At 35.7% G+C, this 72,089-nt stretch overlaps 2 protein-coding genes across 9 annotated transcripts; both read left to right on the top strand.

Annotated features, from left to right (window-relative positions):
- Positions 1-17,274: 17,274 nt before the first annotated feature.
- On the top strand, positions 17,275-44,677 carry LOC117341997 (tetratricopeptide repeat protein 14-like). Of its 3 annotated transcripts, none has more exons than XM_033903934.1 (15): positions 17,275-17,381; positions 20,651-20,801; positions 21,347-21,468; positions 26,278-26,354; positions 26,703-26,825; positions 27,292-27,376; positions 27,619-27,710; positions 28,534-28,571; positions 29,342-29,482; positions 29,945-30,016; positions 31,291-31,410; positions 32,618-32,740; positions 32,907-33,021; positions 39,112-39,266; positions 41,811-44,677. In XM_033903934.1, exons 2-15 carry the CDS (start codon positions 20,662-20,664, stop codon positions 44,443-44,445), a joined length of 4,038 nt encoding a protein of 1,345 aa, XP_033759825.1. In that variant the 5' UTR covers positions 17,275-17,381; positions 20,651-20,661; the 3' UTR covers positions 44,446-44,677. The 3 variants fall into 3 exon arrangements, with proteins under 3 accessions (XP_033759825.1, XP_033759826.1, XP_033759828.1); XM_033903935.1 differs by having other exon boundaries at positions 17,282-17,387; XM_033903937.1 differs by lacking the exons at positions 17,275-17,381; positions 20,651-20,801; positions 21,347-21,468 and adding an exon at positions 24,597-25,017.
- Positions 44,678-51,568: 6,891 nt separating this feature from the next.
- LOC117341998 lies at positions 51,569-65,751 on the top strand. 6 transcript variants are annotated; one of them, XM_033903939.1, is made up of 3 exons: positions 51,569-51,765; positions 59,507-59,896; positions 62,501-62,675. In XM_033903939.1, exons 2-3 carry the CDS (start codon positions 59,552-59,554, stop codon positions 62,585-62,587), a joined length of 432 nt encoding a protein of 143 aa, XP_033759830.1. In that variant the 5' UTR covers positions 51,569-51,765; positions 59,507-59,551; the 3' UTR covers positions 62,588-62,675. The 6 variants fall into 6 exon arrangements, with proteins under 6 accessions (XP_033759830.1, XP_033759832.1, XP_033759831.1 ...); XM_033903941.1 differs by lacking the exon at positions 51,569-51,765 and adding an exon at positions 54,242-54,261; XM_033903940.1 differs by lacking the exon at positions 51,569-51,765 and adding an exon at positions 54,311-54,437.
- The last annotated feature ends 6,338 nt before the right edge of the window (positions 65,752-72,089 follow it).

Genomic DNA, 72,089 nt, shown 5'->3' with positions numbered 1-72,089 from the left:
AGCGCAATTATCCAGCTCATAAGCTTGAGTTCCTGGCACTAAAGTGGGCTGTTACTGATAAATTTCATGATTACCTCTATGGAAATACATTTGAAGTTGTAACAGATAATAACCCTCTGACTTATGTGCTGGGTAAAGCTAAACTGGATGCCACTAGCCATAGGTGGGTAGCCGCTTTGGCTAACTACAACTTTACTTTGACATACCGAGCTGGGAGAAACAATGCTGATGCAGACGGCCTCTCTCGTATATCATTCTGTAACTCTGATGTTGTTAAGGCTGTATGCCAGTCCTCAACTGTTCTAGCTCCACTGATTGACAGTGTTGCTGACCATACTAAGCTGTCCTCTCACCTGGCCAGTGAGGGTATTACATGTAAAGATGGTCTTAGCACAATTGATTGGGGGAAACAGCAGGAGGAGGATAAGGATATTGCCAGGGTTATAGACCTTAAGAGAGCCGGTTTTCATCCCAGGGGGAATAACCGGAAGGATGAGTCCCCATATGTTCAGAAAATTATGAGAACTTGGAAAAGGTTTCATCTACACGAGGGCGTGCTATACAGAACCACCTCTCTAGACGGTCAGGAGGTAAAACAGCTAGTGCTGCCAAGACAATACCACTCCCTAGCGCTGAAAGGGGTCCATGATGATGTTGGTCATCAGGGAAGGGAGAAAACTCTTTGGTTAGCTAGACAGAGGTTTTACTGGCCAGGTCTAGAAAAAGATGTAGATGACAGAGTTGAGAACTGTGGACGGTGCATAAGACGCAAAACTCCAGTAGGCCCGCGGGCTGAGCTGGTACCAATCCATACCACGAGACCGATGGAGTTAGTCTGCATGGACTTTCTCACATTGGAGCCCTCGAAGGGTGGTATTGAAAATATTCTGGTGATAACTGATCATTTTACCAGGTACGCTCAGGCTGTGCCCTGTCGGAACCAGACAGCACACACAACTGCGAAGGCACTTTATGAACATTTCATAGCCTTTTACAGTTTTCCTGAACGTCTCCATAGTGATCAGGGTCGCAACTTTGAGAGCAAAGTTATAAGAGAACTCTGTAAGATCGCAGGAGTTCAGAAAACCAGAACTACCCCCTACCATCCCATGGGAAATGGGTCAGCCGAACGGTTTAACCGTACACTTCTTGGTATGCTGGCTACCCTTGAGGAGCACCAAAAAGTGGACTGGAAGTCTTATGTAGCGCCATTAGTCCAAGCCTATAATGCTTCACGGAGCGATGCCACCGGTTTCTCACCACATTTTTTAATGTTCGGTTGGCATCCTCGTCTGTCTGTGGATGTTTTCCTTAGAACAGACCCTTGTGAACAAGGGGCGACAGACCATGCCTCGTACGTCAGTAAGCTTAGAGATAGGATGAAATATGCCTACAAGGTTGCTGGTACTGAGGCCGCCAAGGTGTCTGCACGCAATAAAAGTCGTTATGACAGGTCGATTCGGGAGTCAAAACTCGAAATAGGAGATCGTGTCCTTGTAAGGAAGGTCGGTCTAAAGGGAAAGAACAAATTGGCAGATAGATGGGAACAGGAACCCTACAAGGTTATCAATAGGCCTAGTAGTGATATTCCTGTATACGAGGTACAACTTGAGACCGGGAAGGGACGTAAACGGACCCTACACCGGAATATGTTGATGTACTTCAATGCTATGCCCATAGATGTCCCCATCGAGGAGAGCCGCTGCAAAGCAAGGTCATCCAAGCCAACTCCCCCTAACCCAATCGACATGTCCTCTGGATCGGAGAGTTCTGAAGTATCAGAATCCGATGAGGAACCTGTACAGCGACAAATTTCCAGGAAACGTCCAGAGAGAAAACCCCATACCCTGACCGGTACTGCCCCGAAACCTATATCCATTGAGGTCACAGATCACGATGAGGGTGTCAGTGTAGTGGAACTTGGAGACACCAGTGTAGAACTGGGTGATATTACCAGTGATCCAACAGTCTCAGATATCGGTGATCTTGAGGGAAGTTCCCTCATAGCACCAACACAGAGCCCACCAGTGGTTCGACAGTCCACTAGAACACGTAAACCACCGGATAGGTACGGTCATTGGGTACTCTCTCAACAGGCTGAGCTGATGAGATCTGGTGATCATGAAATATTCGTGTAGAATTCTAAATTGTGATAATTTTATCTTGGTTTTATCCTGAACTTGTTTTATAAAATATGTCTCCTATTCGCCTGTGAGTAGGTAGGGGGCTCCCCAACCACTCAATATCAGGTGTTGTAGGTAAATCTAGTTTGTATTTTATCACTAAGTTGTTTTATAGATGTTACATATATTGTTCTTACCAGAACAACTTTCTACAGGTACATATAGACTCAATGAGATTGGCCTTGTGAATTTGTGATAACCTTTCCGGGTGAACTTAAACCATCTCACCCAAATATGTAGTAAATCTCCTTGTCTTTTGTAAAAGAGTACAAGTTATCATATGGTTGATATAAGTGCCTTATAGCCTTGGGTACTGAGTCTGTGACTTGGTTTTTTTCATACGATAATTAAATATTGAAGTGCTTATCAGAACATGTAGCATACACCTTTCAAAGTCCTTCAATTGCACCTATTGCTGCATTGACGAAGTGTATATTTAAACAACAGTAACTTTATTGACCATGCCGATCGGATATAGTCTGTAAAATTTGCATTAATGACATTAGCCGCTTACAATTACCTTTACAAACAAAGAAATCAGTAGGGACAACTTATAAATAAGCCGTACGATAAGCATGATGATTTTAATTTTCCAGTTGTTAATTTACCATTTCTAGATAGCAACATCCCTGCTTCAACTACCTACAGTGTCTGTCCCAGTTGATTCGAAATTAAAGGACTTGTTTCCATTACCAGTATATCACGATAACAATGGCAGATGAAGGCTGATGAAGACCAAGACTTGTATGGCGGGTGTCGTCGTGACCTAGACTTGTATGGCGGGTGTCGTCGTGACCTAGATTTGAATGGCGGGTGTCGTCGTGACCTAGATTTGTATGACCGGTGTCGTCGTGACCTAGATTTGAATCGCGGGTGTCAGTCGATCAGAAGAAGCTTACTCTTCCAGAACTTCTGGTCATATTCTCCTTCTACTTTCCTGTGTTTCCGTGCAAATAGATATTTTTTCTTTTGTAATATTCCTTAAAGTCTTAAAAGTGCAATCTTCATAAAGTAGTAATTTGTATGTCTCACAGGATGAAAGTTACTTATAAGTACAAGCAAGTTTTTTCTCACTTAATGCATGCTACTGTTGTTTAATCAATTGATCAAAGGATGCGTGTGTAATTATGCAACTATTTTGCATGCATGTTGCTAGAAAGTGACATTTATCATGATGATAATCATTCGATCTTCTAAGAACAGTTGATGCACGTTTTACAAACCGTGAGATAAATCACGCCATTTTATGACTCAGCAGACCAAGAGCGTTTTAAAGAAAGATGTTAAAACCCTCAAGGTACTCATACAACACAGCAATTACTGTCGTAAAAACTGCATCAGATAAACGTTTCAGCTAGAATGAGAAAGTAAGCTCCCATAAGACTAGGCGTGAGATTTACATTTTTTCTTCTTCTTTTTTTCTTTTTTTCTTTTTCTTTTTTCACCTTGCAATTTGCGTCATATCGATACAAACATGGCCATCCCCCAGGTGAATTGTGAAGTCTATTAACATTTACTCCATAGGACTGAAAAAGTACGTTGCTTGAAAATTCTTTTATGACATGAAATTAAGGTCAGATCAGAGTTTCGAGTAAGGGAGTAAAGTGGAGGGTAAATTTCGTGATTTTTGATTTTTGGAATCTTTCCTAAAGTTATAATGAATTGATATGTTGAAAATAAAATCTATTGAAAAATAATTAACCCATAGTCAAAAAGTAGTGACCCAATTTTATAACTACCAAACATTTCGAATATGCATTCTATTTTGTGCCTAATACACACAATAATCAAGTGATGAAACTAGACTTGTTGTATACCGATATCGCCCTTCAACATATTGCAGTGCAATGTAATTAGGCCACTTTTGGCATTGGCCCAAACGTCGAGGTAAAAATGTTTTCAAATATTCAAAGGTGTAAATCAAGGTGATGACATTGGTCCCTCACGTTCAAACTATTAAAGAGGAGACAAACGCTTTTGTTGAAAATACAAGTATCTAGTAAGAAATAGTTTTTCATAATAACAGGGGAAATGAAGAAGTTTACCTTTGAGTAAATTAGAGGTGAGTAAGTTTGGAGAAATTTACTTTGTGGACAATGAAAAGTGCTTTGGTCAGTATCAGAAACATCTGGGCTGTGAAATAGAGATAACAAAATGAAATGTTTTAACTGTTAAAAAGTGTGTTAACAGGGTGGTAATATAATTTCAAACAAAGAATACTGTACATGAAATAAATGATATTTGTTCTGCCGATTCTGAAGTTGTTTATTCACTGTCATTCTGAATCATCATCGCATCATCCTCACAGTTGCGATTACTTAATGCTGCAGATAGATGTGCAATGCCAGGCTGATAAATATATTGTTCTTGTGTGTATTAAGCGCTAAATAGAATATATATTTGACATAAATGGCATTTATGAAATTGGAAGTTTGGAACTATATCATAAACTGTGTTATTTGCTAAGAATATTTTTTTAGAGTTGAATATACATATACAGTGTACACGCATATGATACAGTATTTCCTGAAATTTACTAACCTTGTCAAAAATACATTTCTTATCAAAACAAATCGCAAACACTTTAGTATTATAATAACGGGAACCACAAAGAAAACATAACCATGCTTAGAATTTACATGTCTCTGATTTGCATCTCAAATATTCATTCTTTCAACTTCAAAGACCGCGATGCATTTTCAATTTGATGACTCTCATAAGTAAAAACAGTATTAGTTCCTATAGGCGTAATATATATAAACATTGTTAGCTTCATATATCTATTACAAGTAATTTTATATATAGATAGAATATAAAACGTAAGATTCTCTTTCTTATGCTCGTATATCGTTTTCGAACATGCACATTAAAGATCCGTCATAAAATTACAAAGGGTGATCCATATAATTTAGTGTTATTATAAATTTTAATCAAGCATGTTTGCATCCCTAAGGCATGTCATGACTAAAAAGCACAAAGTATTACAGACAGATACTACAATTACATTCTGACATTGTTAAATACCTTTGAGGGTTTATTCAATTATAAATTGATTCTACAGAAGGCTGTCAACCTCTGAGACGTCTCCGTGTCACATTAAAAGAGAAGTGCTATGCAGAAAAGAATTAGGTCTTTTTAACAATATCTGCTTAAATCGCTCGTCAGCAAAACTGAGTAGACTATGTGATTTCTCCTGTGAAATGATATCAGAAGTGATGATGACACTGTTGTGAAATAAAAGTGTGACGTTACACATTTAGACCTACAACTTCCTGTGCTTTATTATCACTCCCTGCCTGTCATGAAAAGAGGTTTATGTTTAGAATGACATTTTGTTTGAAAGCTTGCAACACGTTTCCTTGCAATCACCTTCATGTGGTAGATCCATAGTGATCTTAGACATGTTAGCGTCTATCTTTATTTTTTTAATTCGGAATTGATATGTAATGTAGACACAGCTACATTAATTGCATTACAAATACCAATCAAGTTGCTTAATCACCTTTTTGAAATACAATATGATGTCATTTTTCCTGAAGCATTTTACACGCCCGCTTGGGGTGTTAGGCGTATATCCTCAGCGCAATTAACAGCAAAGAAACAGCTATCCTCAGCGCAATTAACAGCAAAGAAACAGCTATCCTCAGCGCAATTAACAGCAAGGAAACAGCTATATGTAGATAACTTTGGATATAAAAATAATACAAATTCCCATCAACAGTTGGAGTGTTAAATGTCGAAAGAATTCTGCCAACTAAGTGTAGCGGAACAAGGCATCTGCGTATGCGTATGTGAACCTTGATATAATGTGTTTACGCTTAGGGTTGGGTTTTCTGAAGGAGGTGTTTCTGACACCTTATCACGCGATGATTATATTACAGAGTAGTTCTTGGAATTGTTCTACATGATCCTAACCCATATATGTGGTGATACATTGTAACCCTATATCAACGCCACCTTGGGTTCATAGATAGCGTATACATTATATGTAGCAAACTTAACGATTATACAACGCCGACATTTTAGCCCCTTTCCCTCACTAACATGTATAAAATAGCACTCTATATATAGAGATATATTTAAGTAATACCAACAAATGAACAATTGTCAAAACAACGTCCTAACAATGATTGCTTACGAGACTAAGATTAATATATAAGATATAAATTGGGAGTGCAAAGGAATTTCCACTAGATGCAATGAATTATTTAATCATTTTAATTGTTAAAGGTTAAAGGGAAGCTCAAAATTTTGAACCTGGTATTAGGTATGTAACTTTTAGTATTGCATAAAACAGCAACTTCTTGTTTTCAATACATAAGGCATACTCTGTTTACTCTTTGTCTTGGAAATTAAGACTCATCTATAATAAGCTGGGTTTTGGGGTTTTTTTTGTTTTTTTTGCGACCTAGGTATAAAAAACAAGAAATCCAATAAGACAATATCGGGAGTCGAATTGTATATCATTACTCTTTAAACAAGCCTCTTTTTGCGTTGTTTAGATCCTTAATACCCTTAAGTTCCAAAATTACTGTAAGCAAGGTCGAGTTAGATAAAAGACTGCTATTTCTCGCTTGTCATGCAATAAACACCCGTTCAGTTTCGTCAATATTTCGTTATTAGGAAGTTAGCACAGGAAATTTTCTATCGTGTCAGACATAGACCAATCATTATCAACCCCCGTTACAGACGTCGAAACAGCGTCTGGTGCCGTTTTGGGACAAGGATATTTGCCGCCTAATGGATAAAGAACATTCCACCGTAATGAAATACTGTCTCGGAAACAATACTTAGGAAATATGTTTTCTGCCCATTTACACATTAACCTTCGCTCCGTGTCCCATCATGCAATCCTGTAATCACGTGACCTTCAGGGAGACATCGTTATCGCTAGTATACGTTCGGTAACTGAACAGTCGGTCACTTGGTCGAATTGAAATATCTGTGTCTGGATACTGACCATAATAAATCTATGACAGAACTGTCCGGTCGCAGCCGGACATTAACACGCATATCAGCATAGATGGGGCGCGTTTGTAAAGGATAAGAACTGTGTTTTCTTTTTAAACATGTCTTAACATTATAACATTAATAACCCAAAGCTAGGTTAACGTAATCACTAGTCCCATTCACGTGATCGCTTTGTTTAGGCTCCCCTGTCTTTACAATAGCTTTAAATGAAATTGGCACACGTCCATGTAATGGGTGGTCTTCATGCTAAAATAAGACGTTAAATAGTATGTTTTTGATGGCATTACATTCCCTATAATGTAGATATCAGGAATGAAGAATAGGGCAGTTCTACATGACGAAGTTCAATTTTGGCCAGACCCGAGAGCTTGCCAGTTTTCTTAGAAAAATGTTTAAGCCAGACGCAGAATTTCAAGTGTGTGTGTGTTGTTGGGTTTTTTTTTTCCCCACCTATGTATATTGATGAATTATTTTCTATCGCTTACCATGGAAATCGGTATTTTTCTGGTATATGGTGTAAATGATTATTTATAATTCGTGTCCTAATTTTTGTTGACACTGTTTTGTCAGACGAAAGAGTTCCTTTCCTTAAACCCGAATGATACCACGACAACAATTCATTAAAGCCTAGCCATTTCGCCATTAACAGCGTTACTGTTAAACAAGCGTTTCATTATACCAGGGTCAATTTGATGATAGAGAAATAGGAATTTATTTTTGTGTTGAGGGAGAGAAAAATTGATTCTCTAAGATAGATACGCTGTCAAGGGAGTGAAATCTTGATCCTTGATCCTCTAAGAAAGATAAATGTACGTTTGTTGAAGGAGGGAAGCTTTGATTCCCTAAGAAAGATACGCTGTCAAAGGAGGGAAGTCTTGATCCTTATAGATGTACGTTTGTTAAAGGAGGGAATGGTTGATTCTTCAAGAAAGATACGCTGTTGAATACTTGATATACTTGATGCTTCTCCTCGATATGACATCCCTATTCCATCCAGATGTTTCGAAATGTGCTTTGAAAAACAAATTGATGATTTTCATCTGTCAGAGGATTGTCTGTATGTATATGTTGATGAGTGAAAAACAAGTCTTTATTGCTGCAATGAATATGTAAACCATTTCCTCTGGGTTAAGGACATTAAGTGAAGCTAAACATTCTACAGTTATGTTACCCTATATACTTTAATTTCCCTGTACCCAATTGTGTTTATAAGTATTTCCTTCGTCTTCTTTCTCGTATGACCCCTTATGTGCTAAAGAAAACCTTAAACCCCAAGCCCTTATATATACTGTAGATGTTTTATAGTCGCTTAAGCCGCGGAGGCGTAAAGGAAATGAAAACTTGGCTACCATTGTCTTGATGAGGCATTTCGTGTATTGTTACTTGATGCTCTTGACATCTTCCTAGACGGCGGAAGTGCACGGAGCGTTGATAATATCCATTAATTGATTAACAGTCCCATTAACATTTCCGACTACCTGAGCGTGTTTTAACGGTCGTGTTATTTGTGTCTGAAGTAAGTGTGTAGTTTGGGATCAGTTAAAGTTGAGCATTACGACATACCAGACACAGTGGTCAGTAAACTACAGAATCAATAGTGAGAGACGTATATCATTTAGGGAAATAGACAGTACATTAGTTGTAGAATTTTAACAGTGTCAACTTCCTCGATATAAAAAACATATATTCTAGAATACTGTATAGTTCTTAAATTTCACTGGGCTAATATTTCACGGTTGTTCTAGTCGAACTTTGTTTAGGGGAATTGCATTTCGCGCAACAACACCAGTGCAGTTTTACAGTAAAAACGTCTATACTTTATGTTAGTGTACATAAATACATGTATTGCTGGGTATTAATTTTCGCGTTATATCTTATGACCGCGAATATCGTGAAATTAAATTCCCACGAATATTACCGGATATTCAGTACTAGGTATCATTAGCTCTGTCCCTTTTCTCTAGAATCTGTCTCTTGTTTACAGCTGGTCATTATTACTGTTTCTTTACAGATTAGATTGAAATTCGGTAAAAACATCCGTGGTGTGCATTATTCGTCTGAAAATATGCTTTACACACTGGGAAAACTCCTAATACAGTACATGTAGACTGTAACAAATGTTCAGGTCATGTGCATTGAGGCTCAATACATAGCGTATACATGTATATAAACTTAATGGATGATTTTTTCAATATCGACAGGCTATTTTATAAGACAAACGTCTGTATTTGACTATAAATTTAGTTTTGTTTTCTCTGTCTAATTGAGATGACTTAACAGGTCAATTTTAAGTTCATTTTAAATGAGGTCTCAATGTTTGTTTGATCGTGTTATGTTTTGTCTCATTTTTTTTTTTTTTTCCCATTGTTCCACGTCATCGCCATATGTTAAGGACAGCGTTAAAACTAACAGACAAAGACAAGCATAAAATTGGCCGGAGACAACTCTAAGGGTTCCAATGAAAAAAAATGATTTAGTTTGATTCTATCCATTCTTCTTAGAAAAATGAACATATTCTGTAAGGAGTTGCTATAACTTGTCCGCAACTGTTGTTAAATAAATAAAGTTTAAATTTATTTTATAAAAAAAAAAACACGCAAGTGAGCGATGCCATTGATGAACGACCTACACGGTATGGAAGTGTCAGATAGTCATGGAGTGCTGGAGCGATAAATGAAATGTGATCAAGATAGCCACTAACGCCGTATATCTTCGGAATTTTTTTTTTTTTTTTTTTTTTTTACAAAACTATTAATAAGCACTTTTTTTTTCTTTTTTTTTTTACAAAACCATTAATAAGCACTGTCCTTTCATTTCACATTTCCATACCCGGAGACTCCATGGGTAAACCGAACAACATTTCCAATGGTAGTATAATCTGGTTTAATCAATTGCCGACAATCTATTATAGCATGCATTTCTTTATCTTTTTTATTCATTTATATCATCAATTTTCTAAAAAAAATTAAAATCTTGAGAGATTTTATGGCGACTTTCTCATCCAGTAATGTTGCCGTATAATCAAGAGGAAAGAAGATCAGCCGTTCATACACAAATATTTCTGAAACATTTTTGCCAATATCAATGCCCTTGATAATTCCAACGAAAATGCTTATAACCTAATTTCTAGAAAAGCTTTAGACTTTAATACCAATTACTACTCTGCCAGATCGAAATGGCGTACATTTTTTGTCTTACAATATTAGTGTGGATTTTCTGCAGAAGACATTTCTGATAACTTCTTTGACATCGATTGCTTTTTTCCGCTAATCTCCGTCACAGTTGGCGCCACTCTTGCCAGCAATGTGTTGGGTGCAATCACGAATCAAGTGCAACTACCGGCGGAAGCTTGGGAAGAGGTTAAAAGGAACAAATCTCTCGATTTTCATTCCAATGTCATGCAAAAACATGCGTCTTGAAACGTAGAATGAGCTTAATTCAAAATCCATCAGGCAATGCTAATTAGAAAAGTTGTGAAGTTTTTACCAAAGAAGTAACAATTAAAAACTTATCCTTCAATTTTATATTTTGTCGGAAATGTATGTCACAGTAAATTGCTTTATCGCATTTAATAAAGACTCCTTTCATGTCCTTGATGCCTCTTTAGCCATAGGAAATCTCACTCGCCAACACTAATACATATAGCCAGGCCTATAACGGCGATTCAAACATAAATCCCTGTATTCATCCGTACCATTTTTGTTTCTAGTAGGAAAAGGTTTAATCGTCAAATGTATAGACAAGAAAGGGAAAATGGTACAGTACAATGTGTTTTTAGCATCAACATTTAATTATCGTTTTGGTACAGCTAAGCTTTCCCCGGCATGTCCAGTTGGCAGTCATCAGCCCATAACATCCAACTGAAAGTAGTTCAATGCTTAAATTAGGACATATTCATCCATCTAGACTTTTTAAGTCTTCTTTCATTTTAAGGTTAAATGGGGCCTTCCTTCGTTTGAATTAGGTTAAGGTCGTCAAAATTAAACTTACTGGAAAAATTTTTTTCGAGTAGTAAAAGCTTTAATCTTTACATTAATACGGCAGCTTTACTCTGAACCAATCCAAATTTCTTCGAGTATTAAGTCCTGAAAATTCTTGTTTCGACCCGAAGTATCACTAATTACCACAAAGACATACGTAATTTGTATACAATATGCCTTTTTCCTGTACATCTCGGCGTTAATTTCATTACTTGAAGGCACAAACACTCATATAATCATCGCTCGGACATTGATATCATCAATATAAATTGTGCATGTTTCTGATGTGCGAACGAAGGAATACCCTTTTAAACAGAGCAAAGAAAGGGCTTAAAGTGACCCGAATAACGAATTCAACGAAAGGAAACTGAGAGACCTTTAATTTTTTTCTGAAACAATTGTTTTTGAAATGTATGTGTGTTTGGTGATCGTTCGAACTAAGCTTTTTCGTGTCCGTTTAAATTTAACCATGTTACCTAAAAGTGTAATTCTTCATTACTTCAGTGACGAGGTCGACATCTTGGTACATTTCAGTCACAAGCAGAACACAGTTTTAGCCACCGTAAGCAGGACAGCAAACTTTTGTGAAGCAATTATCTACGATAATTTGTGGAACGCATCCAGTGTCGTACCGGCTATTTCTGGTTAGGAAATGTACTTGAAATACCTACTTACAAACCTTAAAGTCCGACTGCACGGATATATACACTACAGTTATGGCTTCTTCGGTTCTCTTGGGGTTTCTCACTTGAAATATGTCTTTGGTAAAAATGGAAAGTGCACGACAAGTTACCTGATTGGTGTATGAGAAAAAAACCTCAAGATGGTGCAACCAAGTTCAAAGCCATAAAAATCATAAAATTATATTATCTGAGTGGTATGGCGACCGCAGAATAAGTTCGGTGCACATGGAAGGATCAAACTAGTTTTGTTTTGTCAACAAATATACGGCCACTGGGCCTCATGGTATTGTCATGACTAGCTGTGATAACGTAGCTCTGGACGACGGGCGGACGGTTCCTGAGCAAGATGGTCGTCGTCAGAGCTACGATTCCCTTCCATTCATGATAGTGTTGCAATAACGATGGACTTCAAAGATGATACAATTATCGGATGGCATTTTAATTTGCAATACTATCTGGTGTAGTAAAAAACATTTGTAATGCAATATAGCAATATATTAGCCTACCGTCACATCTGGAAACCTTGGATTAATACTCACTTTCCAATATTACAATACTCGGAGTTGTTTCTGTCAACCGTCATGACACTTCTGTAGGTTCGTTCTATGACATCACATGTTCGAAGAATGCAGAGAGCGAACTTGATCGAAAGTAACCCCTGGAGTATCGAGCATACATTTATAAAGGGAAGAAGTATAAGACAGGTTTGGCTCAATTAAGAAGTCAAGTGTTATCAGAACGTCATAGAAAAACGATATATGGACCACTTTGAGACAGAGCAGACCCGTTTAGATATTCGAAGTCACCTTTTATTCCGAAGTTATTTTTACACCTCCCCAAATCACTTTAACTCATTGGATTAGAAAGTTAAAATCTGCTCCCTTGATAATACAATGTCATTCATACCCCTTACTGAAATTCCCTGACTATATGTAAGTTTCTTTCTTGCTTTCCTCGCAAGAAAGTTCTTAGCAACGTGCAGCATAAATCGATAAGATGAAGAAGTTAGATAGAGTCTTACTACGATAAACTAAAATTAAACAATACATCTTAAAGAGAGAAAAAATATTTAAAACCATATATGTACTTCGAAATTAGAAGTGCAGAATGTATGTAATGAATTACAACTGTATCTGACGGTTTTAACATAAATACGCTGTATTTTTATACAATTTAATCAAATAGGATTTTGTTTAGACTTGTTTAAGCTTTTAAATTAACGATATGGCAGCACTGCTGTAGAGTATAAGGGTTTTATCTAGTTTATATACTTGTATACAACAGAAGTCGTTATTTGTTTTGTATTGTAATTACTATCGAACCAAGGACCGCTGGCTCCTTTCCGAAACAATTAAAAGATTTCCCTAGCCGAGCATATATATATAGGAATCGGCCTGCACTTACTGGGGTGTATTATATACACATGTAAGTAATGTATGAAGATGGAAACAATATAGGGGTTTACTTCATGTTGTTGTTTTTTTATGTTTCTTTCAGATCAGTTGAATACAATAGGCTTGTTTATGTTTTTTATATATACTTTTCAGACGTGAAAATTGACAGCCGGGAAATATGTCATGATCCCACAGGAGTGGCGCGTGAGGACGTTCAGCTTTAACGTGACGTTTTAATGTGTGAAATAAATATTCAATATTCCCGTAGGAAATGGATATGTTGCAACGGGCAATTCCCTTGGACACAAAGGGGAGATAACTCATGGTCTTAAATTAGTTGAACCGCCTTATATAAACTGTTTCTTGTATAAAGTGAACTCTCAAGGGTATTTTTCAAACCACTTTTCTTACAAAAAGCTATAAAACGCTTGGACAGAGAAATTGGTATTCCTGATTTGGAATTTAATTGGCTACAGTCCCATATTTAAGACCACCTCAGGACAACTTTGTCTCGTAAAAATCGTTTCATCTCATAAAACAATGGAGATTAGTTCAAAGTTTCGCTTCATCGATCTAGGTACAATGTAAACTGGTCTTGGTAAAACCCTCAGTACTGAAGGGTGGCCAAATAGGATCGGTTTTTGTCGCCCCAGAACATGCATTATTTTAATCTATTTGGTTTATCACCTTAAGATGCGGGTTTGAAAATTGAACCGACACTTTAATTCGATAGCAGTGATAATAAAAGCGGGTTGTGAATCTAGCTTGTCTACTATTACTAGTTGCCGGTAATGTGCAATTTTAAAAGATTAGGTATTTCCTTTATTCTGGTTTGTTCAATCCAGCTTGGCAAATGAGCACAGGAACTGGTGGTATTGTGATTTGAAGTCCGCACGCCATTATCCCCGTTCAAATTGTCTGAAATGACCTTTAAGTTGATGGTCCCCATACATATGTATACTTTCTTATCATAAAAGCATAAAATGATTGTCCTGGAAATTAGTGAATTAAGGTAATTCAAAACAGTAAAAAAGTTTGTCCGTATACGTATACATGTATATCAGAAAATCCAACGTGGTTGCGTAGGCATTTGAAAATGCAGTGAATTACTTACCTTCGTTCCACTCTATGGTATCAACGATTCCTTGGTAGTTTATGACGGTATTTTGTTTTCTTTTTTTTCTTTTTTTTTTCCGAGATGTTATCAATTAAGTTACCTTTGTTAACAAAAACAGTCGTCTATCATCTCGGACAAACGTAGGTCCGTCAACATGTAAACTTTTCCCCTTACAAATCTAATGTATCTGAAATTAATACATATTATATGAAATTTATTTGGTCATTTTATATGAAAAATGAGACATGGCAGGTTGGCACAGTAATTGAATTGTCTAAATGTCTCATCACCCCAAATTCATCAAATCACGTTATAAATGCTGTATAGGAACGGAGCACCAATACAATATCTTATCCTCTCCGGGAATGTAAAAAAATATTTCATAGTTTCAAAAGGTTAAATCTTCACGTGCAGGGCAACTCTATAGAAAAGTGAACACTTTTACATCTAATAAGATATTTAGCTAATTAATTTTTTTTTTTTTATCTTTTTGTATTCTTGATAATTCTATTTAACCATGATCGAAATTTCAAAGACCTAATACCTTTGTTTTAAAACGAATGGTAGCATCGAGTTGCCAGCTTTAAGCTATGAGTTAGCACATAAACGAATCATTTCAAGTTGTCATTAGTGTTCGTGTAAACGTTTATAACAACAGTAGTGTATTCAAACACTTAATAGAAGTTCTGAGTTATCAATCTCGACCCCTAATTCTATTGGCAGGTCTGTAAGTTTACAACTGACTAAGAAAACGGTACGGTTCATAATTACCTGTATTATTTCTTGAGCTTGACGACAAATTGCATACTAGTTATTTCATTTGAAAAAAAAACGCACCCGCGCTCACGATTTTTTTTCCCAATCACGATCGATTTGCAAGATTAATAAACAAATACATCATTTTGAGGGGATGTTGTTTGATGGGTTAGGGGAGGGGGTGAATGTATTCTTATTTCACCTGCAAGTATCCTTCTTTCTTTTTCTCTCTGTCTTCCCCGATCCTTTCCGTTTCCTTTTCTGCTCTGTTTAAGATAATATGATATTATCATATGTTGTTATTAGGCCATTGCTAAGTTTGTCTTATGTATAATTGTATTACGAAGAAGACATTGATAAGTTGTGATAACTTTGCGTCCAATCCTTTTGTGAATTGTTTGCAATACAATTGATTTAAATTCAACTCAAATGGGTTAACACTCGGAAAACAAGAGTCCAAGGAAATCCTACATATGAAATTTCAGTAAGATCCCTTCAGTACTTTCTGAGAAATGGCGATAACAATCTTCAATGGTCAAAATAAATTCAAGATGGCTGCCTGTCGGCCATGTTGTTTTCCGATTAGTCCCAAAATGCAATATGCATAACTACGGACCAAGGGGAAACCTACATATGAAATTTCCCTTCAGCACTTTTTGAGAAATAGCGATAACAAGAATTGTTTACGGAGGGACGGACGGACGGACGGACCACGGACGCAGGACGATTTGAATAGCCAACCATCTGATGACGGTGGGCTAAAAATATATATCATGCTACATGTACATAGGGGTGTCATCTTTTCCAAACTGGTCAAAATCAAAATAGTTTCAAATGCGTCTGTGCAATAACTAATTACCAGATCAATCTAATTAGCATCAGTTAAAACATAGTGTAATGAGAGATCAGATTCTAATTTGATTGGTATTAATATTTTCCAGTGGTAACATGTTATTTCTTTTTCATTAGACTGTCTTGATTCGGGTAATGGCGGAAAACTCGCGAATTATTTTGAATTCAATTCAAATTCAATTAATTTATTTTCACACGTTACACCATGCATGTGCAGCATATGATATAACATTATGGAGAGTGATCTTCTATCGGGTATCAAATACTAGCATAAGAACACGTGAAATAGTATAGCATGCATTTCATACTTATTCATAAATGGAATATTTAGCAAATATGACAACATAGGCTCATATATTGTACATGTATATATGTAGATATATTATAAGCGGGGTTGGACTGGGCTGTGCGCCATTTGCCAATTAGTTGAAATAGTTAGCCCGTTCGTCTAGAGTTTGGAGGTTCCAGGTTCGAATCTCGTCTAGTCATTGCATTTACCCTCTCCTCTTACATTTGGCGTTCAACAAAATACCAATATAGGGTACAGGATCTCGTTTGGCAGAGGAATGTACGTCGGTGGCCAGCTAGAGCTCTTGTCTAGAGTTGGGAGGTCACGGGTTCGATTCCCGGTCAGGTCGTTGCATTTTTTCCTCATTCTATAAAATAAACATAAAAATGTACTTGTAAAAACATTAATATAAAGATAATTTGATAATTTATTCAGATGAATAAATGTGAAGCGAGTTATTTGTCTGTATGTATGGTAATTGTACTGTAACTAGATTTCAATATTGAGAAAATGACATAATTATCTTAATCGCTTCTCGAGATATTTCTCATTCGAAGTGGGTAAGTATATACATTCATGATTGAACTGAAACAAAGATAGCCCGGCATACTAAATACATACATTCGCCAGACGAAACGTGTCATTTATCCTTAATTATATATTTCATGGTTTTTTCAACTTTTTAATTTTCAAATCTTTTAATTTTCCTTCCTGATTTTACTTTTTATTAAGAAATTATTTTTATGAAGAAGAAGTCCCGCAAACATTTTGTAACGTCATTTTCATCTCACTTTTTTTTTTCTTTCTTTTTTCTTCCTTTTTTATGAGAAATCTTTTCATTGGTGAGCAAAATATTTTGCTCACCAATAAAAGAAAAAAAAGTGAGATGAAAATTAATGAAATAAAAGAAAAAACGACAAAAGTGACAGAAGTTATGTTAATAGCGAAGCTTGTGGTGTGTATGGTCAGTCTAAGGGAAGTAATCAAAAGAGACTGAGCAATAACTCCTCAGTTACGTCCCTTGCAAGCTCTCTAATAATAGAGGTATGGAATTATATTTGGATAAAATGGCTCCCGCTGAAGTGTGATCAATGATCTAAAGCAGGACTAATGTGATCCATCTGTATTGGTATTCTAAACTCCAGTGCAACGGAAGGTGCAGGTCTAACTTTTGAGCTTTTGTCATGAAAAATATATACAATTCATTTAATTCGTGACAAAAATGCTTTTGTCTCGGATGATAATTAAGAAATCTCCCCGAGAAAGGGACGATTCGGCGACAAATTATATACAGTACAGTATAGTCTACCATTCTATGTCCTAATTTTTGAAAAAAAGGTTGTTTAACTGTTACAGAAAAATATTGCCAAGACGCATGTTTCTCTGCAAATTGTCTACCTAACACTAAGAGTTTTTTGTGGTGAAATGTATGTTTGTTACTAGTAATTGTTGAAGAAAGATGCATAGCCAATTTCAACTCGCCCCATCTCGTGAGTCGGCTTGCAATATACACCGGCATTGTTGGAATGATATATATATAATGGGGTGTCAAATCGACTGATATCTCCTGCTGATGTGCCAATTTTATTTTCGTTTACTGGGTATTAAATCTGTGATGAATATTTAGGTTTTTATTGATATATTTCACTTAATTTTACATAGATACATTCTATGATTGGCTTATCTATAGGATTAATATAATATAATTTTAGGCATGGCCTATGTGAGAGCGCAGCAATCCCGGTGCCCATGGAATTCGAGAAACAAGCACACATAATCTAGTGTACTAGAATAGTAAATCCCACGTTACAAAATGAATATATTGCCAACAGATCTATACACTGGTTTGTAATAAAGTATATATCAACAAGAATTATGATTTAGATAACTTACTACAAAAACTAATCGTAGAATAAGTCTTAAAATAGACTGATTAAGCGATGACAAGGTGACGGGACAGCAGATCTCGCAGATGAGCAGCAGACGACAACAAAAAAATTTGGAAGTCCTCTTTATTTTATGTGTTATATTTGGTAAACTTGTATGCAACTCGAACGGACCGGAGCTGCACTCGTAAAACACCGGAAATATTTTCGTTGAAAATTATACCGTTACGTTTTGAATATAAAAAATTAAGAACTTGTTCGTGATAAATTTTATTAACAAATTCTAACTAGTGTGAAGTCAAACATTTGCATATTTTTAAAATCTTGATATTTTGTAATCTCCCGAGAATGTGACTTTGAATACAGTCTTGCGCAACACTGGATCTTGTCGTGACTTCCTGTTTCCGGTTACTGAGAAAGTTTTTGAACTCTAAGTATATTGGGGGAAAAGGGGGGGTTTCCGAGACATCTCTACCATTAAGTTCGCTACGCGAACGGGCTTTGCCCGTTCGAGCTGCGCTCTCTATGAATGCAGGCTGGTAGCCTCTATGTCCATATTGATATATTTACAAAATACAAAAATTCTGTAAAAGTTCAAGAAGTAGTAGTGTGCAGCCAGCCGGGATCGAACCCGCGACCCTCGGCTTACTGGTCCGCCGCTCTACCGACTGAGCTAAAGGGAAATTTCCCCTAGCCGGAAGCTAGAAGGCGACCATACAACTATGTACAGTATCTACAATTAAAACCCAGCCTGCTACACTACTCCCTCCTTCAAACATGTTCGCCCCTGAACACACCAACCCAGGTTCTCTCTCCAAGGAAGCCTCTTGCTTTCACTTGGAGTGGTCTGCGGCACCAATGTAAAAGTTCAAGGAGTAGTAGTGTGCAGCCAGTCAGGATCGAACCCGCGACCCTCGGCTTACTGGTCCACCGCTCTACTGACTGAGCTAAAGGGAAATCCACCCTAGCCGGAAGCTAGAAGGCGACCATACAACTATATACAGTATTTACAATTAAAACCAGGCCTGCTACACTTCCATCCAGTCGACACTGTTATTTAAATATTTTCTGAGGATGACCTTTAGTTCTGTTATTGTCCATCAGGAAAAATAGTTTTTGTTAACTACTATCATATACATTGTTTAATTTCTAAGTGTGGGTGGATTCGGTCTCTTCAGGTGTTCTGGATATGACATGTACAGGGGTTTAAGTCCTGGAATAAGCTTCAAATTTGTTGCCCTCATATGTATATCTTAATAAGATCAACATCTTTAACTTTTAAAGGATTCCAGACGCTCACAGCCTACCCTAAATGGGGTTTAACAAGTACTTTAAACAATAATTTTACATTGATCTAAATAATATAAGTACACAATGTTCGAATCAATCCAACTATACTTTTTGCTTTCTTGACACTCAATTCTATGGGAGTCTTGTAGTTCAGGTCCTCCTTGTGGTTTAGTTAAATTGTATTGTTAAACCGCTTTATTGTCCTATCAACCGCTGAGGTCATTTAAAAAACAGCCTTCCCTGTGTTCGAGATGCATACGTACAGTATGCATGTAGCAATTGTATGTGTGTGTTTTGCAGGCTGCAATATGTTCGTGTTTGTCTCCTTGTGATAGGATATAACCGATACCGACTTCATAGTGCTACTTCACTGAAGCATACTGCCAGCAGGACACCCCACCTGGTCACATCATATTCACAAAGGATTACATTTCCGGTGTTTATTTGCCTTATTGTTATATACAGTAGTATAGGCAGATTAACATCAGAACTCCTACCATAGTGAAAACAGGAGAGAAAGCTGACCCACACACAGTTCAGCACTTTGTTCTGTTTTCAACTAATTTTTCATGTAAATGGAAAACCAGAGCAGCCAGTTGACCCTAGAATTTTAGCAATTTCAGAAGTCAAATAACAATTTCTCAGAAATCTGAAGGGACTGGGGTCAAGACATATGTCATAAGGTCCTATATCCCTTCAATCTCCAAGAGTCAAATCTGATTTTGGGGAGTCAAAACATACTATCAAGGTTCTAATGGATCAGGGGTTGACACTAACTTTATATAGGTAGTGGCTACTTAAGAATAGTTTTTGGTAGCCCTTCCCTGAATCTGGTAGCCCGAAAACGACCACCAGGCGCGCACATAAGGCTTTACACGCACACATACACACACCGCACAGGTATCGATACCACTTACGAAAATAGTTTTTTTCATCTTCATCATTTAATATACGTTGAAAAAGCAAAGGGTTATCATGTAACACGACCGGTACCCATGGGCTACCGCTAGAGTCGACAACTGTGGATGTCCTGAAAACACACATCTATCGAAACTAATTCATTTTTCTACATACCTGACCAAGCAGGCATACATATCAACTGGCCATTAAATGATTTAACTTTAAGTTTTGAAACATTTTGCATCAATATTACATCAGGATGCAGAATGTTCAAAATGAATTTTCTATTTTCATGATGAAGTTTGATTGTTTTGATCTGTTTCTGAATTCTGAAAAATTATTTTTTCAGGATCCTTAATTATGGATACCAATCTCCTGGGAAATTCTGTGCAGTATCATGGAGCAGACCTTGTCCGTTATCTGCATGTGGAGGACCAGAGAATACCACAAACAGTGATAGACTACTTGTCTAAATATAGACCTCGGCCTCTGGAAATCCCGTAAGTTTATATACAAGACTTGGTCTTGTCTATATCACTTTTTATACATATAAAAGACCTTGACGGTGACCTATGGAAATCCTGTAAGGTCAATTTCATTTACAAGTCTTATTATAACCCCACACTAAAGAAAATTTATGAAGGGTTATCAAATAATATTCATGCTCAGTTTATGAAAGTATATTTGAAAATTTCTTAGACAATTGGACTACAGAAAATTGAAATCCCATAGCCAAATTTTAAGTCATTTTGCCATAGACTCATTTTGTAAACTCATATTGTTGAAAGAAGGATAACATGTCTAACCTTTCATAGCCAATCGGGTCAACACTTAGAAATTTTACATAGACCGACCAGGTTTTCTATAGCATCGGGCCATCGGACCACCTTTAATTTCGAACACTGCATGCTCATTTTGAAGGTTTATGTGTTATTATGCCAGTGGATCATGCCTGACAGAACAGAGCACTTTCATAACATCCAACAAGCTTTTGTATGGAGAATAGACAGCCTGTTTAATTAATAAATAAAATACATTGTTACAGGGAGGATGACTTCCAGCAAAAGCTACGGCGGTTCATTGCTCGAAAGTCTGACCTATTGTTCACACCCACTGATCTGAAAGAAGATGAAGCTCGGACAGAGAACAACAAAGTTGATGAGGACGGTGTGTATTCTTTGGTCACCAGCAAATGACTGAAGTCTTTCAGTTAATTTTTTATTTCTCTAAAATATTTTCTCAATGAGGATTGCACAGAGCCCAGATGCTACAAGATACTTGCCTCAATATCTTTTCAGTGGTATTACATATCACTTTATTTTATTTACCAATTCCTCAAAGAATTAATATCTCATTGTGATAAGCCATGACTGATTTAAACAGCTCTGTATATGAGACATTCAGATTTCTGACACTGAAATCATTGGTTGTAGTTAATTACAGAATTTTGAATTTAGGAAAAGAAAAATCAAATTAAAATTCTGCTCTTTGTCCATTGTGCAGAGTTGTATTACCTGGGTATACAATTAAAACAGACTTCAGTTACTGCGTTTCTTTCACAGACATACAGATATTTAATTAATGTATTAAATTCTATTTTAAAATTGATAATATTACTCGTAGATAATTTTCTATTTATATTGAGTCAACCTTGTATAAACTGACATGTTTATAACTAAGCATTTGCATTTCTGAAGTCTTAAAATGAATTTTCTTAAGATGTTTCCTGTACCTGTAAAATATAAACCAATCTTGTTGAATAGATTTATAAGTATACAAACAGTATAAACCAATTGGGTCTGATAGATTTATAATGATATACAAACAGTTGAAGGATCAATAAACCCATTCTTGAACTTAACTCATCATTAATTATAACATGCCAATAGAATCATGCAATTTGGTACTTCGATATTGTATAGAAGTAGGCTTTATTTATCGCAGCTGTATTTAAAATATGTGACATAATTCCCTCACTCTCAAGAAGTGTCTGTAATTTATTGAGAATGTTTGTTAACAGTAAAAAGCTCATCACTGATGTTCATCTGAACAGACAGATACACATTTATAAAAAAAATTTCGGCCTTTGTTTTCTGGAAGTCTTTATGAGACAGCAGCTTGCAGATTCAGTGGAAGGTTTAAAGGTATGTTTAAAGTTTAATAAACACAATTTTACAACAACAAACAATTTAAATTAAATCTTAAGCCTGTCATACAAATGTGAAGCTTCATTATTGAATTTCAGACAAAATGATAATAGTCTGCTATTTATAGACATACTGCTTTCAGTAATTGAAGTAAATTGAAATGTGTCCTCTTCTGAGTCCTTCATCTTTAACATTTAGAAATAACATGTGATATGGCTAGTACTTTAAATAGCTCTTAGTTCATATATAGCCATAGTAATTATAGACTGCAGATTAATTCAATTTGTGTACATTTTGTTTACAGTGTTCCATACATTCATCACAGAACTTCCTGTGAATCAACAACTTACAGCATCTGATGAGAAGTGCAGTTCAAAGAAAAATGCTGACTCTGAAAATTAATGTCTTGATTCCTGTCTGCAGAAATAGAAGGCGAAGAATCACTGACTGAAGATGAAGTTATTGTTGTCTGTTCAAGTCAAAGGAAGTCGAGGCATTATAATATATATATTGTCACGTTGAGAAAATAATGACTTTCCAGAATTTGTGTTATAACTTTATGATTGTTCAAATCACTTTGTTCAAATTTCAATATATAAATTATTATATTGAGTTTCAATAAATAATGAAAAAGGAATTTTAAAAAATGAAAGAATTTCACATGTATGAATTATTAATCTACTTGCTACAACTTTACCCAAAGGGTTATGATTGCAAGTTTTGCTGCATCACTGGGGGAACAGCCGAAATTCATTGAATTATAGACAGACAGGATTGGAGCATCAAGTTGTAGTGTCAAAGCCCATATACCAAACGAAAGAGATCCAGTAACACAAAAGAAGAAAGCTTAAGATGATGGATTTCCTGTTGGACTGCAGCTCTATTTTTCAGGTTCTGAATTGAAATTTGTAAAAATTTCTTAGAAATGGTATTCTAGGTACAGTCATATAAATGGATCTGTACAGAAGATCAAAAGGAAATGTGAAGATTAATATTTGCCTGTACATGATATATTTATCCAGTAGTTTACAGAATGTGCCATTTCTATGGGTCTACAGATTTTCAGAAGAAAGAAAGACATTTTTCCAGGGTTTTGGATCGATGGAATGTTGAAGAAAAGAATTTTATGGAAACGAAATCCTGGACAAGAATTTGATTTTTAACATTATCTGATGATCTTGAGAATCAAAATGGAAAGAAGAAAGTGGAGGCATAGAAAACTGGATATGAAGGTAGGCAAAATGTTTTGCTCTTTTATGATAGTGCTATTTAATTATATATAAGTATTCAATGAAAATTCAAGTTATTTTATAAGTTACATGTAGCAAAAATTTGAATTCTGCTGGTTATATCTTATATCTTTCATGGATTATATAAAGTATAAAGAATGTTATTTTTTATAGGTAAGGTAGGTAAGATCATGATGAGTATCTTAATTTTGAGATTCAAAGCGAATATTAAAAGAAATTTGTCGTTTAAATCTTGAATATTGGATAGCATGTCAGTGGTCAATTTTAAAAAAAATAGGTTTTTAGCAGATAGTGTTTAATCAGTGATTTTGATAGCTGAACAAACAAAGAAAAAATGCAATTTAATTAGATGGACAATAAATTGAAAAGACAAATTGTTTGGACAATAAATTGAAAAGACAAATGTGACAATCTCTTTCAGATAAAAAAAAGTTTTAAGTTTACAATCCATCACCAAACTGTACACACTTTAGACTTCATAATTTTATAATTTTTTTTTTTTTTTTTTTTTAAGAAAGTCCTTGACTTTAGAGAGACTTCCTGGTCATATTGTTATTGCTGGTTCCAAATCTTCTATCTTTTTGATAACCATAAACAGATTATATACAAAAAGTCTACTCCTTTATATCTATTACATTATTATGCTTAATGGGTTGCAATAGGTGATCTGTAGATGTGGTTTTGTGGTAATGTAAGTTTATTTCTGTTACAGCCCTGAACAAAAACAGAATGTATTGGTGTCCATATAAATGTAGCCCAGAGCTAAGTGAGTGATTGATGTTCAATACGACAGACATGTTCAGGTACCAGATAGGCGAAAGACCTGCACGATTGGCTGGAGCCAATTGAAGATATACCTTAATTTTACGAAATTACATTATGGAATTAATTATTGGCCAGAGGTAGCGTTCCATACAAGAATTGGCAACTTGCAGGATGGCATACTTTTGAAATATTTTGAAGTCTACTTATTCAAGCCTCATGGAATAGACAGTGTATGACATTTTGGAACTGATATCACAACATTGAGGAGAGATGTCTGAAGAAAAATGATTGATAAAGAAAGTTTTACTCATGTTCGGGACAACCAGGGAGTCTTTTATTGAAGAATCGCCCCAGAATACAACCTATCCTAAATCATCACCAACAAATAAAGTCTAAAGAAAACTTGATATCAAGAAGATTGGTATCAGGTCAACATCACAAATTTTTTCATTGTAGCATGACATTTTCAGTCAAAAGAATTTCATTGTAATCAAAGTTGTGCCACGTGTGCAATTTCAGCTCGATGCAGTTAAGATATTAGCTTCTGATCTTAGGTATGTCTGGCACTGGTGTTCTATTTTCATTTTTCTTGCTTTTGCAGCGGGTATCGACTTGTGATCAAACTGATTAGCACAATAATCACTTAATCACATTTGATCATACACAGAAAAATAAGTATTATGATGATAATTCTGAATTTTTTTCTGAATTATCTTATTTTAGGATACCGTAATTATTCCAGATACAGTTGACTTTTATGATTTCGAGACACCTTAAACTTTAATCATGGAAGTTTTTAAAAAAAATAATTTAGTGAAAAATTTCGACAGCAGGTCAGTGATCTTAAAATTTTAATATTTAATCAGACCTATATCAGACCCATTTGTTTTTGTGAAGTTATTTTTCATTTTTGTTTATTTTATGCGTACATGTGTGGATAACATTTAAACCCCTGAAAAGAATATAGCCAACTGCACAGTTCATGTGTTTTAAAGTTTGTTTCAGGTAAAATCTCCCAAGTAATAATTTTTGAATTTAGAGGTATTCATCATGTCTGTTATGTCATTAAAATGATAATTTCCATGACAAATACAACAAACTTCTTGCGTTACAAGTACTCAATTGGGCCAATCGTCAGAAACTAAATCTTTGCTCTGTAGAAATTTTGTTTTCACCACAGGTTTGGACATGTGGTCAAATAAATAAGTACCTGTCAGGGATTAATCTAGAATTTAGGTGATACTACCTTTTTTGGACCATATGGAAAATCAGTTCTGAAAATGGGAAATATAAACATCACAAAGTTTCAGTTTTTTGCTTTAAAAACACATTTTCCAAGTAAAAACAGCAAATGGTTAATTAGGAAAGCAAATCTGGAGTATTTGGGAATATTATTGCCATAAAAATGAGGGAAAATACAATATTTCAGTGAATTTCACAGAAGCCCGAGGGGGAAAATGGAAAAAAATCCTGAGGGGAAACTACCCATAAACGGTTAGTAAAAAATGCATAGATTGATCGATCCCTGCCTGTGCTTGGATACTTGCACATTAATATTGATATTGAAATTTCTTGATACACTTTTTATGGTAAAACTTGTTCAAAATAACACAATCACTGCTTAATTTTTATTTATTTTTTATTTCTAATCCTTTAATTCGTTAAGTGCTACTAAAATCACATAAAAGAATATCTATAGTACCAATTATGTAGGTATTTTAAAAAATCATTTTGAACAAATTTTTCCTTTAAAAGTGACAAGTTTATTTGGAAAATTACACAATGACTTATTATGCATGATCTATCTTTTTCAGATAAATTTGCCAAGATGCCACCCTTGGAATCTTTTATGGGTATTGCACCCATGTACTGTCGAGAACACTTCTTCAACGTAAGTCTTCTTACTTGCAATATCAACATTCCCAGAGCTGTTATGCACATATTTGAGTTGGGGTGTTTGCTTCATTTTGGGAACAAAATGGCTGAATTGAGAAGAGAATTTTCAGGAGTAAACTATAAATTTTGGGAATTTAGCTTTACATGATTTGAAATTATTTGATTTTGGAATTAATGCCCATTTTCCACCCCTAGAAGCTAGCAGGAAAGCCCTTATTCTATAACTTTATCTTCTTCTTTTTTTACATGCTTTGATGCAAAAGCATGAATATTGCCAATATAAATATTCTAAGTTACAGCCGTCATGTCAGTCTCTAATGCTGTGTATGATTTGTCCTGACAGAGTCTAGAGAAGAGGGACTTAGTGGTGGGTGTGGTATCCTCAGTGATGGAGAGTGGCGTAGTCGTGACTTTGTTGTGTATGGACGGCGGAAAGGTCAGGGATATTGACGAGCTGAAAACTACGGTAAGAAAGCAGGGAATGGCTTCCAATCACTAAACATGTTCTTGTTGTGTACAATATTACATTATAAGGTGAAGATTGAGTGATGTGGATATTTATATAAACAAGATGTTGAAACCGGTTCAAGTCACAAGAAAAAGAAAAATCATTCTTTGATAAAATATATGTACATTAAAGTACTTATTAGAAAGAAAGAAAACGAGGAAATTTTTAGTTTAATAATAATTTCATTTATAATAAGATACTAGCTGCTAAAAATATCATTCTTTGATTTTTTTTTTTATTTCATTATAAGAAATTTTATTATTTTGAAAATTAGATTGGACAACAGGCAAGCCTATAAGTCCTTTCCAAATTAATGTACATAAAAGTACTTATTGGAAAGAAATAAAATGAAGAAGTTGTAGTTTAATAATGTTATTTACAATAAACTACTGCTAACAGTGAAACTGATGCTGTTTCTTTACAGGCTTTCTGTCCAGTGAAGGAGTTACCAAGACTCTTCGCTAACCAGAGTCCCATTGAAGGATTTCAGGTCAAAGACAAGGTCAGAGGTAAGGTCAGGGGTCATCCAAAATCTAAGGGTCAAAGGTCATTCATATTCTAATGATTACAGGTTTCATGGTTCAGCTATTTAACCCTGAAATATTTATGAGAGTCTTTCATTTTCAGTGTTAAGGTGATCACATGAATACACATGTATATGATCTCAATTGCAAGTTTAGAACTGAGCCCAGTGTATTTGTATGCTTATTCAAACTCTTTGAACTAACTGCTTCTCAAATGACTTTGACAGGTGTAGTCCTGAACGTGAACCAGGAAACAGAGAAGGTCATCGTGTCCATGGTCGAGCGGTCACTTCCAGAGGAACTTTCCCACATCAAATTGGTCGGTCTAATTGGATGACATTCTAATGTTTCTGACCTTCAAATTGTATTTTTATCAACTGAACACTATCATATAACAGTTCAGTACTATTATAAATACATTTTCACATCACGGTGATATTTCTATCTGTCTTTTAATTGTTACTAGGATTTAGAAATTCATTAACAAAGGCATTGCATTTGACTTTCTGAAAATTTATTGTAACCTGTAGCTTGACTTTATTAAAGATGTCAACCTTACATCTTGTACAAATTTAAACTGCATCGATATGGTACAGTTAGACTAATCAGCTTTATCAATTTATTGATACTTGCTAATTTGAACTAATTAGCTTTATCAATTTATTGATACTTGCTAATTTGAACTAATTAGCGTTATCAATTTATTGATACTTGCTAATTTAGAAATTGATAGATTGAAGGACTTCAAGATAAATTAAAAGGCACCCTTGGAAATTCTATACCACATCCTTGTAAACATACAGGGATCACCCAGGGACAATGTTCACATATTCACCCATAATTTTGCTGGAAATCTCATTGAAATTCTCAAAATGTGCTATATCATATATAAAAATCCAATCCACACACTCTTTCTAAAACCCTGAAATTCCTCCAAGAAATTAATGACTAACGATTATTTTATGTAGGTAATGAAGAAAAGATTGAGTGGTCAAAGAAATAGATTAAATGTGACATAATAAGAAAGGCTCTAGTTATCTAGAAAGATTTTAGTGCTTCTATCTTTGTTGACTATCAATTTGAGAAAACCATCATTGTATTTGATATCCCTATAACTACTGTACTCTACTAATATCTTGTAGGGTTTGATCAATGAGGACGACTTCCCAGTACATTACAGGTAAGTCACATCAGTTAAGATGTTAGTCTGATTGTTGTATTAAAATTGAATTGGTTTCTGTGGAGGGGGGGGGCAGCAATAACTCAGACGGTCATGTAACTTTAGGTGAAGATCTGAGGTGAGTGGTTCGACACTCTAAATCTGTGTCGGATTGTGTTTAAATTTCTCAGGAAGCTGAGAAACAGGCTGGTCTGTGTTGTCAGGGTTGTGTCCTTGGGCAAGACAATTGACCCTAGTTTATTGCTCTGGATGGTGTGTAACTGGCCTCACATAAGTTGTTCAATGAGGTGGTCACCAACTACAACAAGAAGACCCTGCCTCAAAATGACCCTGGCTGTTTATGGGGTAATATACTCAACAAACAAACAGCTTTCTGTAGGAAAATTATTTGATAAAACATAATGTGTTTTATATTGTACGAAAGTTGGGAAATGTATATCAGCTTCATTTTGATCAATGAAATCAAAATAAACAGATAATGTTAACTCTAAACCCTAACCTTTTACATACATGTGTGTAAACTTTTTTTTCTTAGTCATTTATACTTGCAATTAGTTTCATATCAGAGACTAGTTCTTACACCCATGATATAAGCAAAATAAGTTCTCAGTTTTCACTTGAATACAATTCTGCAATTAACAAATTTGTGGTGAAGGACATTTTCATCATTGTTTTGACATGCAAATAATGGTAAAAAAAAATCACAAATACTTATTAGTTTACGGTATTTCAGGGTGATCATGTGTCTACATTTAGTTTATTTTCTTCAGACGGAAGTTACACATCCGAGGACTAGCCTTTGATGAATTGCTACACTCAATCCTGGGCTTCAACAATTCAGGCAATGTTTCAAGTCTGCTAGGACTATTACACCTGTCTGAGTCGACGTCCATCATGCGTGGGCTGCACAGGTATATCGTGACGAGACAATCTCAGCATCAATTAAATTTAATTAAAGCCAATATCCAGGCAGCGATCAGGTGACATGAAAGGTTATCCTAATTTCAGGAATAAAAAGATAGAAGACGATGTCTTAAATATTGTTCGTAATAAAGAAAAAAAAGTCTGTTAAAGTGTTAAAATGTTATTTCTACTCTGTCTTGTAATATTATGTTGGGAACTGGACAGTAGCATTTGATACTAAAATGTGCTGTTGACAGTTCACACAATATATTTAATTAATATGAATATTGAAATCATTTACACTGTATTTCAAATAAATAAATTGTATACATAATAATCAAATGTGTCGTATCTAGAATGAGACTCGGCATGTCAAGTGTTGAGAGTCACAATGCTAATTTCAGAAAGTGAGGTTCCTGATTGTGAATGTCCCACTGGTGCATGAATAATGAAAATATAATTACTTTTAGGAAAAATATCCCTGAAAAAGAATATGCTGAAAGTTTGAGAAAATACCAGTCTCAGAAGTGGGCACACCAAAGGTAGGTTTATTAACTCAGGTTACATATTATTTAAAATATATTTCTGGAAATCAAATTTTAATTTTTTATTTTCAGATATTAAATTGTTTCAGTAAAAATAGCATTGAAATTAAACTGAAAAATGTATAGAAAATATCACAAGAATTGGTGAAGGTAGAGAGATGAAACACATAGGGATATCATTGTGTAACATGTCATCAGTAATTGGTATCTTTTTACATACAATAAACTGATTTTCTTCCTAAAGGGTTTCCAGTATCAGCATGGTGGGAAACATGTGTCTGATAAAGGAAGAACAGAAGGCCAATTTCAAACAGTTCTCTGAATTTATGACTCAATTGAATGTGATTCCTTGTCTCCAAAACAATAATTTATTTTAACCTCTTCGGTAGCCATCACCATTGACTAACTATTGCCTTGCATCCAATAATGCAGTGAGTTCAAGTGGTGAGCCGATGACAGAAAAAAAAATGAAAAAATAAAAAACGATCACCAATGACAATTATGAAAAAACAATGAATGGAAAATCTTTGTCTTCACATAATTTTGTAATGTTACGAAACCAAGAAGTCTTCACATAATTTTGTAATGTTACGAAACCAAGAAGTAGTTGATGTTTTATATTTTACAGATATATTCATTGGATGATCATGATTACAAGTGATTAAGGAGATTTGAATATATCAACAACCATTAAATACTCTGTTTGTGTTCAGTATTAGATATATTGATATCAAAGGCTAAGACATGCAATGTACTTGAGATGTAGAATTAACTTCTACAAACGGACAGCTTTGCTAAATTTAGAAAACCGATTGTAATCGATAATCATTCGATTTCGCGTTTCCGATTATCGATTCTGAAAGTGAAACTGATTTTCATCACCAATGAGTTCTGTAATCTGGTTTATGATATAACTTTTTTTGAAAACATTAAATTTATGTTTGGATTTTAGAGTATAACCAGTTGTTGCTACACTTGTATGTGTGAACCAGTAGTCATTAAGTGGTTAGAAGTTTATGACAAATCCCTTTGACCATTTCTTCCAACCCTACATGCTTTCATTTTGGCTGACATGAGGAATTAATACGAACTTTAACTATGTACATCTCATAAATTGCTGTTAGATAAAAGTATATATTTATTATTTGACCCCTTGTTAAATCAGAGCAAAACGTGTACCACTAGTGGACACATCACAAATTTACTGTTTCTTTAGACATTATCTTGTAAAAATGAATTCTTTCTAAGTCTGAAATGAATTTGTTTTTCAGTGTTGCTAATGGCGTAGCCATGTTTAAGGCCGGCAAACAAGTGGAAGCAATGCAGTATCTAAACAAGGCTCTACAGATAGACAATAAAAATGTGGAGGCTCTGGTCGCTCGCGGGGCGCTGTAAGTTGAACTAAAGAATTCGCCTGGATGTTGTTTTTTTCAGAACATGAGTTTTTATGCAAATGATCAGTTACTTAAGGTAAGTACACATGGAATGGAGGGGACTTTTCTTGATCAAACTAATTTTACCAAATATGAATAAAATGTGAACTTCTAATTAGAGGACAGTACAAACTACACTAGCAGGAAAAAAAAATCTTAAAATATGAATTAAGCTAAAGATAAAGTATCATATTTGATCAGATAAGTTCACTTATCGGATCAAATATGTGCTTACAAAATTTCTGAAGGGATATGCTAAATAAAACTTTGTGTGAGGATAAAAACTCAGTGTGGGAACAAATTCGAAGCATTATTTTTTTAATCAATTACATACCTTTATGTAGCGAAAACAATCCAGCGTCTTTGGTTAAAGAATTAATTTATATTAGAAGGTCAATGAGGTAAGGAAGTTTTTATATGCTTCAATTAGCGCACACATCCTCTTTGTTTGGTTGAATACAGTACATGTGATAGATAAGAAAATGAATCGTAGGACTGTAGTGTGGTCTTTAAGTCTAGAAGTTTAAATTGCTCAAAATGAGCACCTGGAAACATAAGGGATTGGTTCTCTGTATTTAACTTAAGCAACAGGAAACAAAGTACTTACGACCTAAGGATAAAGTTTTTCACAGGTGTCATAAGGAACACTTGGGTATTTTGATTATGGTAGTATTCATTGCGTCGGAACAGTGGTTTTTTTTGGTTTTTTTTTCAGTTAATGTACTGTCAATATACCATTATTTCAGATATGGATAACCTACAATAATGTGAATACTGGAATAATTGTGAATACTTGATATGTAGTTGATGCTGGGGAATGTCTGATACTGGACAGTGATGTATATCGGGGTACTACACTGCAGAGTAAAATATTGTCATATGTCAAAGCCATATTTTGGACTGAAAAGTATCTCATTCTGATATGACTAAATACACAATCAGAAAATGTTACAATATATTTTTGCCATTAGATAAAATACTAGATTTTAACCCTAGGGCCTATATTACAAATATGATAATTTACATTTAAAAGGGAAGTAATTTGTTTTTCATAATTCATTATTGATCAGTTTGTAACATCATGATCAGTTTTATTCGTCAGAAGCTAACGTCATATTTCTTGTCAGCAGAGATCTCCAAAATTTTGTTTTCTCATTATATGCAGCTATGCCAACAATGAAAGTTACACTCTAGCCATTGAGGACTTTGAGCTGGCTTTGGAAGTCAACAGCCAACACATGAATGCAAGGAAATACCTTTACGAAACTCTTCTAGCCTTGGCCAAGGTGTAAGTTGACTTAACTTAATCAAATGTCTCATTTGTTCTCCTAACCAAAAACTAAAAAAAAATTTTTTTTTTTTAAATATAACGGATACAAGGTGTCAAAGTGTTTTAGATGTAGGTCTTTGCTTTCTGATTAACTTCATTTGCCGTTTGATTTTGTTTTTGACAGGCTGGAAGACAGGAGTGACTTCGAGGGTGCAGAGAAGCAGTACAGAAAAGCCATGCTGTTACAACCAGAGTCCGTGGAGGTTCGGGAACTCATTCGCTACATGATTGTTAGAAAGGTACAATGTCCATGATGACATTTTCAAAATATACCTTTTAATATTTTTCTGTGCATTTAAACAGTATTCTAAAGCTGATTGTAATTTTTTGTCGTCTGTCCGTCTGTAGACACAACGATGTTCCGGCTACTCCTCCTAAACTACTGAGGGAATTTCAACGAAACTTTATGGCAGTAACACTTATACAGACCCGTGTACGTTCGCTGTTCCGTCTTAAACGCAAACGCTACGGAAATGCTACGGTAATGCTACGGAAATGGTACGGTAATGCTACGGAAATGGTACGGAAATGGTACGGTAATGCTACGGAAATGGTACGGTAATGCTACGGAAGTGCTACGGTAATGCTACGGTAATGCTACGGAAATGCTTCGGTTGACGCTCACAAATAATGGACCGTTTCTGAATAAATTATCTGGTTCTTATAAAAAGCGGATCCTAGACGAAGCGAACTCGTAGAAACGACAGTGAAAGGTGTCTGATGGAGTGAATGTTGTATCGGGAAGTGGAAGAACGTTTTATCAAACTGTACTACTATAGAAAACCTCAGTTTGCGAGAATTTGTACAACTTTTAGAAACCGGAAATATTAAGGTCATAATTTATTATTCTCGGCAACAAAAGACGATAGTATTTAATTTTAAAATAAAATCACTCTCTACACTAGCGCTGCGGTCGCGTATGTGTTGTCTCTGTGTGTCCGAACTTTATCGTTTTGTTTTTATGTATTTATCTATATTTTCACTGCATTTATTCACCGCATTTGTACTGATAAACCCTAAGGTTTAAGTAATAAACTAATTGAATTGTAAAACTTGTATCAAAGTGTTAATTTAGGTACAGGTAAACAGATCAAGAATTCTGAACACAGATTGACCAGGCTATGAATAGACCCGCCTAGGGCTAATTGTAAAAAGGAGAAACTGACCAGGTGTGGTTATGACTTACACACCTGAGCCCGGTGACTCCTAATCAAGTGTATATCCATGGCCATCAGGTGAAGTTGATGGTGGTGGGGAGGGGGGATTAGTACCCATGGCAACAAGTAAGGGGGACAATTAAGTCAAGTACATGTACATGCCTGGCAAGTCTATATATAACAATCACTGGTAATATTAATGGTGTGTAAGCATTGACGATTTGTTTAAAAGTCTGATGTCGGATCAGAGGAAATTCTGGCTGCATGGGGAGGGATAAAAACTAAAAACAAAACATCAATAATTATATACTTCAGACTATACAATGTACATGTGCAATCAGATACGTGTATATCACCAGAGACATATATATGTCTCTGATATCACACGTCTGCAATGGAGCAGACTCTGTATGTTTACGTGATAATGGATAACACTCTGAAAATATTTATTAATGGACTACAACTACAGTTGAGTGACAATCAGTTAACCTTTGCACCCTAGGAGAAGTGAGGAGTGCACGAGATTTAAGGTACTGAAGTAAACGTATAATTAGTGCACAATAGTTTTTTTTTTAAACTTATTATCACAAAGGACATTCCCGGTAATATTTTGATTCAATATATAAAGACTTCAACAGTGTAGAGTGAAGAATCTACTTTTGAAATTAATTTTGATGCTGTTTGCGATCATTTTAATCATTTACATGCTTCTATTACAATACATCAGTTTGTGTCAGAGGCCTAATAATGGCTGACTCAGGTGTACATATACTTCATGTAAATATTTTGTCAGACAAAATATTAATATTTTAAATTTTAATTGAATGTTAATTTACTAAAGTTTCTTTTACATTGTTATTCTCAACTTGAAAGGCTTTTTACAGTACAAGTCATCTATATGATATTATACATTGTATGTTCTGTCGACAGATCTTGAGACATGTACAAGTCCAGACCACATGTACATTACATTGAAGCCAAACATCTATGAAAGGCCTGTTGCCAACGGCCAACTGGGCGCAATATGCAACCCCACAGCCTTGAGGACATGCATCCTATCACACTTTACCTGTAAGATGCCGATCAGTCTAGCTCTTTTATGTCTGGCACGTGGTATACCTGGCCAGGTGACCTGTCGCCAATTAACCCCCCGGGGTCCAATTATGGCTTATTCTCAGTTAGCCAACATACAGAAATTTACCTGTATTACCTGGCCAACATGTCAAATTTTACACCTGAGTGAGTTTAAACTATAGCAGTAGCCTGTTCTTACTTTCATGAAAGAAAATATGAAAATGTCAAGTTGAATATGACTTATACAATAATGATTCAAATGAATTTATAGAGGCTACTTATAACAAATCTTAGAAATTCACAGTAAAAATCGAAATTTATTAAGTTTACATATATCATGAAACCATCACCATCTCAAGAGTTTAAATTACAAATGTATGCTTTTTATAATAGAAGTATTAACAAGTGTCTTGTATGACTGTTATTTAAATCTGTGTATATGTGTGAGGGTGTGTGTGTTATTTTTATTTTTTTTTTTTTATTTTTTTTTTTTACAAAATAACAATTTTAGAAAAGACACCAAAGCAAATATTTTTTGTGCATACCAATAATTATAAAATTCTATCAAACTAGCAGCGGATGTGTTTCTTAATGAAGTAAAGCAACGTTGCCACGAAGAAAAGTTTTTGCTATTCCAACTTTGACGATGATGTTAGTGTGATGATACAAAAAATATCTGTATAATATCAGTCCTTAAACTACGCGATTCAAATGATTCACCCTCTCTTTTACATCTTTTACGTGTTTTAAATCAAAATTAAACGATCATAGTCTATATTACATGTTTTGTACACAATTCAACTTACCAAGTCTGGTATGTAGGCATTAATACATATATTTTTATTCAAATCTTTACATAGCCTGCTTGATCAAACTTGTACAGGATAATTTAACTTTTTAGTTCCACATCTTTTTTTGACTAGGTCGAGTAGCTCGAGGTACGGACAAAAGCCCCCCCGGACATTAGCCCCCCGGACATTAGCCCCCCCGGACATTAGCCCCTAGGACAAAAGCCCCCCCGGACATTAGCCCCTTCACACTAATCAAAAAGTGGACAAAAGCCCCTTCATAAAAAAAATTATATTTATTTTTTTTATTTTTTATGTTTTTATTTATTCATTTTTTTTTTAAATTACAATATATGTTTTAGCAGTGGTTATATTAAGTGCTACATATATATGTAAGTGACTTCAGTCACCAGTGGCTTCTGCAATGTAAACAACTACTTGAACTGTTACATAAACAATAAGCTGTTACACAGGTGTTTGGTAGGTTTTTCATTGATTTTACTGTTACATAAACAATAAGCTGTTACACAGGTGTTTGGTAGGTTTTTCATTGATGTTGTATTCTCCTCGAAGGAAATATATCATTAATGGCTTCATGTGTATCAACAGTGAAATTTCTATGTTTGCACAGGTATAAATTGTTTTTATATTGTTTCTTTGATTTTAATCATTCCTAAAATTAAAATTACAACACAGAGCAACATGTTTTGTAGGCATTTCTTTGATTATCAATATTTGCAGTATATTACAAATTTCAGAGATAAAAACAGCAGTATATATACAGTTTTTGTTTTTCAAAAGTACAGATTTATATAAAGTATACCAGCTAAATTTATAAGGGGGCTTTCGTCCGCAGGGGCTTTTGTCCTAGGGGGCTAATGTCCGGGGGGGCTTTTGTCCTACACTCGAGTAGCTCAACCCTGCTTTATCCCTGTAAATTCTGGATTATTGTAAGAAATTGTTATGTTCTTAAAAGAGTCCTAATTGATTAAAACTACGTTTGTCATATTCCTGACAGTTTTTTAACGTCTCACTCGAGAGATTTATGTCGGACGAAGATTTGTTTTCAGAATTAAGTCTCTTTTTTACTGTTCATAACAAGACTAACTTGATTATCTGGATGATTTCTATTTAGTTCTATTTCACATGTGTATGCACTTTATATACCGTATTTGCTCTTACTTTGTAATTAATTTACTCTTGTTATACTTTATCAGATACATACATATATATCACATATGATCCGAAGATATAGATTTGAATTTCCTGTCGTAGTTTTACCGAGAGAAATATATATCACATTTATACGGTCTCTGATTTTATCATGTGTTATCAATTTTGTGATTAGACCTTTGGGTTTTAAAACTGAAATAAATAATGAATAACTCCGTAGATCACGATGACATTCTCATTAATGTTGGAAGCCAAGTTTTATGAAGCAGTCTATAGCCTTACCTGTAGGTCATAATTATCTCTTATTGTTCTACCTTTCACACCTAGTATCACTTGGTCCGCAGAATACCGTACCTTTAGTTGACCAGTGTACAACATGCTGTGTTGTTTGTATCATCGCTGACAATTAAGTCTAACTACCCTAGTTTACCTGTGTGATACTGTCTGGACCATTTGTACCCTATACATGTAGCCTGACCAGTGCATATTACATGGAACTGTTTTAAAGGTTTGACTATAGCACAGTAAAGGAAATATTGTTTATTTGACACGATCTTCATCTTCGTTTCCATCGTAATGCGTCGACTACTATACTAGGATCCGCCATTTTTTTATCACACTTAGATCGATGGACCATGTGACTTGACTTGTTTTTTGTGAGAGTGTTATTTTTTCTAAACAAAGATACAGAAAGATGTATAACCATATATATTTAATTCTCACCTCCTTATTAAATTATTTGCTGTCGCTACTATGCTTTAGTGACGTTCGGTAAGTATATTTAACTAAATTTCGTTTCGATAAAAAATACACTCCGCAATATTTTTTAGCGAACGGTTATGAGACGGTCAGCGAGTGAAAATAGGTAAACGCAAATGCTACGGTAATGCTACGGTAAGTGGACGCAAACGCTACGGAAATGCTACGGAAATGGTACGGTAATGCTACGGAAGTGCTACGGAAATGCTACGGTAATGCTACGGTAGTGATACGGAAATGGTACGGAAGTGATACGGTAATGCTACGGAAGTCATACGGAAGTGCTACGGAAACGCTACGCTTAAATCGGAACTGCGAACGTACACGGGTCTGTACATTGTAAATGTGCATAATTTATTTCATGTTGTAATTTTGTGGTTACCTTGGTAACCAGGTCACTATACTTTGTTTTTTGGGCGAGACTGTAGACACAACGATGTACCGGCTACTCTACCTAAACTACTGAGGGAATTTCAACAAAACTTTATGGCAAAACCCTTATACATTGTAAATGTGCATAATTTATATCATGTTGTAATTTCGTGGTTACCTTGGTAACCAGGTCATTATACTTCATTTTTTGGGTGAGTCTGTAGACACAACGATGTACCGGCTACTTCTACCTAAACTACTGAGGGAATTTCAACAAAACTTTATGGCAATAACCCTTATACATTGTAGATATGCGTAATCTATATAATGTTGTAATTTTGTGGTTACCATGGTAACCAGGTCACTATACTTCGTTTTTTGGGTGAGTGGGAATTTTTTCCAGTCAACTCCTCATAAACCTGTGAACTGCTTCAAGTCAAACTACATAGGAGTGGTAGGGACCATGTGTAAATGAGCATGCGTGATATTTCTCTACAGAATTTTCGGTTTCCATGGTTACCAGGTTTCAATACCCACATTTTTATGGAAAACTTTGTCAAGACAACTCGGACAACTCCTATATAGCTAGCAACCTATTTCATTTGAAACACACAGGAATGTTAAGGGACTCATAATGTGTACATATGCATGCATGCAGGTTTTTTCCCCCAAATTTAGGTTGCTGTGGTAACCCGTTCACTAAAAACAGGTTTTTGTTGGGAAATCTTCACCAGAGTGGCGGTGGAGAGGCGGGGGTATGAGTTGGCCCTCTGGACGACAGTTCTAGTTTTATTTAAATCTCTTAGGGTCACCTTTTTGCTGATATGTATTGCATCTATGGAGAAAAATTGTACTTGTTCGATAGTATAAGTTAGGTTTTTGTTATGGAAAGTATAAACATTTCTTTTGAAGGTAATCCATTTTAGTCAGATTGTTATGATATAAAAGCATTATCACTTACCTACAGTTTGAAATTAATTAATGTGATATTTTTCGTTCGCTCCAGGATAGGAAGGAGCGTGAGAGAGCAATACGGGGCCGATCTCCATCACCTGTTAATCCCCCAGACAGGAGTCTGGAAAAGTTCTCAGACAGGCATCGGAACAAAGAGACTTCAAGAACTCTAAAAAAGTTAATTCAAGAAGACAGATCTAAACACGGGTATATAATATACTTACCATTCAACCAACATAATTTCTTTTTTAGATTTTATCATTTAAACATTACCTGATTTACTACATAATCCATGGTGAGCCAAATAAATTCTGATTAAAATGAATGTAAAGCCAGTATATGACAAAGACCAAACAGGTCACTTTGGCTGACCTGTCATATGCATTTACAGTCCCTCATCGGAAACCAGCAGTCATTTTGGTTGACCTGTCATATACAGTTAATCCCCACCGGGAACCAGCAGTCATTTTTGTTGACCGTTATACCCAGTTAATCCCAACCTGGGAACCAGCAGTATTTTTAGCTCACCTGCCCGAAGGGCAAGTGAGCTTATGCCGTGGTACGGCGTCCGTCGTCCGTTTGTCCGGCGACAACTTTTTCATTTAAACAACTTCTTCTCAATAACCAAGAGGCCCAGGGACTTGATTTTGGGCCTGTATCATGCTGGGGTGAAGGGCTACAAAGTTTGTTCAAATAACTGACCTTGACCTTCATTCAAGGTCACGTGGGTCAAATAGGCTATAATCTTCAAACAACTTCTTCTCAATAACCAAGAAGCCTAGGGACTTGGTATTGGGTCTGTAGTATGCTTGGGTGAAGGACTACAAAGTTTGTTCATATAAATGACCTTGACCTTCATTCAAGGTCACATGGGTCAAATAGGCTATAATCTTCAAACAACTTCTTCTCAATAACCAAGAGGCTCAAGGACTTGATATTGGGTCTGTAGCATGCTGGGGTGAAGGGTTACAAAGTTTGTTCAAATAAATGACCTTGACCTCCACTAAAGGTCACATTGGTCAAATAGGCTATAATCTTCAAATTACTTCTTCTTAATAACCAAGAGGCCCAGGGACTTGATATTAGGCTTTTAGCATGCTGGGTGAAGGGCTACCAAGTTTGTTCAAATGGATGACCTTGACCTACTTTCAAGGTCACAGGGGTGAAATCAGCTTAAATCTGTAAACAATAATTTTGCGATAGCCAAGAGCCTCTGAGACCTGATATTAGGCCAATAGAATGCTGAAATGAAGGACTAGAAAATTTATTAATATGAATAAACCTAGCTTACTATGATATTTGAATAAAGTAATCAGCATAGTATTTGTAGAAATGACCTCAATCAACTTAAAAGTTGCTGTAGAGCCAGGTGAGCGATACAGGCCCATTGGGCCTCTTGTTGGTTGACTGGTCTTTTGCATTTATTGTCCCTCACCGGAAACCAGCATTCTATTTGGTTGACCGTTCATGCACATTTTTGCCCCCTGCTGGGAAGCAGGCGTACTACAGTTTTGTGTCCTGACCATCTGTCCTTCTGCAAATTCTCTTGTCCCAACTCTCCTACACTACATGTCACTGGAATTTCATACTTAGGACATGGGTTCACTTAGGTGAGGCAGTGTGTCTTAAACCAAAAGTAGGTCACTCGACCTTCATTACATTTTGATTTTTGACCTACATCAAAGAAAAAGTTTGTCTGGCTCCTACGCTATTTGTCACTTGAACTTATTTCATACTGGGGGCATTATTATGTTCACCTAGGTGAGGCGTTGTCTCCTGAAACAAAATTAGGTAACTTTGACCTACATTTTGAACTTTGACCTATATCAAAGAAAATGTTTGTACTGCTGTATCTCCCATGGAACCCCTTACTTGGGACACAGGTTCACTTGCATTGAACTTTTGATATCACCTACAAAAATTAGTGATATTCCTGAATTAATGATTCACATTAATTGTATACAGAGAGTTTTTCAAACATTCAGTGTGTAGAATGATTTCTTACTCAAATTCCTGATCTGTGCATTTTTGGCATGTGATTCTACATCTGCTGCGTGAACTTTATCTTTGAAATATCATACATTTGTGTCCTAAAATATTAAAGGTTGATTTGACAGGAATTGAGTAAAACAATATTGTAATTAAAGGATGTTTTTGCAATAAAGTCTATTATGGTTTTAAGTGGTATGGAAAGAAGATGTTATATGCTTTTTATAGCCCCTGCCCCATTACCACCTGTCTGTGTGTGCGTGCGCCTGTGAAAACTTTGTGTACATGATATCTCATGAACAGATTTTGTTTATGTAATCAACATAGCATCACACCATCAAAGTCTACACCTAATAAGATTTTGGTCGTAATTGGTCAAGTTTAAAGGTCACACTTAACCACTTTTCAAAAGTAAATTTTAAAAAAATCGTGTACACAATATCTGACATGAACCCCAGAACAGATTTAATTGATATTCACACTATAGCATCATACCATATAGGTCAACACCTGATTAGACATTGATGGTCAAGGTTAAAGGTCAAAGGTTGCAAAAGAAAGCATTTTGCCATACTGCATATCAATATTTTGCATGGAACAGTTACATTTTTTTCTGGAAAATTTATAAATTTACATAAGAAATTTTACTTGGAAAATTTATAATTTACATAAGAAATTTTACTTGGAAAATTCACAAAAGTGTTTTCTTTCTGGCTTTCCATTGTTGGTTCTAATTACTTGAAATTTATTTCTGCCTTGCAGAGATTCCAATAAAAGAAGGAGAAGTGCAGAACAACATTTTGAAGAGAGAAGCCATTCTCGACGACACCGCTCACCTGAGTCCAGCAGCAGCAGCAGTAGTAGTGGCAGCAGCAGCAGCGGAAGCTCAAGTGACAGTAGTTCATCCTCAGACAGTGAGAATTCATCTGCTCCCAGGGGTCATAGACAACAGCGGAGGGAGAAGGATAGACATCGCAAAGGAGAGTTGGATAAAGAGGCTGGCAAATACATGAACCCAGTGTCTTCTAGAGAAGATTACCAGGCTGAGCTGGATCGCAAGTCAGAAGCTAAGATCAAAATCGAATCTCCTTCTGAAGCTTTTAAAGTTGACCACACATCTTCGTTTCTTTTTGGCGCTGATGGGAACTACAGAACCACTCCCCCACCAGAGGAGAAGAGAAAGGCTGAAGTGAAGGAACCTCACAAAGACGGCATGACAGGAAAAGATAAGGGGACTAAAGATAAACGTAAAGAAGTCTCCTCTAAACATAAATCAAAACTCCATTCCAAAGATAAATATAAAGAGTTGAGTACGAAAAAATCAGGGGAGAACGAGGAAACCAGGAGTGAAAAGAAGGTCAGGAGATCTTGGAGCAGGGACAGATCGTCCTCAAGATCACAACCGAAAAGAAAAAGTAGGGAGGTCTATGAGGATATCAGTGACAGAGATAGCAAATTTGACAGTTCATTTGAAACAAAACATGATCACTTCAGTGATAGAGAAAGCCAGCTGGACAGTTCTTTTGAATCAAAGCCTGGCCATTTTAGTGAGAGTGGGAATGATCGAGTCATCAGTAAAAGTGATAGGAAAGAGAAAAAAATCCATGATTATAAAAAAGGTTCTGAAATGAAACAAGGTGCTTTTGTTGACAAAGATAGGAAGGACCATCAAAAGTTTGGTTCCAAAGATGGAGGCAGGAAATACGATAGTGAGGATGAGTATTCAGCAGATTCGAAAACTAAAATTGCCGGCAAATCCAGTGAAAAGAAGTTACCCCCTATGAAGAGGGAAAGATCAAGATCGAGTTCAGCTCATTCCATGGATGAAAGAGAAGGATCTTTGTCCCCTGGAGAACATAAGAGGCAATATCTGCAGATGAAATATGAAAGGTGGAAACGGGCTACAGAAATTGAATTGGAAAGGAAGCGCAAACAGGCACAATACAATAGGACACATTTTGTGAAAAAACCTCGAGGTGGAAAGCCTGATGAAATCAGGAATAACAAGGATAAAGACCAGATTCAGCCAAGAGGTCGAGGTTCATCAAGGGATCATGATTCGTCATTGGTCATGCCAAATGAAGAAGCGATAAAGTCTAAATGGGACAGTCCAGGAGATGGGGAAGGCCACATTGAACGGAGGAGGAAGTCTCGGTTTGACACAATGCCACAGGACAAGAATCAAGAATTGGATGAAAAGGTTTTCGAGAAGAAAATAATTTCAGAAGGAAAAACAAATGATGTAAACCTACGTGTTGAAAGTGAAGATGGTAAGAATGATATGGAGAAACCAAAGATGATGACGGACACAGAAAGGGCACAAGCAAGTAGAGACTTGGAAGGATTGAGGATTCATATCAAGAATGATCATTTCAGTGACAATAAATTGTCTGAAGATAACATCAAAGGTCACTCTAGCCGGGACAGCCGTGAGGGATCCATCACAAGTAGTCGAGGAACCCACTCAAGTTCACGGCATCGTAGACCTTCACCAGAGCGTAGACCTTCAACAGATAAAAATAAACACAGTCTGAAAGAGAAAGACCCTAAAGATGGCTCTAAACAATCTGAACGCACTAGCTCCTCATCTGAAAGTTCCTATGAAAGTTACCATGAAGATGAGGTTCCTGATGTTAGTTCTGGCCGTTACAGGAAGATGGAGAAAATATTCAAGAAGGAGAAAGGTTCTAGTGGTTCAAGAGATCGTCATTACTCAGAAGGTAGCAAATACAAGCACCTGTCTGATGACTACAAGAAAAACAAATATTTTCCCCGCGGCTCTGGACATGGAGGGGTTGACAGAGGCAGAGGAGGATACAGAGGTCGAAATTTCCACCAGCGTGGACAAGGGAAAAATCAGTATCGTGGTAGAGGGAAATATAGGGGGTCATTCAAGCATAACCGAGACTATGAGAACAAGAAGTATAACAAGGACTATCACAAAAGTAATAAACGATCACGAAGTCGTAGCTCATCGGATTCCAGGTCATCACGTAGCGCATCATCATCCTTCTCGTCATCATCCTCATCTCGTAGTCCCAGCAGGAAAAAGCAATCTCGGTACTCACCTTCTAGGAAAGGCTATAGCCATGGGCATAAATCCTGGTCGTCCAACCGGTCACCACATACTTACGTTGACCCTTATGACAAAGGTACACCCAAATTTACACGCGCTAAGTTCCCTAAAGTCAAACAACCGGTCCTTGGGGAGATCGCAATGTCCATCAAACAGGAACCAAAGGTTCCACCACACCCTCCCCCTCTTACTGCACAGGAAGAGCTGAAAAAGAAGGAAGTGCTGAATCAACTGGAAAGCTTTTTAAGTCATCTTAAGGAGAAAAAGAAAGAACAGTCTGCTTCAAATGATGGGTCAGCCGTAACCCCAGAGAAAATGTGAGATTGCTGACAGTCAGACCTCCACGCACAGGGATTTAACTCTGGCAGATTTGTGATTATGTTTTATATTATTGTCCAGAGAGGATGGATTCACAGATATTTAGTCAAAACTTCCCAAAGAAAAACCCCACTGAAAATTTTGACTGTAGTCTATAATATAAATCACACTTTTACATTTGGAATGTATCTGATGTTGTTGAGCAATCTAGAAATGGAAAGGATACCCACCATGATTTTTTAGGTCACCTGAGACAAAGTCTCAAGTGACCTATTCTAATCCCCTTTTGTCCGTCGTCGTGCGTCGTCCGTCGTCCATCGTCCGTCGTGCGTCCGTAAACAATTTACATTTTCGACTTCTTCTCCAAAACCCACAAACCAAATTCTATGAAATTTGGCAGGAAGCTTCAATGGCTAAAGGTCAACCAAAATTGTAAATTATATGGTCCCAACCCCCCAGGGGCCTGAGGGGCGGGGCCAAAAAGGGTCAAATTGACTAAAACTTCAAAAATCTTCTTCTCTACTCTCAGATATGCTGGAATCAAACACTCTTCATAGATGGAAGGGTCTTAAGGTGCTTTACCAAATTGTAAATTTCATGACCCAGGGGTTTCACGTTTGCCCCTGGGGAGGGGCTAAACTTTACTATAGTTTATATAGAGAAATCACATTTTTGACTTTAATTTATTTTATTTCTATAGGAATTCATTCTAATTTTGTAAACATTGTCAGCAGGGGATGACAGTTTGATGGCATGCACATGTTGGCCCTGACTGACCCCCAGGGGCTGATGGGTGGGGCTAAAAAGGGCCAAATTGACTGAAATTTCAAAAATCTTCTTCTCTACTCTCAGATATGCTGGAATCAAACACTCTTCATAGATGGAAGGGTCTTAAGGTGCTTTACCAAAATTGTAAATTTCATGACCCAGGGGTTTCACGTTTACCCCTGGGGAGGGGCTTAACTTTACTATAGTTTATATAGGGAAATAACATCTTTGACTTTTATTTGTTTTATTTCTTTTGGAATTCATTCTAATTTTGTAAAAATTATCAGCAAGGGATGACAGTTTGATGGCATGTACATGTTGGCCCTGACTGACCCACGGGGCTGATGGACGGGGCTAAAAAGGGTCAAATTGACTGAAATTTCAAAAATCTTCTTCTCAAGACTGAAATAAGGTGGAATCAAATACTCTTTATAGTTTGATGGGTCTTATGGTGCTTTATTGAAATTTTAAATTTCATGACCCTGAGGTCACAAGTATGCCCCTGGGGAGGGGGTAAATTTTATTATAGTTTATATACGGAAATCACATTTTTGACTGATTTGTTTTGATTTCTATTGGAATTCATTCTCGTTAACATTTTCAGCATGGAATGAAAGTTTGATAATATGCATATGTTGGCCCTGACTGACCCCTATGGGCTGATGATGGGGGGGGGGGGGGGGGGGGGCCAAAAAGGGTCAATTAAATAAACTGAAATATTTCAAATCTCAGGTGACCGTTAAGGCCCATGGGCCTCTTGTTTTATAAATTTCTAGAAGCGTCGTGAATGACGTGTCAAAATATTTGCATGACAATTGTTTCTGAATTATACATGTAATTAGGATACCATGTTATCATTATCAAAAAGTAAGAAAGTAAATGAATAATTAATGCTAATTGATACCTAGCGGTCATTGAAATTTTCAAGTATAATGTGTGAAGACTTTCAAACTAGCATTTAGTAAGCTTCAATGTTGATACTCATTTCTTTCTGATACTGCAAAAGAATGTTCTTAATGCAGTTGAATACTGTTGAAAACAGATTTATTTTGTTTATTCGATAAATTGCAGTCGTCAATGCTTTTGATGTCATTTTGATATTAGCACGTAAGTTGCAATTCTTTAAAAGAGCTACGATGACGGCATGTGGTAGTTAATTTCTTTTTGACATGTGTCACATTCATTAGCAAAGATATATTTGGATTCAAGTTCAAATCAACTTAAATACATGTATATTTTGTGAAATGTTGAAAAAATAATTGATTATCTGAGACTAAGTTTTTGCTGGTACGTGTTCAGTGTCATATTTCCTTTTTGCTGGTACATAACATAATCTAAAGAATTGACACAAAATATTTTCAATTGGTCAACAGGACATCCCAATCTTATTACCTATTAAATTGGTCAACAGGATACTAGTATCACTTTTATTTACTGTTTTGTAAATATTTATCTCTTAACAATTTTCGATGATTTCAATTTAAGATTTACATATATGAAAATTTCTATTTTATTCGGCGTTATGAAGGACTAAATTAATCACGATACTGACTACTTTTGTTGAAACCATTTTGTTCAGTTTGCAATTGCATATTTGTCCTCTGCCTCATAAATGAACCTTTATTGTGCGATTCGTGATGGGTGTTGCGTAAGAAAGCCGATACCCAATTCTTTTTGGTTTGGTTTAGATTGTAGCTTAATGAAAGTTACTTTTGCATGTGCGGGCATTATTTCTTTTTAAAATCATGCCCTATTGTTCTACAATTATTAATGTAGTAATTGAGTTTTCCTGATTAATTGAAAACCGGTTTTTTTTCAATAAATACCTCATTGAGGTCAAAATGCTTTGTTGGTTGGTGTGACAGTTTCGATTTGAGCACTAAGTAACCTATAGGTCGTGTAAGATGAGAGACATTTTTTGTAACACTGATCTTGAGAATGTGTTCAGATTCATTTGTGAGAGGACGAAGAGTGCGTATGAGTATACGAAATATTACAATAGCGCTTTTGTGAGTATGTTTCGTAGGGTAACCAGGTTCATGGAAAATGGGCGGGTTTACGATGCTTGATTTATGATATAACACAAAGACTGGCAGGTTAGTACATGTGTGGCTTGTGCAAGTCTAGGGGTCGATGTTAGCGACTTACTTAATGTATTTGCTCGAAGTGCGATTTATCGACATCCACTGCACACGCGCACTCCAGGTACTCACACTGTGCCTAAAATGGTGACGTTAGAACTTTTATCATTGTCCGACACAAATAAAATACACAATGCACAATATATGGCAAATTCGCAATGACGTCAGATATCAAATAGTGTTTCTCGACTCATATTTACAAAACTACTTACGATTTTCAATGTGACAAGTATCTCTTTTCAGAAACACGTATCTTTACGCAGAAACATGAATTAAGTTTTTAACACGAGGTTAAGTTGTGTTATGCAAACTATTTTTTTTTTTTGATTGACGTGATGTTGGAAAAGACCAATCCACCGAACGTGGTTGTAAAAGTCTCAAGATGCTACCGTCTAACTTGCTCGTTATCGCCTTAAGACCGTTATATTTTTTACAATGTGCGAAATTAAGTAAGTTTTACACATTTACTGCTGTATAGCAATTCCCTGTGTGCGTCTGACTTGGTTTGCCCAGCTAAGTTATCGATTTGACGGCCACGTTCCACTCTATTGAGAAAGAGAAAAAAGTTTTGCCCTATGACTGACTAGTCGTCATCTTAATGCGACCGACTGGAGAGCAAACTCTCCACAAATAAGTTATACATAGCTGTCACATAGATCGCTTAACTTGATCTGCATTGATAAACCTAGGCTGGTCCATGTCTCTACAATATTAAATTCAGTGATAAAATTGAGCTTCATAATCTTTGTCTATGTGTCTGATCCCAAATTTCAAACTAGAGAAGATGATCTAGTGTTAAAATTCAGTCTTAGGGGCTATTGGCCTGTATATCATAATCCACCACGCATGCAGGTTATTGCTATGTAGCAGTTTAAGTACACTAGTCATTAGGGGACTGCTATAAAGGTTCCAAGGCTTGCACAGGTTCCATTTATATTTTTGTTGCATTCTGCGTCAGCCCTACAATAAAGTCGCTGTTTTGGATGTGAGAATATTGTCTTTAGTGACTGGAAAAACGATGTTTTATCAGTGAAATTTGAATCGTCGTCATTAAAAATAATTTTAAAAGACAGATGTACAATTTAGTCTTCTTTTATTCACAACTATTTGGTGTTGATGTATATCTCATGTCCGATCATATCTATAGCTCAGGTAATGATATAACAGTGATTCCGATTTAAATGATAAGTATATCCCATGAAGACAACTAATCATCTTGCTCTGTATTTATGAAGATTGCCTTTGTTGATATTTCGGATTAGGTAATGCAGCTGTTTTCCTCATGTAGTGGAAGTCTCAAGTGTCTACCGCTTAGGTAATGAATACTACCCGCCGGTGATGTTTCCTAAGTGTCTCCCGCTTAGATAATGAATACTACCCGCCGGTGAAGTGGGAAACATGATGTAGGACGTGAAAATCGGTTAAAGTTTGGTCACGGTTGCCGCATCGGTAACATAAGGCGACTAAAGACTCCCAAACAAAGCGACAAATAACATCACAAATAGTATACACATCATTATTTCCGGATCAGTGCATATCTTGTTGTATATGCCCAATTTCATGTCAGCCGGTCATATTCCCGTCATATGTTTTCAAGCAGATTAATTTTTTGAACGCATTACAAGGAAGTTTGAAAGGAATAGGACTCTATGTACTGCATGATTTTGATGTCTGCTGATCGTAGAACCAATGAAGATTTTTTCATGTGACGTATTTAGATAGGTTTTTTGTCTGCCAGGTATATGTGTCGGCTCAAGAGTGCCTATACACGTAAGTTCGCCACCTAGAAATGTACTATAGTCGTCCCACCCAGAAATCCCCCCATAACTTCTACCGCCCATGCATTACTTTCCTCACCCACCCACATATTACTTCTCCCGCCAACACATAACTTTACTTACCCATCCACACATTACTTTTCCCGCCCACGCTTATTTCCCTCACTGACACATTACTTCCCCCTACCATCACATTAATTTTGTCACATATTTATCCACCGAAACATTACTTACTTTACCCACACATTACTTAACTCCACCCACGCATTGCTTCTCCCGCACACACATTAATTTCCCCCACCCATACATCACTTTTCCACACACATACCTGTACTCACAAATTAAATCCCCCACCAACCCACACATTACTTCTCCCGCCCACACATAACTGTCCTCACCCATCAACATATTACTTCTCCTCCACCCAAAACATTACTTTCCCTACCAACACATTGCTCCCTCCTCCCCCCAACACACACATTATTTCTACATCCCACACATTACCTTTCGCGCACACATATAACTTCCCCACGCACACATTATTTCCCCCATTCCCTTGAGCAGGAGATTTAAAATACATTGTAGTAGTAAATATCGGAATGAGCATAAATCTTGATAGTTTTTGTGCTCCTCAGCGCCGATATATGAATAAATCTATAGTGTAACGCAAATCCCCCTAATCCACATGAGAACAAGTGGTATTCTGTAAATGGTGTTAAGTATGATTGCCTATTGTGGGTGTTGAATGAGCCGGAGAGGAACAGAATACTCTGGTGTTCCAGATTTGCTGCAAGGTCTTTGTCTATTTAATCAGATGGAAAATGTAATCTATCTAGAGCTCCTCTTTAAAACTACTTAACAATACGAATCCCACAACCGGATCAGTTATCAAAACCCCGCTGTTTTCCATACACTTCAAACAATACACAGATCTTGTAAAGAGAAGGTGTATTACAAGCTGACCGAACGATGAACATTTTTCGCACAGACCAGTCAGCAAATATTCTGGTGATAGTAAACCGGTGGATGTCTAGGATACGATATAACAAAGTTATCAGTATGTTTGAATGCATTTGGCACGCTGTTTAAGTTTCCTTTATAATGTACTCAATACAAATAGCGATAAATGCAAAAACAAACTGGTCTATACCTATTCACCAAGGACCAAATACATTATAATGTGTGAATTACGAGGTGGTGACCGAGATACTCCTATACTTTTTGATATTATTAATAACATGATGTACCCGACGATTCCAACGTTTCGACCAGTTTTTAACGTTTCTGAACTCTCCTAATTAAAAACTCAGAACCAAGTTAAATGAATTCGCCGCGAACCATCATATTGAAGCCCGCATGCATGGTGGACCAAGTTACATTGATCATAACGTACCATTCGTTCGGGGACCAATTAATGTTGATCATTTAATCAAATTATATTAGATATCGTTCCATCTTTTATGAAACATGTAATATCTTTATTTGATCTTTACAAGGTACAAATATAAAGTTTTATTATATAAGCTTTTATGACATATCTTTGATGATATATCTCAAAGGGTACCTGATGATCTATCTTAACATTTATATCTCATTTGATATTTTGTTATAGATATATTGTATCATGAAATGTAAGCTATGTTTGCTAAATGTATTTTATACAACACCATATATTACAGAATATTTATATTTCCACTCAATTCAGACTCAATGAACCTACCTCAGTTAACTCGAGTCATTTTTCAATGAACTGTATCAAGTCCGGCGTAGGAATACATTTGTTGAGCTTGGACTATATTTGTTTAATTCCTTTCCAAAGTGATCATATTTATATGAAATAAATTCCTTTAAAACTAACATTTGTTTTAATTCGCTATTAAGTTTGTTCACGAAAGAAACCCTAAAAGTATTAACCATATGTAGACGAAGAGTGATGCCGTACATTTCGGTAAGTTCTGTGGTAGACTTGCACAAGTCCCTATTTGTCAAAGACAAAATATTGTACAAAATATCAAAAAAATATAAATATAAAGATTAAATAAAGTTATGTTGAGGTGTTTGGGGGTATACACCTCAACATAACACTATTCAATCCTTAAATGGACAACAAAATGCCAACATGTTTTTTAAAGACTTGACACTAATCCATCTCCTGCATTGTTTTTGGCTGTTTTTGTTGTATGTACCACATGTCCATGTGTTTAGATCATGTGGCTGCGGATGTCAACGTAACAACAATATCGCTTTAGAACTGGCGAGGATCTGGGGGATAAGGGTGTACGGTCAGTCACCAGACCTTGTTAAATGTCAGTGTGAACAGATCAGCAGGAGTAGCGAGTGTAAATCCCGGTTGATTACAGGTAGTACTTATGTGATAACTGTTGTTTAGGTACGACGGATACGTTTGGGTAGTTGTGTCTTACGTATAGGGATTTAAACGCTAATACGGACGGGTGGCGATGGGCGGGTCAGGACGAACCACCTGTATGTATACATTGTACATTAGATCACGCTTATGAACCCAACTAGGATGGAATACTCCTGACAAGCACCTGTTTCTAACTTACCGTCAGATACCTTGGGACAGTTTATAAAACAGTAGGCCGTATGCACTGGGATTACAAATCTTTAAATATGTAAGTACACTTTTATTATAGGTTGAATATGTCTATACATATCTGTTGTATTCCCGATTTGATTGTTTATATGATATGTAAACCTGTATAATTGTTTATTTGTGTTTCTGCCGAAACCCCCACCTGTATATCCATGTTTAGGTTGACACTCGATATTAACAAGATCATCTTAAGTTATTCAACATATTTTTCATCGTTATACACCAATTTTATAAGATCAGCTCTCGGATAAACCAGTTAAATGAGAATTATCAAAAAATGATTGATAAATATGAAAACCAGAGAGAAATAGAAATTTGAAAATAGTGGTGAATTGAGGAATTTGGGAATAATAGAGATATGAGGAATTGGAAAATAGTAGAGAAATTAGGAATATGAAAATGATAGAGACCAGGAATATATACTGATAGACAAATGAGGAAAGTAAAAATGAAGAAATGAATATAAAAATGAAGAAATGAGGAAATTGAGAAGAATTTATTAATTATGTATTCTTGTTTTATGGTTAAGTGTTCTAAGATGAAATACTGTTTGTTCACTTATCAATCAATTTACAGTACACCTTACAAACTCCCAACCGCTTTCCACCATCACCACCAACAAACTTTCCACCTTCCCATTTAAAACGGTTCCATTTCAGTAGCTATCCCCCTCCTCCCCCTCAAAATTAATTTCTTGACACGACCACGATTTTCACAAGATTGCTTAATGCTTTTATGTACAATAAGGTACGCGTTACACTCTATTTCATTTTTTACATTAAAATAGACATTACCCCCTCGTATATCAATACCCCGTACATATTTATACGTCGGCACTCTTTATTTTTGTCTTGTTCAAGTATTCAGAGAATTGAAGTCATATCGTCGATCTGATAAAAAAATATGGTCATCATGCATGATCTACCTTTGTGTGTATGCAAAACAATTATCTTTTGTTAAGCAGTATAGCGTGTAAGATCAGCGATTTTATGCTTATTTTGTACTTTATATTGTCCTATAAAAAGTATGTTAGAGTTTGCGATCTCTTCTCTATCGGGATACAAAGACCAGCTTTATCTAAGGCAAAACATGAATATCAATACTCCCGAGTCTATATATGTTTAAATACTCTGAATAGAAGCTCAAAAACAGCTTAACCCTTCAGTACCATCATTTGTTTAGCAAATGTATTTCAAATAGTTCGAAGTTAAAAGGCGAAGAAATGTAAATAACATGCAATTTACACAAATTAATACAAATACGTATATTGTTATGTATTACTATTGTTATTTTCAAAATTATGTTTCATTCTCATTAAACTGTCCGGCATAAAACATGGTTGATAAAACAACGAGAAAAGAAACAAAACTGGCATCTGCTCATTCCACTGATATATACTTTGGACAGAAGCATGTCCACCCGCCTTGCTCCAGTTCCACCAAAGATCAATGACTTAAGGAAATGCTTTAACTTAAAGTTTCCATATAAAAGCGTCATTGGATTTAAGGAAATAAACTTAGTGAATGTTCCTTAAATTCTGTAATGCTTTTTGATGGAAGGTTTAGGTCACGAAATGTTATAGTAAGGACCGTTGATGAAACATGCCCTAGATGTTTTTATCAGACAAGACATGTCTTATTGGGAATGTAGTTCTGCTTTCCTTTGCATCCAAGAGAGAAGAATGAAAACATACCTTACTTGGAGACAAGAGTAGCTGTATAATGTTCGTACCGTCCGATCTTGAATAAAAGTGTTCGGTAAGCATGATTTATAGTCGTGCAACTTAGTAATTAAAGGTGCGTTAGACGGGTTTTTATTTTGATTGTATTTTTTTTCTTGCAAAGTACCAAAGGAACCAGGAACAACGCTTTTCCGCGGTTGTGCTTTTAAATTTGACACTAGTTCAAAAGGAAATTTGGCGTAATTAGCCACGTGTGGTGATTGTGGACATTACACAGGATGTAATGTAATAAAATTGCCATATGTGTTTTACGACAGCGTTTGGTTTCTATAATGAGGTCATATATCGTAATACACTTATTATTCGGTCCATCCAGACATCCTAAGGCATACCGGGTGTGTGCAAAACAAGCTAACAAAGCACCACTCGGTTGAGATCCGAGGCTATATCGTCAATGTAAGTAGGGCACGGGACATTGCTAGTAGGGTATCGTCCGTCAAGCGTGTATAATTGAGACTCAGTTGATCATCGCTAATATTAAAGATTTTTATTGGAAAGTGTCGCGGTACGTTTGTGGACGTGATTTAAATATTTGTGATAATAGTCCATTCTTAAGTTAGGTCTGTATGAGTTGCTTTCAATATTTTGACTGAAACGTTTTTCAGTCATCCAGGCGTACAATACAAGTATAGTATATAAGTGAGATGGTTGTCGTGACGAAACCTGTAGGTAGATGTAATATCATCTCTTTTTAGATAGTTTTCCTGTGTAAAAATACATGCCATACTGTATGTAATCTGTAGATTTGGATCTTACCAGGAAGTCGGTTTACAGGTACGTGGTATTTCATGTCTTAAGTTATGCAAATCTCCCTTAATTTTGTTTGCACTGTGTCATACGTCCGTGGTATACGAAGTATGTGGCTGATAGATACATGATGTTATTTACACGTAACACAGGTGACAGTTTTTTGTGAAGATCAAATTCACTTTATTGAATGCTACAGCAAGGTATGTAAGTTTATGTCAGCTTAATTATTCAAATCATGTACGACTCAATCACTTTCATCCTGATTTGAGAGAAGTGTGATAACTATTGTGATCATTCATTATACACGTACTTGTTAACCGCCATGCTTTAATTGCTCATACATTGTATTATACATTCCAGTGATGTAATATTATAATACTACCATTTGTATTTGAACGCCCCAATAGAAGCTAGCTTGCTCAGTGTAGTTGGTCAGCATCAACTGTATCACTCGCATTTCAAAAATGTTGATATATTTGATATCTTGTATTATGATACGTTATCGGGGTAACATTATGATTATTTCTTCGTGAGTAGATCGGTTACGTTTAACGTCAATATGTGTGTGCTCATGTTTATAGTTATGGATTGTTGTGTTTATTATACACAGATGCCCTTTTAAATAACACATATATGTTATATATCCTGGGAAATAATTGATTTGACCAGATAGATCATATATAAAAAGTATGTCCATGTACATGAATAAGTCGCGATAATTGATTACTAATTCCAGCCAATGCACTAATACATGTATCGAGGACACAGAATACTTTGTGGCACGAGATAAAAAAAAAAAAGATAGGACTTTCCTAGTGCGTGTCTGTCAATGAACATTGACTACCAATTAACAATTCATTCTGAATGCATGTAATGGATTCCCTGTGAGTTATACACATACAGGTAAGTGGTGAGCTGTAGTGATATTCTGAATGTATTACTGTGTATTGTTGACACGCGAGGCATGTGATTATACAACAGGTGTCACTGATTGTTTCCATTCGGAGACGAAGATTGACATAATTCATTAACAGGATTTTCAAAATTGAAATTGTTTTAAAATCCCACGCGTATCGGACATGACAGGTACATGGATGTGAGTTAGAATAGAATAAAACTTCATTTGTTATTTGGACTGCAAGTGTAGAGCAGAGATGTAATGTGAAGTTTTGCCCATTTAGGCACGCCCATACTTACGTGTGCAGAATGTTTTTCTCTCGAGCATGACACACCCATTTCTATATTTGATTTTCTTATTATACCTGCATAAAAATCATTATCTGTATAAAAATCAGTCGAAATCCAAGGATACAACGAGATTAATATTCTTGCATATTGAATGTTTTGTAGTTCTCGCCCGAGGGAAATGCACTGTGATATATCATTCAGACGTGTGCATATTTGCACGACAGGTATTTGGCCTACGCCTTCAGACAGAAAGCAAACATAACGTAATAGTGATTTATAAGTAGGCAATTATTTCCTTAATCCCCGTTGTTTTATCATCATTCAGATGGTGTTCATTGGCTTTATATGTGTCTGACCACGTGTATTGCTTTTCTCTAGGAGTAGTCAGCTTGTAACTCCTTTATCTGCAATACGTCAACGTTTTGTACCTTTGTCTCCGATAACCGCTTGTTAAAGTTTAACATTCGGCATTTTCCCCGATACTGATTTTCAGGAATCACATCCAGTGAATGTTTAACGAAATAGACTAGACATATTTCAAACAATTCTTGGGGTGTAAATATGACTTAGAACCAACGGACGGAATTGTGCTTATCTTTCATCCAGGCTGTATTCATGTAAATAATGTGGAACCTGAGGACTGTTATTCAACATTGTATCTATTATTTTCATAACAAAATGGCATAAGTCTATATTTAACATCTAGGTCAATGTATATCACTTTCCATGTCCATAATTATGACATGATATTCACTGCAACAAATTAAATCATTGATACAAATACGTATTTCTTTTCTTTTATATGCAATATTCATACATAATACGTATATTTCATACAACAGAAAATAATTGATTTACAGTCCCTAAAGCAAGACCTTTTCATTTTTACTCTTTCTATTATATACTTTATATACTCTCTTGTTATATCTATATCATCTATTCTTATATGACACAGTAGCTCTAAGGAAGACATGGTATGGGGCTACAAACTGTATCTTGATGTATTAGATGCATTATGTATAGTGTTAAGCTGGAAATCGTGATGTTCAAATATTATACTTAATAATATCGCTGAGAATAGTTCCGATCAAAACCACGAAGTCGTGACATGGGACGTGATATCGCCATTGAAGTAAGAAAAGCGCGTTACATTAATGTCTAATAGAGTATAAACTTGAAAGCACCGCGTGCTGTAGGTCTGTGTGTGATATTGGCATATAATTGCTTTGATTCTCAGTTTCAATCAATTGCGGATTCGAATCACTCTTGATTCCCATTCACTGAATCTGCTTCATAACAAGTAATCGCATTAGAGAGGGTTGATCGAATGGATTGACTTGTATTGAGGAATAGCTCTACAGCCTCAGTTCAGGTTTAAAGGACAGAGAGGGAATCACATGTATAATGCTTAGATCTTGTATACTGTAAGATTTCTACAGTATATTCGAATTGTACATGGGATCTGGTGAAATTCGAAAAGCAAAGAAGAAACATATTTCATTGTTGCCTGGATGATATGTTTAAATCATTGTAAGTACTATTACCACTGTTTCACAGACCATTTATATACATAACACTATGGTAATTTTGTCCTTAGTGTTTTATTAAAATGTTAATGAGCGATTTATTGAACCTCGATCCAGTTCCGATTTCGATATCTCTTGTGATTTGTTTTACATTTCCTCCGTCGCCTACTAGATATTTTACTGTACTGTATCCTAAATGGTTTTTATTGAAAAGAACTAATTGTGTCTTTGTACAATATTATGATGAAGGAATAACCTTATCTTTCTACATCCAGCATTAAATAATGCCTCGATCCAGTTAAGATTTCGATATTTCTTGTGATTTGTTTTGCATTTCCCCCCGCCGCCTACTAGTTATTTTAGTATATCATATACTAAATGATTTACTATTGGAAAGAACTAATTGAGTCTTTGTACAACCTGATGATGAATACCTTTTCTACATCCGGCTTTGAATAATGCCTTGCGAGCTAAATATAAATACATGAGCCATTGCAACTTCACTTATTCATAGGATGTTAGCGTCATCAACTGCTATTTAACTATGAGAAATATTGCATGCATCTTATGGCATGCATGTATCGCAGTTACAAAGCAGTCATATTAACGAGTTAATTATTTATTTTAGGACAAATTTATACATGTTATAAATGGTCTGCGTTTGTCTAGAAATGCGACATCTATGAAGTTAATTTATGTTTGGATTATATCGCTATGAAAGGTTTCCTTTGTGATTCAAGCTTAATTTTCATGACACGTGTAGTCAAAACCGATGAGGAATTCTGATAAAATTAAATAAAGAAACTTACCATCGTGCACTGAATATATAAATATCGACCTACATGTAATGGTGTTTATATGGTTGTCATATTATGTTCATTAATATCAAAACGTCACCCAAAACTAACAGTAGCACGCCCATTGTGTTATCTTGTTCCGGGTGTCTTTTTAGAATGCGTTGATATTGTTATTCTGTATAGGTTTAAAGCGATGTACTTCCTAATACGCCAAAGGTATCTCGAAAACCCCTGAACAGACTATTTGTTTCACCATGTTAGTATCTTAAAATCAAACTCTCCTCCTCATTCAATATGTGGTCATCGGTCAAAACTAAACGGCCCAATGTCAGATTAGACTACTTGTGAGTTTCTTTGCACCACTCTTTTCCACAATAGTATAATAAACGTTCTGAACATGAATAAATATCTATGATCATCGTTAAAGGCTCAGAGGTAGCAATTGACCAATTTCGATAACAACCCTGTGGTCAGGAAATCGTATTATCATCATCGTAGCATCAACGTTGTATTTTGTGATGGTCAGTAGTCCTTCTTTAACAATCCAAGGTCATACATGATCATTTTGTAAGCAGAAGGGCCATCAGTACATGTGTGTTTCCTCTTACTTGAGAATAAATGTGTATGGACATATCGCTTTAAGATGTTTAAGATAATATTACCGGGTATTCATAGCATTAGATATCAGGGGCAAGGGAAATTTACCAACGTAACACGTTTATAATACAATACGAGTTTTAGAATACTGTTTCTATACATCTCTTTGTTATTTTACCTTTAAAATTATGTGTTGTTTATCCAAGGGCACACTTCTTCATGAATAATAAAAAATGAAATTTGAAACGATGTTGGAACTCTTTAAACCAAATTGATTGTACTTGAAGCTATTTGTTCAGAAATTTTAATAGTGTCGCTAATGTAAATATATTACTCCATTTATATTTGCACAGACATGTCACGTGATCTTCCAATTATAGGAGACCTCCGAGGTCACATTGACATATGCTTTTGTACATGCCGACATAATTCCTGCATAGGTACAATGATGGTCTGTTATCGACCGCCTCTGTTTATATGGGTTAGAAATTGAGTTCTGGTATCAAAATAAACATAGTCTTGAAAGGCAACTCAAGAACGTTGGATAAAGTGGTCGTTATAGACAACTTACTTTATATAGAGGTTAAGTCAAATGCATTAAGATACATTGTGAACTGGAACATTTTACCAGTATCAAACCAGATAAATAAACTTTTGCGAGTAAGCTTGAATAAAAACACGAAAATTAAATAACACGAACTGCATACAATCGAACTATCCTAATGTTCGATACCACAAATGCACATATCATATCGTTATTCCTAGTTGAATGCAAGGATATTTTTTTCTTAAGAATTTGTTGATCAAAAATATAATTGATATAATGATTTCGGCGACTTACGTTATTCACGCAGCTTTCTAATGAAACACTATACGTCAACAACCGTTGAATATATTTGTTATTAATGCATTTCATGTCCTATATGCATTTATATACCGCTTGTCTCAAGAAAATCTATCAGGTAATCATAACTAGTATTATGAGGCATTCATCGACGTCACCATTACCAATTTAGAACTGCATTTGTTGTGTAGTGCCATCGTCAGATATAGCAAAATAAACCTTGCAATAATTCAATGATATCCAAAATGCAGAGATAACAACATGATCCATTATCTTAAACAATAAAGGTAATTTTGATATTGTTTTTCTCATTCCAGAAATGATATGAGGTAGAGCCCCACTCCGAGGAGGAAGAATAAACAATGTTGCTTGGAAGACGGAGGACCGCCCGTTTTTGTACATACGGTGGTGTGCTGGTGACTGTCTTCTTCCTATTCATTTTGCTCCAAGTTCTGGTTTCACGAGACGAGGACTTGAATCACTTTGTGTCCGTTGGCAGTTCTAGAACATTTGCTTCTGACGCGGAACTTTCCGTTCTGGATTACCCAGCTGGTGATCAGAGGTTGATCAACTATGTCCGCGACATTCTAATTAAGCCTTATCATCGGACAGCACCAGGGGAGCAATATAACTTCACAGAGAATAAACCCAATTCAGACTATTCTAGAGGACAAAGCAAGATAATTGATGAACATCTTATGAAAAAGGTAAAGATGCATTAACAGAATTTTGATGAGTTACTATGTAAATATGTATTATTACAACACATTTTCTCCGGCGATAATTTCAGAAATAACAAAGAATACCAACATAATAACGAAGCCATAATTCAAAATCAAAATTGATTAAACGAGGGAAAATAAGGTTTAGAATTATTCTTAGAAATAGTGTTATACGATCTTATATATTTCTCGCCATTCAGTTAATGAGCAAGTTAATTAAGCTTGATACATTAAAAAAAAAACACACAAAAATATAATGGCATGCCCGACACAGATAATTCCATACAAATGAGCTAATTGAGAAATGAAAGACTTGATCTAGAATATTGTCGATAATACCGAATAAGTAAAAACGAATGAATGCAAATTCCATCTCTCAGATTTATTGAATTTTAGGCGTACAATATACGTGGAGTGTAAAATGTGTGTTTTATTCATTATTAACATTTTAAAACTGATTACATAAATAAACAACGATGATTAGAAAACAAGTACTGTGACTAAATTCGTCTCCTTAGCATAGTAAATTGGCGGTAGGACAGCAATGTTACTTAAGGATGGTATAGGGACCAAGGAACCAATCTATTTTTGATTTGGTTCTGTGGTCCCTATAGCAATTACACAGAGGAGGAAGAAGAACTCGAAGAAGCAAAGTAAAAAGGGAGGGGTGCACCAGAAATTGGAAGAAAATACTGAAGATTACAAAACAGGAATAACCGCATTAATGAAAACCTCATTAGAATGTAGTTGGTGCAACTTGTTGGAATAATGAGGCACACTAGTGATATAAATATTAAAAGGTTTATGTATTTCACTAAGTCAAAGTCAAGGACGTAAAATCAGTGAGTCGGCGTAGCTCTTATTGTGATTCGTAGTACTCATAGCCATTATGTTAGGTCATGTTAAGAGTTACTGAAGGGATGAAATATCGATAAGTAAATGGTGTAGTTAGGGCCTTCGATGAAAAGAAAACTTTGTAAAAGATGTATTTCACTATGGAAATTCCCATAATTATGTTTGCAGAGCGCATACATAGAGCAGAACGAACAAGATCTTAAAGATTAGCAATGCTGATGATACTTTACAATGTAAACTCAAGAAATGTTGGGATAGGTAACATGAAGATTTGCTTGAGTGAACATGTGAAAATCAATTTAACTCGGGTAAAACATGATGAATGAAACTAGTTTTTATCTACAAATATGTATAACCCCGTAAAAGGCATAATGTATTTTGTACTCGGTGAAGTATTGCTTATTTTACGGTAGTCTGATTAAGCCAGCCAACCGACAACGGAACATAGACTTTTCTATTTTGATTTCAGAATGAATACATGTACTATGTTTTAAAGTAATGACTATTTATATTAAATGTAAAGATCTGCAGCGAAAGTCGTGTAGTTATGTTTATGACATTCACATATGGATTTAACATAGCTTTATTTTTATCTTAACAATGCTATGATTTGCATATGCACTGAATTTGTTAGTATATTGTATTATTTCTAAAGTATTCACGTCGTTAATAACGAAAACTGTTAAAGTGATATTGTATACATCATAAACGTCATTGCAAATATGTATGCAGCATATTTAACGAAATGATGGTGCATCAAGTGCGGTCATATCGAAATGAATGTGATTTATATGGTGGTGTTCATATGAGGAATGTTAAGTGGAAGTGTCTCTGTGGTTTAAGAGTATACAAGTTTGTTCCCCTCCAAGTCATGCGAGTGATTTCCCTTAGAATGACATTTGGTTGTTTCTTCAGCTTTTTAACAATTTTTGTTCTTTGAAAAATGTTGGCATATAATTCCATGTTCTATCTCAGCATTCTAAGTATTGCTAACGAGATATATGTCACCTACTGGCCCTCATTAGCTATCACATTGTAATGATTTGAAGTAAATGTGTTGTCCTTTGGTATTAATTTGGCTTCACAGTGAGCTTGTAACTTATTTGAATGTTATATTACAAGGAGTTGTAATGCTAGTATTTTGACCGCGGAATTTTATATAAAAAAAAAGAAACAATAGCAATGATGACCTTGACCTCACAACCCTGAAACTGAGAATAATTCAAGATAGTATAGACCTTGTTGTTTGATCAAAATCCTTCAAAGAAAGAAGCAGCTAGGGCGCTGACAAGGATTTTATTAAATATTCTATAACAGTGAACGTACCTAATGCCAACAATCCTGAAACTCGAACTTGTCCAAGATATTATGCAATGTTGTGAATTTTGATAAAAAAAACCACAATCCAATGCATTATTAGTGGAAATACTTTAGAACATAACGAAAATAACACAATTTTCGCCTTAAATAAATGTGTTTAATTCGCTGGTATTTGGTTGTGCATTTCCTCAGCGTACAAACAGACAGTGGTACTATTGAAATAAACAACAATTAAAATGCACATCTTATTTGCACATAAATTAAGGTATAATGCAAAATCAACAGTCGGTGTCGAATATCCGAAAATATAATTGTTACGGATTCTTTATGAAAAACATAACACAGTTTCCAGTCGTGTGACTTAAGAAACGTACTGATAACATTGTCACACTTATTTGTTTTGTTTTATTTCAGAATTTCGGCTTTTATGTTGATGTTGGTGCTGGAAATGGGAGAAAGTCAATCTGTCACCTTATTTTTCGAGAAAGAGAGAAACTATAACGGCCTCCTGATAGAGCCATACCCAGGTCGATATCAAACCCTACTGACAAAACACAGAAAGGCACATACATTACAAGCATGTCTGAGGGTAAGATTTTTACTATTACAGGCCTGCCTTATTGTAGGTATGACCTACCTTATTGTAGAAATCTGAACATTAAAGATTTGTTTTATTGTAGGAATTTAATATTATAGACGCATGTCGGTTAATGTTGCGTTCCGTTTTGTTGATCATTAGTGTATTCATGTAAAAAATACATTGTTGTACATTGTTGCAACTTGTACATTCCAATGACGTCACATTGTTTACAGATCCCGCGGTGTGTCTGCACTGCCTGACACGAAGGCTTCATTCTGTGTTTTTTAGTGTTTTGTTAGTTTTCTTTCAATTCAATTGATCAGGTATGATTAAACAATCCCAATCAATATGAGGTGTGAATGTAAATTTAAGTTTAAACGGCATGTTGCGAAAAATACTTCAAATTTCACTTTGACAGTGCATTCGTGATCGGAGCTTCGATCGGCTGTCATGGCAACGACGAGGACGGTGGTTTTATAACAGTGTCGAATTTACAAACTTGCATGTACAGCCGAAAACGTCTAACTATACCTTATGTCTTTGGAAATCATCTGTAAATAATTATTTGAATTAATTACGATCCATTGCATTCGTTTATTAACGTTTGTTCTTTTCTATATGCCGATTTCGATACCTAAAACACTGAAGAGTTCCAATATTGGAGAATGAACATTAACACTTGCTCTATAAATCGCCCTAGAGCACCCGATTACCCTAAATCAATAATTATAAAACAGATAAGAGCGTGAAGGTAATTGTATGAGAACAACGAAAAGTGCTGTACATTCTAACGAAAATGACAAACATCGTCAAAATTACTTAAAAAGTAGTCAATTAATCGGCACTTCGTCAATTAAGACCAGATTATAACGCCGTTATGTACGTAACCATACTTGAATAAATAGAAGAATGTACAGCATTTTTCTCGGTTTCTTAGCACGATGAATAAGTGCATCATATTTGTTGTACGACAAAATACGTTGGTCGGGTGCTCTGGCCATATTTACCGACCAAGTGTTAATGTAGTCCTTCGTGCCGGTCACGTGACCACGCGAGAACAGGAGGACCGACGAAAACATCCCGATAAAGACGTTGGACACCTAACATTAAAATCCGATCAAGAAAACAAACAGAACTTACCGGGAAATCATTAAATATTGAATTTATATAAAAACATGACGATTTTTGTTCTTTTTAATTATAAATGCAACATTAACCCACATGAGGACCTGACTTACTGTTGAGATCTGAACATTATCGACCTGTCTTATTGTAAGAAACCTGAACATTAAAGACCTACCTTATAGTAAGAATCTTAAAAGTATAGGCCTGCCTTATTGTAGGAATTTGAACATTATAAGGCCTGCCTTATTGTAAGATTCTGCACATTATAGACATGCGTTATTGCAGAAATTTGAACATTATAGGCCTGCCTTATTGTAGGAATCTGAACATTATAGGCCTGCCTTATTGTAGGAATCTGAACATTATAGGCCTGCCTTATTGTAGGAATCTGAACATTATAGGCCTGCCTTATTGTAGGAATCTGAACATTATAGGCCTGTCTTATTGTAGGAATCTGAACATTATAGGCCTGTCTTATTGTAGGAATCTGAACATTATAGGCCTGCCTTATTGTAGGAATCTGAACATTATAGGCCTGTCTTATTGTAGGAATTTCAACATTATAAATCTGCCTTATTGTAGGAATCTGAAATATATTGGCCTACCTTATTTACTTATATAGGCCATCCTTTGGGTAATATTTTGATTTCACTTAAATCTTTTCCCTTATTATAAAATATATGTATTTCTCAAATGTAGTTATGTAAAACAAAAATCACAAAGAAGTGATTTGTGCCTAAATAATTATCTCCAAATTCAAATAAAACAAGTTCTCCTGATATCCACCAGAATATCCTAGTCTGTTTCGATTTCAAATACTACATCCACCAATGGATTTCTACAATATAGAAATGATGATGCTTTAAATTACCCTGAATCCCTGTGGAGTTTTACCTTTTTAACATACACTTCAAACTATCATTGATCGTGTTAGGATGCGAGTTATTTATGAGATGTTTAGTTGATGCATTGTATGAATGATTGAAGAAAGAATGCTGAGAGATAGAAGAGCAAATCGGATGAAATGAAAATAAACGATTGAAAAGACATGTAAGAGACATCATGTGAGAGGTTTCAAGACGGGTGAACCCAGGGTCCCTCTCCTCACATCACTCTCGAAGACGGGTTAACCCAGGGTCGCCTTCCTCACATAACTCCAAAACGGGTGAACCCAAACAAAGGTTCATTCCCTTGGCATCACTCCAAGACGGATGAACCCACGGTCCCTCCCCTGGCATCAAATCAAGTTGGGTAAACCCAGGGTGCCTTTTCCTGGCATCACGCCAAGGCGGGTAAACCCAGTTTCCCTCCTCTGGCATCACATGAACACTTGATTTGGAAGCAACCATAGAGACGATTTACCTAATTACTACGCGTATTTAATGTCGTAATTTTACCCTTACAGACAAATAGGACGGGTAGTCTTAAGGAGTACCTCGCTGTCAAACAAAGACAATCCTCCATCGTCCCCTGTCTCTGGATGGAAACCATACTTGCTGCGACGGAACAGAAGGTTATTGACATCCTCAGCATTAACGTTCGAGAAGAGGAATTGGATATAATTCACGCCATTCCGTTTGACAAAGTCGACATTAGAGTGGTTTCCATTGAGTTTTCACATAACAGTGGCGCTTATGTAGATGCAATAAAATTCATGTCAAACATTAACTATGTAGCTCTTCATCAATTTGTATATCACCCATGGAATAAAGTCGACTTTGTTTTTGCGAAAAATTCAAAAGTGAAAAAAAGTTAATGATCTTTACAGATGTATAATAATTATGATACATGTAGTTACTTGTCAGGCATATATGTTTAACCGATTGTTTACATTGTTCAATAGACTGATGCTTATGTAAAAGCATTGAATATATATAGAGAATACATGGTCAGTGTCTTAAAATATACGCTGTATTTTTGGCTCGGGACAGAAAGGCAAAAGTGGCTCGCCGTATCCTGCAACAGTCATAAAAATGATCATCAAAAATAATCATTTTGAAGTGAAACGGTGTCAAAAATGACAGAAATATGTTCGCCTTTTAAATGTTGTTTCACTTTGAAGTAGGTCAGTCGAACTGACGCACGCGCTAAGATTCCAAAATACAGCTGTTTTCCGTCACTGCCGTATACAGCAAAAATATGTATGGTGGGTGTATTCCGACAATGCGGTGGCAGTTGCAGGATAAATAAATGTATATATTTACAATGTTTTCCACTTTTTGTCTAAATTGCCTGAAGCTGAATTCATTATGTTAAGTTGTAAAACATTTTTTATAAAAACTGTATGTAACTTGGTAATGAAGTCAGCACAGTGTATTGGTCTTGTAATATTAGGGGTCTGTCTCAAATACCTTATGTAAAGAAGTAATAATGAAAGTGTGAGAATAGCGAAGTCAGATCAATTCGATATGTAACCTGGCATTTGATTGGCCAGCAGAATTAATTTGCGATCCATTACCTTCTAAAACTTACCTTGCATAATATGATTCTTGATATATTCTGTTCATGACATCAATGACCCCGACACGTCATAAAAGTGACGTCACGAACAATAGCATGGTTAGGAAAGGATAATCTGAAGATAATTAAACATATGTCATATGCATATCGCAATGAAACTACGTATATTGTGGCTTTTAAACAAAGGCATATTGTTCCACGTGTAACTGTCACTTTGTTTTTGTTTAATGAATGTTGTGCATGTACCTACGCATCTTGTAAATTTCCACGTCTATATACACTAAATATGGAATGTCGATGACAAATCAAATAGTACATTTAGTTTATATAAGTATGTATGATGTCATTATTTATTACTGGAATTGTCACCATGCCCTGTCATTGTCAGTGTACTACCAGGGATACTATATTATACATGTATTTCCCTTGCTTTGGTTAGGAGATATGAGTAGTTTTCAATGAATGTCGAAGTGAGTTGGGGTTAAAGAAATACCCAAGAAATAAGAAAACTTAAGTGAAAAAATCCCGTAGACTATTGTCTAATTGATTTGGTTGAAATTGTCCGTATTCAATATTTTATCGAACACTTTCCTTTATGAAAATATTTCATAACTGACATTTGAGAACACTTTAAATAATTCCATAGTTGCACTTGTTGCTGCCTTCGTGTTAGAAAAATCCTTTTATGATAGAATGTTATCAATTTCTTCTTCATTTCGAATGTAAAATATGCAGACCACCATTTTTGTCCTCTGGTTACATCCAGAACTCGCGGAACAAAACTGATTACTCATACTCATACTCATAAGAGATATGTAAGAGATGATAATAATAACGATCCGGCACGTGATCAACTGCATCCAATAGATTGCGCTGTTATATTAACGAGGTATATTAAAATGTTAACATTGATGTGAGATGAAAAAATCTCATGTTCTAAAACCTTATTTGCTAGCTTTCTATATACAAATGTACTTGCAATCTGTACCGTACATCACCTCATCCGTCATATAATACGTTGTGGTAGGGGCGAATAGGCGAGCTTATGTAATATAAATTTGGTACATTTATGTAAATACTACTTGTTTGTAATAAACAATTTATTATGTATATTTGTAAATTTAAATGCAATAAATAATATATTAACAATGTTGAATTGCTGTTTTGCTATGATTTTAATAGTATTTGCCTTGCCCGCCAATTAAAACCATATATGATAATTAATCATTAAAACTGCAGAAAACACTGGATATCGTTGACCTTACCATTCTGCTTGCTTAACATAATGACAGGCTATCTAGACTATTGTGTTTACTACGATGCCGAAGAGGACTTAGAATCTTAACCTGTTGACAGTATGAAATAGGAAAAAATGTGAGTGCAGCATGTTTTATAAGACGTAGTAAAAGAAAAGGGTCAGATGAAGGCGATAGACGGGAACATTGAGAGTTCAGAACACGATGCTATTGTGGGAAGTGTCGTAAATGAAAGGCAGGAAGCAACTGTTGCTGTAATGACGGAAGGAAAGGAGATTGGCATCATTAAATATAATTAATTGGTCGAGAAACCTTTAATGAGTATTGAGAACAATTGTATGTTTGTGACTTAAAATTTTCAACTGATGACTGTCCATCTCATGACATGTCCATTCCATATTGTGTATTTCAGTGTGGGGGGGGGGGGGGGGGGGGAGCACGTGACCTGTAACAGATATGGGAACACTAATAGTTCGATAATGGCGGACGGAGGTGCCAGCTCGTGATAAGTTTGATGCTTTTAAATTCATTTATTGTATCGATATCCGCACGGGACCCGTAACGCTTAATACTCGATATACACAAAAGGCATCACTATATGATGTAGTTATTGCAAACACTTCTAAAGTATTTCTTGAGAATTGGAAGCAGGAGAGGGTTGTGTGTGCCTAGAAAGAGAGACAGGGAGAGGGGATACCAGCAGAAAGCTGGGAGAGGGGGAGAGACAGAAGGGATACCATAATTAAACGGTTGTTTGGGCTCGGAGATAGAGGGGGCAAAGTTTAAACGCCATTTTTGTTTAAAAGTGAATATATACCTATAAAGGATGATATGTCCTGTAGTTACTGGTAAACAATCGGTATTTATTTGTCCCCTTTATTGTATTCATATCAACTGTATCCTAACATGTGCTAAATTTTCTGAAAATTAAATGCCATTCGGAAATATTCATCATAGGTGTTGAAACGGCCATAATTGTGCAACATGACATAAACCCCCTATGTATTGTTAAGTCAGTAACGTTTGGGTAGCTGTGCCCGCGGATACAACGGAGGACGAGATCTTAATGTACAAGCAATGTAAAAATCAAAAGTACTTATTATCGTATAACAATTCATAGGAAGTGTTCAATGGTTGCCTATATAATTTCATTCGGAAATATTTCATTGCCTTTTAAGATATGAAATAAAATGTTTACGATACTCCTGGCATATCTAGTCATTTTGTTTTTAGTGATATGGTAATAGTTATTTACATGACAGGCACTTACCATTCTAAGTACTCCGTGTTCTTTTAAGGACATTTATGTGAATCGATTTAGATCAAAACATTTTGTTTCGTTAAGACGTCTCTGGATTTACCTGCATGGTTAGAAGACTGACTTATGAGTCATATGATCTATCTTTATAGGAGAAATACCTAGGGTTTTCCCACAATCAACACATCTAAAGTGGGTACGTTTTTCACGTTAGGCAGCCAAGTTTTAATTTAAGAATTGTGTTGTTGGTACGTTTTTCACGTTAGGCAGCCAAGTTTTAATTTAAGAATTGTGTTGTTTGGTTACAATTGTAAGGTAAAACACAATATAGATTAAACAAGAAATATCTTTAAAAAAGATAAACGGCATAGTTTGTTAAACTACTGGTGAAATAAATTAACGAACTACAATGTAATTAATAAATGCGCAGTTTCAGCACGGATAACAAAATTATATCAGTTTGAATCATTTTTGGTGATAATAAGACTGCAAATGTGTCATTTGAATAGATGCATCCACTTATTCAGCTTGCATTCAATTTAAAAGGGACATCACGGTAAAAACGTTGCAATTTTCACTGAATGTACGCGTTTTGTTCCTTTCCAGTTATGTTTCTGTGCTGTTCCAATGTTCACAGTCAATCCCTATGTCCAGCTTGACCACTCGATTTAGTTGGGAATCCCCCTCTAAATTTAGCGCGGAAATTATTTTTAGATCATTACGTGACTCTTTTGAAATCGTGGCAACACAAACACACGATAGTTTACAAGGCGATATCTATATTCCATCTGGGTTAGTTGGATAACGATATTATACACAGTGGTTTAAATGTTAAATAACACGTTCTGTAAATATTATTTATGTGTAAATAAGTGTAAACACTGTTCATATAGTATAGTGACAGTAGCGATGTACTGGTACAGACTGTATTTGTGTAAATATTACCGAGATTATCATGACCTACTATCAAACAATAAAGCAGAATACGAGCGGCGTCCGTATTACTGCTGTTTTCATGTTTGAACTGTTACAATCTATTGTACTGCTTCCCAAGTTTAATTCTAGGATTGTGTTTGACCCATTTTACTATTATTCTCTTCATTGCGGAAGCTGTTATAGTTTTCAACCGCAGTCGATTCACATTGGAAGCCATTTTTGTTTCCGTATATGTCACAACATTTGCATATTCAGAGTGATAACCTTTTAATAATTGATGTTTTATGTATATACATCATCAAATTCGAATGGTGATTGTTCAGAAGGTTATTTTTTTTAAAGGTATACCAAATAATATGATAAAAAATACAAAATAGATATTGGTTTACCGTGAGGTCCCTTTAACTTTGTTTCGTTTTTAACTGTATGTCTGCATTTTGCATTGACCGCTACATTGACCAATAACATACTTCATCTTGACCAGAACGCCACCTGTCGCGTCATATCTGGGGCCAAAAGAAAATTAGACGGCTATGCCGAAAAAAACTTCACCGTCGACATTAAATGTACATGTTAATTCCAGATCGAGGTCATTTATGGTTTCTGGTTATGATGTATCCAGTTGGTTTGATATTATTGACTTTTCGCCGCACAGGAAAAAATCGAATTGTTTCTTTTTTAGCCCACCATCATCAGATGGTGAGCTATTCAAATCGCCCTGCGTCCGTGGTCCGTCGTCCGTCCGTCCCTCCGTCCGTCCGTAAACAATTCTTATTATCGCTATTTCTCAGAAAGTACTGCAGGGATCTTTCTCAAACTTCATATGTAGGTTCCCCTTGGTGACTAGTTATGCATATTGCATTTTGAGACCAATCAGAAAACAACATGGCCGACAGGCAGCCACTTGGATTTCGAAAATTGAAACTTGTTATCGCTATTTCTAAGACACTAATGAAGGGATCTTCCTGACATTTCATATGTAGGTTCCCCCAGGTGCCTAGTTATGCATATTGCATTTTGAGACCAATCGGAAAACAACATGGCCGACAGGCAGCCATCTTGGATTTTGACAATTGAAGTTTGTTATCGCTATTTCTCAGAAAGTACTGAAGGAATCTTTCTCAAATTCCATATATAGGTTCCCCTTGGTGCCTAAATCTTAAATTTTATATATAGGTTTCCCTTGTTTGAAAAGTACTAGAGGTTTCTTCTGAATTTACATAGATTAGTAAGACTTAGAAGAAGAGAAAAGTAGAGAAAAGATCAATCTGACATGGAACCTATGAAGAACATTCAATGGTGGGCGCCAAGATCCCTCTGGGATCTCTTGTTTATTATTACTTTAGGCGTACGTATTGCCAATTGTTGTGTGTTAATGCATCAGCAGTCGACATCAATATCGTAAATTTTGATAGCAGTCTTTCTTCTGGTGAATATAGCATAGATAATATCTGGATGTAAAGAAACTATATGTTTTAGCGGGTTCAGTTCAATATCTCAGTAGTGATGAGTAATGCTGTTGATAGCCCTCTCAGCTTTTTGGAAATAATACTTGTTTCTGCTTACTTACACTCGATAATACTACAAAACGTAGTCGGTTTCAGGACATATTTTTATTTTTCTCTACGCTATTAGTTTTCAAATATATGTAGACGGAATATTGGATAGGCATATATTACAACTTTGTCAACAACGAAATTCTCAAATGAAGTTCAGCCCTTTATCACCTGTTACGACCATGGACTCGTGTTTTTATTGACATCTTCCATCACGCTTACCGGATGCCCACGTGCAGCTATCGGGTAGGTCGAGCTCACGCATATGCGGACGGAGGGGTTTCATTCGATTTTGTTTTATCTTACCGATGAAATACTCGAGGTTACGGGTCATCTAAATAGCAGAATAACGTTGAATTTCAAACACGATTGAACATCTAAAAATTTGCACAAAAAATTGTCATGTAATATTCCAAAATGTTTGTGTGGACATGTACTTTCTTAAAATTACCAATAATTTGCTGTAGATGCTAACAGTTTTTTTCTATAGAGTTGCTGGTAAGCTGTAGCACGGAATACTTCTAAGTCACACAAACAACCAAACCTGAAAAATAGCCAAGCTGTTTTGCTCGCAACTGTCTATAGCACAGGGTAGGGACATCTGTTTGATCACATTTGACTTGATGTACTTATAAACACTTATTTGGTTTTGACCTTGAAATGCAAATGACGGCTGTAAATGATATTGCACTAATATTGCATCAAGGGAGCCATTTCAATCAATAGAATTGCTGCTATATCATACTTTTAAGACATCTGATAATAGTAAGAAATACCCTTTTAAGACAAATTGTTAAACTAGTGAGTTTAGAGTCTTTTTCAGAAATATGTA

This window comes from Pecten maximus, chromosome 14 (genome assembly GCF_902652985.1).
Source record: "Pecten maximus chromosome 14, xPecMax1.1, whole genome shotgun sequence".
Taxonomy (NCBI): Eukaryota; Metazoa; Mollusca; class Bivalvia; order Pectinida; family Pectinidae; genus Pecten; species Pecten maximus.
The sequence above is the reverse complement of the archived record's forward strand: the minus strand, read 5'-3'. Positions and strand labels throughout refer to the sequence as shown.

Coding starts and splice junctions, on each gene's coding strand:
- LOC117341997 (XM_033903934.1), top strand. CDS start 20,662: ATGGATACCAATCTCCTGGGAAATTCTGTGCAGTATCATGGAGCAGAC. Junction 27,377..27,618: donor GGTCAAAGACAAGGTCAGAG/GTAAGGTCAGGG, acceptor TGACTTTGACAG/GTGTAGTCCTGAACGTGAAC. Junction 33,022..39,111: donor GCTACATGATTGTTAGAAAG/GTACAATGTCCA, acceptor CGTTCGCTCCAG/GATAGGAAGGAGCGTGAGAG.
- LOC117341998 (XM_033903938.1), top strand. CDS start 62,514: ATGTTGATGTTGGTGCTGGAAATGGGAGAAAGTCAATCTGTCACCTTA. Junction 62,676..65,196: donor CATTACAAGCATGTCTGAGG/GTAAGATTTTTA, acceptor TTACCCTTACAG/ACAAATAGGACGGGTAGTCT.